Source organism: Nannospalax galili, unplaced genomic scaffold (assembly GCF_000622305.1).
Source record: "Nannospalax galili isolate Female #2095 unplaced genomic scaffold, S.galili_v1.0 scaffold741, whole genome shotgun sequence".
Classification (NCBI taxonomy): Eukaryota; Metazoa; Chordata; class Mammalia; order Rodentia; family Spalacidae; genus Nannospalax; species Nannospalax galili.
Window position 1 is genome coordinate 1,820,065 of NW_008346093.1, and position 72,089 is coordinate 1,892,153.

Here is a 72,089-nt window from a genome sequence, read left to right on the forward strand (position 1 = left end):
TCAAATTTTCAGGGGATCACAGTGGCTCCCAGTCACAAGACCTGCCCGCATATTTCAGAGGCTGGCGGCCACCCTAATGGTCCTTACTTGGCCGATGCGTCACCAGGTTTGATATTAAAGAGATGTCTAGATAGAGGTCTTTGTCCACACCTGTACAGGCAGTCGGGGTCCCCTAGGGGATCAGAGAGACCTTCAGTTAACACCAGGGGGTAGCCCTGGCCAGGAAACCTCAGTTGTCTCTCTGGCCCTAGCAGTCCCTCGCGAGGACTTCTAGACCAGAAAAAAAAGGAGGAAATTTAAAAGATATTTTTTTGTTGCCCTCCTGAAGGGGAGGGATACTTACGGACCTAGCGTTTCTGTGGGCACCAGCTCCTAGCTGGCATAAGGTTCAGAGGCTCTCACGTTGTGGCATGAGGTTCAGAGGCTCCCACGTTGTGGCGCCAGATATAGGTGAGCACACGCGCTGGGCACACTCCCGGAATGGCACGGTGGGTCCGCAGGCTTCTCCGCCGCTTCGGGTCCCACGTCTCTGTCCGCCGCTCCGGTGCTGAAAGTCTCCGCTGCTGGAACGTTGTCCAGCCGAATCCCGCCCATAATTCACCCATGTACTTTCCTCAGGAAGCGAGGTCCACTGGCCATTGGACCACGTGGGAAGAGTACGAGGACGGTGAAAGCTAGGATGTCCGCAAGTCGGTAATGGAGGAGTGCGCACCCCGGAGAGGCTGGGTCGCCGGTAGTAAGACCCAAGACCCAAGACTCGGCTTAATCTGTGTTACAGCTTTATTAAGTGTCTCTGCTCCAGCTCCTTGCTGTCCAACTCTCTATTGATCCAGCTCTCTGCGACCCAGCTCTCTAATATTGAGAGAAAGACTGGGATATTTATACCATGGGGGTAGTGGTAAAAGCTTTGGCTGATAGATACTTTGTGAGGCTTTCTATTTACATATGGAAGTGGATTTCTGCCATGCTGCCAGACTGCTGACTACCTGAAAAATCACACAGGAAAGCATGGTATTCCTGGAGCCAGAGGCCATGTTTATGTTAGAGCATTTGTGGCGGGCACTTCAAAAGGAGTCAGGAAGGATGCCAGGTACTCTGCTGAAAGGAGTCTCAGCACATGAATCCGAGCTGCGTGAGCTTTCTGGACGTGAAGGGACTTCTACTTCACAGCAGGGCCCCCAACAGGCCTCTACACCAGAGGAGGAGGTTTCCACCTGGCTAAAGTAGTTCCCCACAGCCTGGGCCGAGACAGGGGGCATGTGGCTGACTGCCCACCAGCACCCCATCTGGATATAGCTTAAGCCTGGAATCCTACCGGCCAGAGTTAAACAGTACCCTATGTCCCAGGAGGCCAGGCTGGGGATCACTCCTCATATCCGACGCCTGAGTGATCAAGGCGTCTTGGTGCCTTGCCGATCGGCTTGGAATAACCCCCCTTGCTGGTCAAAAAGCCAAATTCAACCAACTATCAGCCAGTCTAGGACTTGAGAGAGGTAAACAAACAGGTTATGGATGATCCAACAGTACCTAATCTTTACACCCTCCTGAGTTCCTTGCCACCTTCCAGAAACTGATACACGGTGTTAGACTTGAAAGATGCCTTCTTTAGCCTGCCTCTGGCCAAAGAGAGCCAGCCCTTCTTTCCTTTTGAATGGCAAGACCAGGAGATCGGCTTCAACGGGCAGCTGACTTGGACCCGCCTGCCGTAGGGATTCAAAAATTTGCCCACCCTGTTTGATGAGGCTCTCCATGAAAACCTGGGTGAGTACCGGCTGGAACACCCCCAGCTCACCCTATTACAATATGTGGATGACATCTTGGTAGCTGCTGCTGATGCCTCGCAGTGTCAGCAGGGAACTAGAGACCTCCTGGCAACCCTAGGTAGACTGGGATATCGGGCATCTGCCAAGAAAGCCCAAATATGCTGGAGAGAGGTCAGCTATTTGGGATACATATTAAAAGAAGGACAAAGATGGCTTACAGGTGCCAGGAAGAAAACAGTGCTAAAAATACCCACCCCTCAGTCCCAGAGGGCAGTGAGGGAGTTCCTGGGGTCAGCAGGATTCTGCCCCTTGTGGATCCCAGGATTTACTGAACTGGTGAGGCCCCTCTATGAAGTCACATGGGAACGCAAGCCCTTCGTTTGGACAGAGGTCCAGGAAGAGGCTGTCAGTAAGATCAAACAGGCCCTCCTAGCCGCCCCAGCCCTTAGGACTTCCGGATGTTGCTAAGCCTTTTCATCTTTTCATAGATGAAAAGAAGGGAGTGGCCAAAGGAGTCCTAACTCAGACTCTGGGGCCCTGTAACAGGCCGGTGGCATATCTATAAAAAAAACTGGACCGAGTTGCCGCTGGGTGGCTGCCATGTTTGTGAATTATAGTAGCCATGGCCCTTCTAGTCAAGGATGTGGACAAGTTAACCTTAGGACAAGAATTATGTATCACAACCCCTCATGCCATCGAGGGAGTTCTCAAGCAGCCACCCGACCGCTAGTTGAGCAATGCCTGGATGACTCACTATCAAAGCTTACTCCTTAAGCCCCCAAGGATGCATTTTCTCCCAAGCACAGCCCTCAATCCAGCCACACTGCTGCCTGATCCAGACCTGGACATGCCCTTGCACGATTGCGTGGGAATCCTGAGCCAAGTGCACGGGCTCAGAAAAGACCTGACCAATCAGCTGCTTCCTGATGCAAAAGCCACTTGGTTTACTGATGGCAGCAGTTTTGTGCAAAATGGACAGAGGTATGTGGGGGCAGCCGTAGTAACAGAAAGTGAAACTGTCTGAGCGGCAGCTCTACCTGCGGGGACTTCAGCCCAGAGAGCTGAGTTGATAGCCTTGACCGAGGCTCTTAAATTGGGCAAGGACAAAAAATTAAATGTATATATGGATAGCCCGTATGCCATTGCCACAGCCCATGTACATGGAGCCATCTACCAGGAGGGGGGGCTGCTCACAACTGTGGGAAAGCCTATTAAAAATACACAAGAAATCCTAGACTTACTGGCTGCCCTATGGCTACCCAAGAAACTGGCTATCATCCATTGCCCTGGGCACCAGAAGACAGATAGGCCTATGGCCTGGGGAAACCAGAGGGCAGACCAGGTTGCCAAGGAGATGGCCCTGAAAGCAACCTTAGTCCTGGCTATCCATCTGCTGGACCCAGGGCCACCCGTGCTACCAGACCAACCTGATTATTCTCAGAAAGATCTGAAGCTGATACACAAACTTCCCATGACCCAAAAGATTGATGCCTGGTGGCATACAGGGGACTGCAGGATTATCCTTCCAAGTAGCCTAGCCAAAGATCTTCTCAGTCATATCCACCGGACCACCCACCTGGGCACTCGAAAGACAGAAGACCTCCTAAGAAACGCCCATCTCAAGGTTCTGAACCTCTGATCACATGTCGATCCAATTGCCTCCAAATGTCTTAGCTGTAGGCTGACGAATGCTGAGAACCTTTCCAAAGAACAGGGGACCCGGTTGAGAGGCTCCAAGCCCAGAGCCCACTGGGAAATGGACTTTACAGAGATAAAACTGGGCAAATATGGTTATAAATATCTTTTAGTTCTGGTAGATACTTTTTCAGGATGGACTGAAGCGCATCCCACTGAAGCATATGACTGTACACACAGTCGCCAAGCGGCTACTGGAAGACATTCTTCCAAGGTATGGTGTGCCAGCTCTTCTGAGCTCAGACAACGGACTGGCCTTCACCTCTCAGGTAACGCAAGAGTTAGCCAAAATATTGGGGGCAAAATGGAAATTACACCTTGCGTACAGGCCCCAAAGCTCTGGACAGGTAGAGAGGATGAATAGAACCCTAAAAGAGACCCTTACTAAATTAACCATGGAGACTGGCAGGGACTGGGTGGCTCTCTTTCCCTTTGCTCTATATAGGGTGCGAAACTCACCCTACCTGTTAGGTTTAACTCCATTTGAGATCATGTTTGGAAGACCCTCCTCCCATCCTCCCCAATTTAAAAGCTGAGTTAATTGCTGAGTTTGATAACCATAAATTGCTTGATTCTCTTGAGGCTGTGGCACATGCCAACAAGGACATATGGCCCTGTCTGAAAGTTATTTATGAGACTGCTCCTCCTCCTACCCCACACAACTACCAGCCTGGCGATTGGGTCTATGTCTGCAGACACTGCCGTGAGACCCTAGAACCTCGCTGGAAAGGACTGTACATGGTGCTCCTGACTACCTCGACTGCAGTGAAAGTAGACAGAGTTACCGCCTGGATTCATCACACCCATGTCCGGCTTGCGAGCCCACACCCAGACCCAGACGACCTTCGCCCTCCACTGATCACTGCACTGGATCCCAAAAATGGAAAGTCCACAAGGACACGGACAACCCTCTCAAGCTAAGACTTTATTGTTCTTAATGGCTTCTATATTGTCCTCTGGCAACGCTCACCCTAACCTTCCCAACACTATGCTCTGGAGATTCTCTGTCAGGGAAACATACCAGGGAGAAACCAGGTGACTGACACAGCCAACTGCCCCCTAGTGGGCTGCCGAGAGCCCCTAGACATCATAGTGTACCCCAATGCCAGTAGCCACACAAATGATGAATATGTCTGCTTTCCTTATTGGCAGACAGACTCGTCATGTTTAAAAGACAGCACCCTCTTTGGAGGGTGCTGCTACTTCTGCAAGCTAGAGACAGGCCTAACCTGGGGACAAATAGGGATTACAGGAAAGGAGAGGTCCATATTCCTATTGGAAAATGGCCAACCTTATTCCCGAACATATGTTGCAGATCCCTGGAATGAATGTTGGCATACTGGGGTAGTAGGAAAGTTCTACCCAGGGGGATTCACCAGTTACCCCACTGCTGATTTCCACATTTCCCACCAGCTTGTGCTGGAAGCTCAGCCTATACTGACCCATCATAGCATTATTGTACAGGAAAAACAAATGGAGGAGCAGACAAAATCAACCATGTCCTGGAATCAATATATACAATATGTGGTGGACTTTTTACCCTTCACCAACCACCCCATTGCCTCTAATTGCTTTCTTTGTGCATCTAGCAATAGACCCTTGCTGACCGCAGTACCAGTTAATGCCACCCTCTCTAAGACTCCAGGATATAGCTCCTCTGACGGTCTGTTTGGTGGGCGTTCCCCTGTTTGAACAATCACCTGACTACCCACTTTGCATTTCTGGTGAAGCCATTCCTGCCCATCACAAGTGCCTTGCTAATGTGACTCTTTCTGGAACTGCTTGCGTCAGTCTTCCCCTTTTTCTCTGGTATGGGGGAGACATTTTGACCTGCGTTAATTCCTCTCAGCCTGCCTTTTGTGTTCCAGTAATCATCACCCCCCAGGTGTACTTGTTCGAGGAGGAAGAGGCTGCTTTTCTCCTCCATGACCGATTGCAGAGAGAAATCTTCATTCCCCTGTTAGTGGGTCTGGGACTCGCCCTCTCAGTAGGCTCCCAGAGTGCGGTGACTGCTGCTGTCGTTCAAACCAGTCATCTGGCAGGGGACTTCCAGGACAAGTTAGACCAGGCAGTGGCGTCCACAGCCAACAGCCTTGAGTCCCTCCAACGACAAATGAATTCACTTGCAGGAGTGGTGCTTCAGAACAGGTGAGCTCTGGACCTAATCACAGCTGAACAGGGGGGAACTTGCATGGTTTTGAGGAAAATTCTGCTTCTTTGTCAATGAGTCTAGTATTGTTGAAGAAAATGTAAAAACCCTCAAACACCTCTACCAGGAACTCCTCTCCAGATACCAACCTACAAAGCCACAAAATTGGTGTGAACAACTGTTCAATTGGTCTCCCTGGCTTACCACTCTACTTTCAGCCTTGACTGGGCCCATAATCCTCCTCCTGTTAGTGTTAACTGTTGGGCCATGTATTATTAATTGGCTGACTGCCATTGTTAGAGAGCAGGTGAATGCAGTACAACTCATGGTCCTGAGGTCCCAGTATCAGCCCGTAGACCCCCTCATTAGAGATCACGATCCAGACCCATGATTGGGTCATCCCTAGTTACTAGGAGAGGGGGAAATGTGAGACTCTGACTCGTCCTACCACTTCTTTCTGCTTCTGTAATCTGCTTGGCTTAAGACGGCACTAACTCCATTTTGACTAGCTGTTTCAGGCAAGCCTGGGCATGCCCAGGCACGTTGTAATCTTGTTTTACCACCCCCATCCCAGAAAGCTATAGATCAAGCAAGCCTGGGGTATATAGCAGCCTTATAAGGTAAAAACAGAAACTTCTGGCCCCATGGATACCAGTCAGTGCATTCTAATACCCTAAAGATAGCCCCTACCAATAAGAATCCTCCCCGTACTTAGGGTATAGGACCATCCAATCGTTTTAAAGGATGCTTGGTGCGAGTGGGCTTCTGTGAAACTTCCATATAAAAACCTAACCTACCCTAGATTGGAGCTCTCAGTACAGATCCTCTGCATCAGTGAAATCTGAGGGCCTGAGCTTAAGCCCAAATAAAGGCTCTTTGCTTTTACATGCTCTCTGGACTCCTTGGTGGTCATTGGGGGTCGCAGGATTGGGGTGCAACAATGGTCAGGTAAATATATTCATCTTATGTGAAGAGGTTCCAAATGGTCCATTGGACACATTCAGTCTCTTGGAGACCTGCATACTCTGGGTCTAAGGCCAGCTGCCCTGCTGCCTGGCGTATGCCTCCTTCTGCTGCCATCTTGTTTCTGCTTTGCCTTCTTAAAGTAAAATGAAACATTGAAATTAATTACACTGTAATATACATAAAACTGATTACCTCCTGGTGGAATGATAGGTTCCTATTTTGTAAATTAACAGATTGCCTTCAGAGTAGTGTTTGTGATACAGGGTATAACTTTTTGCTGTGAGTTGGACATGCTGTCCATAGTATAGTATCTGGTAGGAAAATCTCATTTCATTGGCACAACTTCACAACTTGGCCAATATAGAGGGACTCAAACAGTTTATTAGATGCCAGGTGTGGTGTTACACCCTTGTAATCCTAGCAGTTCAGAGGCTGAGGCAGAAGGATCATGAGTTCAGTCCAGGCCACATAACAAACCTTGTGTTAAAAAAGAAAGAAATTGGGCATAGTGGAAGCAGGGCATGGTGGCACACACCTGTAATTTGAGCACTCTGGAAATAGGAAAAACAAGATTTAAGGCCAATGTGGGCTATATATCAAGACCAGAAAAAAACAAAAACAAAAAAACATTTACTGGTTCTAAGGATGTATTTTTGAACATTTTCTGCTTACATTTTCATCAAGGGAGCGAGATAGCAAGTTTTTTTTTTCTTGTTTTTTTTGAGACAGGGTCTCCCTGTAGCCCCAGCTGTCCTGGAACTCACTATGTAGACTAGGCTGGCCTTGAACTCACAGAGATCCTCCTGCCTCTGCCTCCCAAGTGCTGGGATTAAAGGCATGCGCCACCACGCCTGGCTAGAGATAGCAAGTTTTAAAGTGCAAAAACTATTTTAGCAGTTAGTTGATAAGATGGGAGACATGAAAATGACTTGTAACCTATAAGGAGTGTTTGTTCCATGAGAAAGGAAAAGTGTTGATACTGTGGGAAACAGAGTTGTTAATTGTAGAATGAAATCCTTGAGAAACTAAGAGGAATGGGATCCAGTATATAAATGGAGGAAATGCCTCGATATAAGACTAGATACTTTGTCCATTTTTGTGGTGCGGGGGAGAGACAGAAAGCATATATTCAGATTTGGCAGTGAAAGAAGAGAAAGATGATTGCTTCTTGTTTGGTTTAGTTTTGTTTCTGTAAAATATAATATAATTAGTTTAAAACCAAGTACAGAAGGAGAAATGGGAGACACAGAGTTGAGAGATGGCTTGAAGTAAAAAGTGGGAAAGCAAATAGGTTGGAGAATTATTTTTATTTCAGTGTCGGGGGATCAAACTTGAGGCCAGGGTCTCATACATGTTAAGTATGAAGTTTTTGTATTTTTGTTGAGACAGGGTCTCCCTGTAGCTTCAACTAGCCTAGAACTCACTATGCAGACCAGGCTGGCCTCCATCTCACAGAGATTTGCCTGCCTCTGCTTCTGAGTGCTGGGATTAAACACTTGCAGCACCACACCCAGCTTATTTGATTTTTTTTTTAAATCTTTTTGAGACAGGGTTTCCCTGTAGCCCCAGCTGGCCTGGAACTCACAGAGATCTGCCTGCCTCTGCTTCCTAAGTGCTGGTACTAAAGGTATGCACCACCATGCCCAGTGTTTGATTTTTTTTTTTAGAAAGGGTCTCATTAAGTACTCCTGACTGGCCTGGAACTCACTATGTAGACCAGGCTGGCCTTAAACTCACAGAAGTCCATCTGCCTCCCAAATGTTGGAATTAAAGGTATGTATCACCATGAACTGGCCCTTAGGTATGAGTATTTTAAAGTGTTGGATGCCTATTTGTTATTGGTGTGTATCAGTTTAAAACCAGACCAGTCAGCATGATAGCATGTCTCTCTCCAGCAACACAGCTGACTTGGATTAAATTTAGTCAGGGAAAAGATTTTGTCAGAGAACAAACATGAGAAAAAGAGAAGCAGGAGAGTTCAGAGTCTTTAGAGTTCAGTGACTTTATAGTCTGATAAAACAGATCCAAAATGACGGCATTGGGGATGGGGATGATTAGAAATAAAAGCCTTGTACTAAAGTCAGATCAGTGGGTTGAACATTTGCGTGTGTGTGTGTGTGTGTGTGTGTGTGTGTGCTGGTCCTTATGCTTGCTAGGCAAGCACTGTACCACTAAATTATATCCCCAGCCCTGGATCGAAAATCCTAAATGGAAGTGGAGAAATGCTAGGTAGGAATACTAAAGTGAATAGACTGGAAGGAAAGGAGGCGGACAGTCACAGTGGTGCATCGAAAATCAAGATTTGAGATTTATCTTTACTGTGGTGACAAAGAATGACAGGGAGTCTGTGGCTAAGACGGGGTAGAAGACAGCAGTAGTGAAGGTGAGAAGGTCAAGAGACTAAGACATTAGCTGGATCATCTTTACAGATGTGAAGTGCCTGAGCATGGTGGTACAGCAGAGATGGAATGGGAGCCTGGGGAGGGGCATGCGTAAGGGATCTGTAGATGTCCCAGCCAGAACAGTTTTTTGGTTTGAGTTTGTTGCTGTGTGATTGTATTTTATTTGTAGCTATTATAAAACCTTTTGTCTCTAGGGTGTTTATCATAGCATATTTTAGGTCTTTTGTATTGTTTGAACCTTCCCCTTTATTATTTTTTGGTGCTTGTAAGCTTTCCTCAATCTTAGGTGGGTTTCTTAAGCATTGTTGGATGGCTGCTATTATGGGGAGAAAGGAAAGGGGAAAATTGTGTCTTTCCTGGATTTCCTTTTTATGAGCCAGATATGCAATGTTAGTCCAGACCTCTGGATCAGAAATGTCTGCTGACAGGATGAGGGTGTAAATTGAGATACTTTATTTCAAAATTTTAAGCTTTCTTTTTGGGAAATCTTAAGTCCTCTTGATTTAAGCAAGGCTCTAAGGGAGCGAATTTGGAGTTTTTTCTGGCGTGATGCTGAATTACCCATTATAAAAAGGAAAATAGTGTTGTCTAGTGTTTAATGTTCCTAGAGCAGTCTGACACCAGGGGATTGGAACGCGCTGACAGACACAAGCATGGCTGCAGAGTTAAGGTCTACAGAAAAAAAAAAATGGCTTTTTTAAATCTTTTGTTCATTTGTTTATATGGCGCAAGCCACCTTGAACTTTCAAGTGCTCCGCAGGGGCTAGTTAATTTAAATTCTCACCTAACTGGTTTTAGCTGTGGTTTGAGTACCCCGGGGGCAAGATAACAAAACCGATTAGGGAAGTTTATTTTAGAAGCTGAAAATACAAGGAGGAAAAGAGAAAAGAGACTGCCAGGCCCCACGAGTGGGGTGGCTTAGAGGCACAGCTGACTTTTAATCTCCTGATGGGAGATGAAAGAGAGATTTGCCAGGCCCCACGAGTGGGGTGGCTTGGGGGCACAGCTGCCTTTTAATCTCCTGATGGGAGATGAAAGAAAGATTTTCGATCCCGCTAAGGTGGGGATGGCTTAAAGGCACAGCTGCCTTTTAATCTAGGAGAAAGGGATTGCTAATGCCCTTCTGATGGAAGGGATACTCACGAATTCTGCATTCCAGGGGGCGCCAGCTGCTGGCTGGCGCAGGGTTCGGAGGCTCTCACGTTGGGCGCCAGCTATTGCTGTGTGCGTCTTGTGGGCGCGGTTTTCGCATGCCGCGCTGCTGTTGGCTGGGGTGCGCGGGTTTTGCGCACCACTGGGTGGGTCTCTCTGGCTCTCCACGGCTGCCGGGAAGTGCAGGCGGGGCTCTGTAGGATTGGCTGGTCCGCTCCGGGCCGGGCGAGTGCAGACTCTGCGGGGGGCTGCAAGCTGCCGGGCGGGTTCTGCGCCAAGCTGCCGGCCGCTCCCTCTGAGCATACGATCCGTTGGCCACCGGATCGCGAGGGGAGGTGCAAGAATGGCGAATGCAAGATCTTCACAAGTGGTTGTTGACGGAAGGATAGCCCCCTCCGGGAAGACTGAATCACAGGCTGGTTCCAGACACAGGGAGACACAGATACAGCTCCCGACAAGTTCAGAGATACAGCTTTGCTTTATTGGTGTGAAACCAAAAGATTTATAGTGTGGAGGCAGTAACAAAAGCCTCAGTTGATAGGTGCTCCTAGGATGCCCCATTTACATGTGGCGGTGGGCTTCTATCAGGCTATCAGACAGTGCCTGATTATCACATAGGAAAAACGTGGCAGTTTCTATGCCAGAGGTCATGTATCTGTGGCGGCCACTTCAAAGTGAGCCAGGAAGAGAGTAGGAAGACTGGTCAGTGAGATGGTAAGGCGCTTGCCACCAAGCCCAACGACCTGCGTTCGATCAGCACTTTCTTCTGATCTTCCCAGAGCACACTTATGTAGGCAAAACAGTCATACATATAAAATTAATGTTTTAATTTTATTTTTTAAGTGTAGGAGTGTTATGACTGCATGTGTGTAAGTGCACCCATGTTGTGACGTGCTCAAGGATGGTTGTTAGCTGCCATGTGGGTGCTGGGATTTAAACCCAGGCCTTCTGCAAGACCAGCCAATGCTCTTAACCCCTGAGCCATCTCTCCAGCCCCCACATGGGGTTCTTAATGACAAAATCTGGTATCATAAACTTTAGAAAAGTTTATAAAAGCTATGGTCTTGAAAGAGGGTGATTAGTTGTTCCAAAATAACAATGATATGATATCAAGAACCTGAAGTGAACTGATAGATATTTATTGCATGCCTAGTATGTACACAATAGTACTTTAGATGTTACAGTTTAATGTGTAGATGATTAAACAACATCCATTCAAAAGACTTGTAGAGATGCCCAGATTTTTGCTGTCCCTCAGTAAGGATAGAAGGGAAATTGCTAGGATCTGAGTTCCAGAGAGCAAATCTCAAGGGTTTGGGAACAAGGAGGTAGGACAGCTGTGTCAACATAGCATGGAGACTAGAGATGACTTTTGGTGGTGCTCTAGGTAACCAGGTAGGAGACATTGTGGGATTAGTCCTGGTAATTTCATAAAATAAGAAGAAGAGCATGGAGCTACCAGGTAGCATTTCACATGCGCACCAAGGAGTATACTGAAGTCTAAATCTATATTTAAGTATTTTTCATTTATTCCCTTATTGGTCACATTTTATAGATGTTGGTACTGAGCCAAGTTGGCTCATTAAAGTAGTGCAGGTAAAAAGATTTAGCCCAGTGTCCTATAAGAAGCACCCAGGGACAGGAAAGGTAGATATAACAACAGATACACAAGACAAAGTGAGAAATCTGTAGATTCATTTAAACCGCTATGTTTGTGTTGAATGCATGAGTTAGCTATGCTTGTTTTCCCCAGGTAGACTCTCATTTCTCCTCTATTTCCTCTAGTGGAGGAAGATGATTTGTCTCTGCTGACATTGCTGCTGGAGGAGAATGAGTCAGCCTTGGATTGTAATTCAGAAGAGACTAACTCCTTATCCCTGGAAAATGGTGAGCCAGATGAATTTGATGAGCTTTTTGAAGCTGATGGTGATGGTGACTCTTACACACAAGAGGCTATTGGTGGAACAGTGATAAAAGCAGACCAGAAGGAGAATTTGGCCACTCTCTTTGGAGATGTAGGGGACTTAACAGTTGATGAAGTACCTACTTTGCAAGTTGAAAACAAAGTCCTCTCTGCTTCTGCTCCCAGTCAAGAGAAAACCAATTAGGAGTTGCAAGGTATCCTGATCACTTGCTTTCTTCAACTTGATAAAGTAAATGAAGACCACAAGCCTGAGAGTTTTCATCAAAATAGCTGTAGATTCAAGGGTGGTAATAAATGACTTAGTAAAAACTAATAATTGGTGCTACAGAGATGGCTCAAACAGTAGAGTGCCTATTGTACAAATGTGGGGACCTGAATTTGGATCCCCACACTCACTTAGAAGTTGGGTGCTGTTGCGTGCATCTGTAACCACACTGTAGGGGTTATACTGAGCCCCTGGCATTTATTGGTCAGCAAGTCTAACAGAATCTGTGAACTCCAGGCTCAATGAGAGACCCTTTCCCAAAAACTAAGATGAGCAATCAAGGAAGACACCCAGTGTTGACCTTTCGCCCCTATGCATATATGTGCACACACGCACATGCATACACACACACAAAATTTGTATGAATTGGCAGGTGCACCATTTAAAGTCAACACTTCAGCATTCAGGGGCCTCCTGATAACCTTGTCAGCTAATCATAATCAATGTTCTGTAGAATAACTTTAGCACTGTTCATGTTTCCTGCAGAATATATTACTTTAGGATTTATGTGCATGGGAAGACAAGGGCAAGCCTGCAATCTAAGCAAGACCATTGCTGAACTGCAGCTTTGAGGCATGTCCCTTTCTTCATCATCATCTCATTATATTTTTAAGTTATAACAAGATTCAGTGCTTGACTATTTTTTCTAATACAGGAGCTAACACATTACTTATGATATTTCAATTTGTGAGGTAAACATTGTTGTTTAACTCTATAAACTTGTTAACTGTAGAATTGCATCTGGTATGTGTGTCCGTAGTACAAATTTCTCTTCTGTTTTTGTTTTTCAGGCAGGATCTTACTATGTAACCCAGGCTGACCTCAGTCTCTGCCCAGCTCAGCCTCCTGAGATCTGGGATTACAGGTGTTGTACCACCATGCCCAGCCAGTCGTATAAGTTTGTAACTAACACAGATGTCAAAGGCTTGGTTACTAGAGATAAAAAGTTTGTTTCTTGGGGTTGGAGAGATGACTCAGTGTTTAAAGCACACTGGCTGCTTTTACAGAGGATCTGGGTTCAGTTCCCAGCACCCACATGGCAACTAACACCGTCTGTAACTCCAGCTCCAGGGGATCCAACACCCTCTTCTGTCCTCTGCAGGCAAAACATTCATATACATAAAATAAAACTAAATAAATGTTTAAGTTTTATTTCTCTAAGGATAGTCTTTGAAGTATAAAAGTTAATCATGAGCCAGTGTTTGTGTCAGGGATAGCATTCTCTCCCAACTTATTTTTAATGTTTTTATTTTGTAGATGAAGTAAAGAAGTTGCAAGAACAGATGAAACTCTTACAGGAGCAGCTAAAAGCAGCATCAGTTAAACAGCTTTCAAGTTCAGCCCTTCCACACAAATCTGGTAATAAAACTGCAATTCTGACAATACTATAAATTTTTGTTATCTGGAAACTATAGCATTGCTGTTTTCATCCAGCTTCTGTCAAAACAGCCTTTGAGTCCCTCTAAACTGGCTTTACTAATTTCTCTTCTTTTCAATCAAGAAAGTAAGTCTCCACGGCTCTTCTCCCTTCTTAAGAAGAAAGTTCAGCACATTCAGGAGTCAGCATGCTTTTCTGCACAGCTTGATATCCCTGGTCTCCCCAGAACCAAGCAAGTGGCACGGATGCCAAAGACTTCGACAGGTGTAGTACTCAAGGCTTCACTGGGTCTCATTGCTCTAGCTCTATTGAAAATATATTGTGGCACTGCAGTACTCGTGTATGTATGGATGTCTGTCTGTTTTTGGTCTGTCTTAGCTCCCTATCAAGAAGAGTTACTGGGACTGGAGAAATGGCTCAGTGGTTAAGAGCACTGGCTGCTCTTGCAGAGGACCCAGGTTCAATTCCCAGCACCCATATGGTAGCTTACAACCATCCATATCTCCAATTCTAGGGAATCTGACTCTGACACCCTCTTCTGACCTCCGCAGGCATTGCAGGGTATGGGTGTACTTACATACATGCAGGCAAAGCACTCATACACATATAATAAATAAAATTTAAAAAAGAAGAGTTAGTTTCTCAGGAATGGAAGCTATATGATATACTTGGCTCTTATGTGTCTGAAAAGTACTTAGTAGAACATCCTATAATATAACTTTGCTTGCTTGGACTGTAGCACATATAACTACTGGATTGAGTTTGTGTGTATGCATGTTTGTGTGAGTATGCATATACACATGTGGGCATGTGTGTGGAGGTCAGAGGCCAATGTCAGTGTTCTTCAGGCATTGTCTATCCTATTTATTATTTATTTATTATTTGTTATTTATGTATTTATTTATTTATTCATTCATTCATTTATTTATTTATTTATTAGCTTTTTGAGACAGGGAGTCCCTGTATCCCCAGCTGGCCTGGATTCGCTATGGAGCCAGGCTAGCTTCAAACAGAGATCTGCCTACCTCTGCCTCCATAGTACTATTTATTTATTTTTTGAGACAGGATCTCTCACTGGACTGGAGCTCAACACGTAGGCTAGACTGACTGACTAGCAAGTCCTGGGGATCCACTGTGTCTCCCTCTCCCCAGCAGTGGGATTATGAGTGTGTGTACCACTATGCTTCTTTCTTTTCTCTTAAATTTACTCTGGGGATGTGAGCTAAGGCCCTCATGCTTACATTATCAACAATAGCCATTTCCCAAACCTCCTAGATTGAGTTTTTACATTGGAAATCTGGAGGTGTAATCTTTAGACTTGTGAGACAAAGGCACATAGTTTTTTATGACGTGTGACGTTGTATCTGAAGCTATGCTGTATTGAGCTAGGGGATCCCTTCTTTAGAAAAAGCTTATTTGCAAGTCGAGCGTAGTGGTACAGGCCTTTAGTCCTAGCAGAGGCAGGCCGATCTCTGTGAGTTCAAAGCCAGTCTGGTCTACATAGAGAGTTCAGTTGGGGCTACAGGGAGACCCTGTCTCAAAAAGACAAAAAAAAGGAAAAGCTTATTTGCCAGGAGCATAGTAGAGTGGTAACAAAATGTCTATACACAAGAAACACATGAAAATTATTTCTAGGCCCTTATATTGTTTTTATTAAACTGCCTCACTTTGCTCAAAAGACCCAATACAAATGATCTAAGGATAATAGTTAGATGAGACAGTATGTTATTGGCTACATTTATTCAAAAAGGCCTTCTTGAATAGCTTTGGCCTAGCACACAGTAGTAGATGATTGCTACAGCATTGGAGAGCTCATACTAATTGGATAGCAGATTATCTGTTCAATTTACACACTTCTGAGTTTCTAATTTGAGGTATAGTCCCTCAAGACTTTTGGAATTACTAAGGTATTTCATTTTAGCAGTGTCCATAATTAGGTTTTGCATGAGTGGGACTTCTAGGGTTGTGGCAACCCTTTAGTCTGGGAGCAATGATCCAAAGTCCTTTGGGGGTAAACAAAACAGCCTTATCAAAGAGAATGTGATATTTTATTATGGACTAGACCTAATCTTTCTGATATTTGCACATATTGTAAACAATTCTAAAATATAAATACTAGCCATATCAGGAATATTTAATGCATGCATAGTCAAGAGTTTCCTGGTGCCCTGTTTGCATTCCCACCCCACAAATAAAATGGAATGTACTAAAATGAAGCAAGAAAGAAGAAAAGGGAATTAACCTTTGTAATTCCCAAGGTAGAATTTGATCTAAGCACAGATCTTACCTAATCCTTTGTTTGGAAGCCAACACAGTACTCATATAGGGTGAATTCACAGCAAAAGTTATTACATTTAGAATTGCACTCTCTAATACAGTAGCTACTAGTTTCATGTGTCTATTTAAATTCACATTAGAAATATTTTCTTAGACTAGTCACATTTTATGTGACTGATGGCTACATATGTCTGGTGGGTACTATTGTAAAACACTAAAACACAGTATTTCCATTGCCACAGAAATGTAATGGAGACAGCACTGCTGAGATTTGGAGAGTAGTCAGAAAGTGGTCTTGTTCTCTGTCAAAATTTAGTTACAAGGCATCCTTGGTATGTGCCTGTAATTCCAACATTTGGATTAACATAAATTTTAGACCATCCTGGGGCTGCATAGTGAGACTTAGTCTCAAAACAACAAAAAATATTCTAAGGGGCTGGAGAGATGGCTCAGCTGTTAAGAGCACTGGCTGCTCTTGCAGAGGACCTGGGTTCAGTTTCCAGCACCCACATGGAGCCTAATAGCTGTCCTAAACTCCAGTTCCAGGAGATCTGACACCTTCTTCTGGCCTCCTCAGGCATTGTACAGCATGAATGCAGGCAGAACACTCATACACATAAAATAAAACTAAATAAATAAAAACTATCCTATATGTTGATTGCAAAAAAGAATTCTGTAAGCAAGTTTTGTGCTTCTTGGTCATTCTCTTTTCACTTCTTATGTTAATTTTCTAGAATCTAAAGGCTCACCTTCAGGGAGGACAAGTGCACCCTCCCAATCACAATAGGCTGTTTCCAATATTTTGAAGCTGAAAAGCTCATCTTCAAGGACAGCAAGCATATCTTCCCAACCGCTGCAAGCTATTCCTGACAACAAACCCAGTTGGATGACTAGAAATCAGAATTCAGGCACCCTTGAGAATTCTGGGGAACAGGTCTCACAGGGTTCCCAGGTCTCTGTGGAAGCCTTCTCAGGCTTGTGGCTCAGGTAGGTAACTGTAACATCCTTTTCCATCCCTTTCTCTGTACCGTTGCAATGCCCTTCTTCCTGTCAGAAGATGGGTCTTCTAGAAGCAGAGTGTGTGTGCAGCAGATTTACAAACTGACAGAACTGGATTTAACTCAGTATCATATGGTATGAATTGCTTAGGGAACACATTGTTTTTGTTTTCTTTTTTAAGTTTTTTCTTTTATTATTTTTATTTTATGTGTATGAGTGTATTGCCTGCATGTATATAAGTGTAGCCATATCATGCAGTGCCCATGGAGGTCAGAAGAGGATGGTCAGATCCCCTGGAACTAGAGTTATGGACAGTTGTTAGCTGCCATGTGGGTGCTAGGTACCAAACCCAGGTCCTCGGCAAGAGCAGCCAGTGCTCTTAACCACTGAACCATCTCTCCAGGCCAGGAACATTTATTCATGTTTACATAATAAAAAATATTTAACCTGTTAAAAGGAAATGGGTAAATACTTAATCAGAAATTGGTAGGCAGAAACAGTGATATAGATTTTATTTTAAAATTTTCTATCTTTAGGTACAATTTATACAATTTTTATTTTATGCAGTGCTAGGGACTGTAGACCATTTTTTTAAATATATAAAGATAGACAGGTCAGGTGTGGTAGTACATGTCAGAAATCCCCATACTCAGGATGCTGAAGCAGGAAGATTGAGAGTTTGAGGCTAGCCTGTGCTGCTTAGTGATTTCTAGCCCAGCCTGAGCTACAAAGTAAAATGCTATCTCAAAAGCAAAAGAAATTAATCTTATAATTACTGTAATAAGATAAAAGATTTTAAGGTACTTTTTAAGGAAAATATCCAGGGTAAAGCAAATTTCACTTTAAAAATTATCTTTTTTTATCTGCTCTAGAAAATGTATACATGTATGTAATCCTAGCACTCAAGAGGCTGAGGCAGGAGAATCTTGAGTTCCAGGGTAACCTGGGCTACATAGTATAGTAAGATCCTGTTCCAAGAAACCAAAACTAAAATGTTTGCTTTGGACATACTATGTAAGTCAATCCTCTGAGGTACTGTAGAGGTTTCTGCCTGTCACCGTCCCCTGATCACCTGGTAGTCTGTTGATTACAGACTTCTTGACCCAGGTGACCTCTAGTATCTTCCACAGAAATGAACAACAAAAAAATGACAAGTTGGAAACTGATCAGGCTGTCTCAGATCAAGGAGAAGATGGCACATGAGAAGCTAGAAGAAGTGGACTAGGTGACATTTGGGGTGATACTGAAGAAAGTCACTCCTCAGAGCACTAACAGTGTGACTTTAGTGATTCCTAAACTGCTTCATCATCTCAGGCCAGCAGCGGGGTCTCTGGCCCTTAATTTGCTGCCTGTTAATACTTTGAAATAACTTCTGGTTGCCACATGTCTTTAGGTTGGTATTCAAGGACAATGTCTGTAAAGAACTCTCTACTTAGATCTAGCTGGGCTTTGCATCACCCAGTCATTCTTATTACATTTCAGTTGCCACTGTTTTTAGTGGCACATGTGTTTGTCCCTGTGACACTCTAATCCCATCTGTGGAGGGAGAAGGCTAAGTACTCAGAGAGGCTGAGTCTACAGATCCCTATAGCCATAACAATTCAGAGATGCTGACGAGGTTGCTAGCCCATCCCAGCATGGTATAGTTAGATGGTTGTTAATAATACAGTCACTAATAAATAATAGATTTACCAAATTAGTTATTCCTGGCAGGGCATGGTGGCGCATGCCTTCTATTCCAAATCGGAAGGCAGAGGCAGGCAGATATCTGAGATCAAGACCAACCTGGTCTATATAGCAAGTTCTAGGCCAGCCATGACTACAGGGAGACCCTGTCTCACAAAGACAAAAAAGCAAAATTAGTTACTCCTGTAATCAGTATGTTATTAAATGATAGTGCCATTAATGTGGTGGGGGGAGGATATTGCACATAAACATACTTGTGTGGTTGGAAGGTAGTACTAGCCCACCTGCTGTTTAGACTTGACAGATTCTCTAACAGTTTACTCATGGTTTGCCTTGCTTTATCTTCATCTCTGAAATGAGATAGGCAATAAAACACTAAAGCTCAAAGAAAGTATTTATAATTCACAGGCATTCTGATGACCATATATTCTTCCACAATAAGATGAACCATAAATGGAGACACTGTAAGCTATGGTTCAAAAAAAATGATTAAAAGTAATACTGTTCATTCTAGGGAAAAACGTTTAGCATCTGGAGACTGAATGATCTTCGTGACCTGACAGTATATCGTTGTTCTTATTTGGAGACGTTCACAAAGATTTCTGGAAGACAGAGCGAGGGACTGTCATAGGGTCACTCAATGCTAATCCCATGAAACCAAGAGATGGTTCTGAAGAGGTAAGAATCTCAAATTAGATTGGTTGGTTGACAAGTTAGCTGTTCTATCAGAAACATTTGAGTTAATCTACCTCTGGGGTTTATATTGGCATGTCCCCATTATTATGGCTCGTCATTTGTTGGCGCACTTCCTGTGATATTTGTGATTCTACCTATTTTGAATGGTTTTGTATCTACTTTCACTAGACTTTTTTAAAATTAGTTCCAGGGTTCCTGGAGTTCACTGAACTCCTTTTTTAAAAAAAATATTTGTGTGTGTGATGTGGTACGAGAATAGGGGTCAGAGGACAACTTTATGGAGTCGGTTCGCTCTACCTTTATGTGGGTTCTGGGGATTGAACTCAAGTTGTTAGGTTTGCACAGCAAACACTTTTACTGGCTGAGCCATCTTGCCAGCCGAGCCATCTTGCCAGCCCAAGTTTATTGAACTCTGGAACTTAGGTTTCCTTAGATCTCTTATGTAAATTTCCATGACTGTATAAAGAAAGCAGTGTGTGACAGTTGAAGAAATTTTACTCCATTAATTTTATAGTCACAGCTGGAGTGTAAAGTCAGAGTGAATTTTCATCTTAAGCAATATTACGGTTTTGGCGCTACCCACTGTTTCTCTAGTAAATGGCTCATCTAGACCCATGTGAAGAGCAGTAGGCAATTTTTCTGCTCTGACCCAGCAAGGAGCTTTATTTTTACCAGAGAATGGCAACAATTCTTCATTTATTGGTTTGTGTTTGGCCACATATAACAGAAAAAAATGCAATAGAGTTTCATTTAGTTTTCTTTTTAACAACCAGTGGATTTGGTTATTCATACCTATAATCCCAGCAGTCAGGAGGCCAAGGCAAGGGGATTGCCATTAGTTCAGGGCCAGTCTGAGCTATATAACAAGTTCCAGGCCAACATATACAAGGTAAAACCCAGTATTATTTTTTAAATAAAATGGGGGGAGGGTTTTGTGTGTGTGAGAGAGAGAAGATGGTCTCACTCTGTAGCCCATGCTCACCTTGAGTAACAACAATCTCTCTGCCTCCCAAATGCTGGGATTACAGGTGTAGGCTTCCATGCCCAACTACTATTTTTTCTTTTTCCTTTTTAAAAAATTTATTACCTTTATTTATTTAATGGGGTGGGCCACAAGTATCACATTGAACATGTGGAGGTCAAAGGACAACTGCAAAATCAGTTCAGTGGCAAGTGTCTTTACCCACTGAGCCATCTTGCCAGCCCAGTTTTTCTTAAGTCTAGCCTGCTGTTGTGACACATGCCTGTAATCCTAGTACTTGAGAGACATGGGTAGGAGGAGGATCACAAGTTCCAGGCCAACCTGGGCTACTTGGTGAGTTTAGGCCAGCCTCAAGTACATAGACCCTGCCCTCCCTCTTCAAAAAAAAATCCCAAACTAGGTAATTCAGGGTTATCATGTCTTTTAGTGGCTGACTTTCTGTCTTGGTGACAAGATACCCCTGAAGTTCCTGCCATTACTATGAAGCAGAGCACTGCATTTCCCTCCCCTGGGAGGGCAATACTGTTCATGGGTTGGGTTACGAATCCTAGGGGAGGAGTCTAAGCAGCTTGCCAATTTCTGCTAAAATTCCTAGATCTGGCAGGAAGTTTGATGAGTCCAGTAAGGCAAAGCAGCTCTGTTACTCACAGATAGGCTTCAAGAATCAACAGAAGCCTAGGATCCATAGTGAGCTCATCCCTCAAGACTCAGAACTATCCAGTGTGGATGGAGTCTTGTCCATTTATGGCCAAGTTTGCATCATAGCTGGGGGTTTCAAAAGCTCTCTGGTTTAGATTTTATTACCCATTAGCCACTGTACTTCTGATCTCGTGTGGGAGGAATGATAGACAGAACCCCGGCTATTCAGGACATTCCTCCTTACCTCAAAACCTCATATTTTTGATCTGCCTGAGAATTGCCAGCAGGGAATGAGAGAACTTGGTCATTCAAGGACATTCAGGGACAGTACTCCTGCCTTTTTATCATGATTCATAGCATGATGAAGAGGAAGGGTGAGCTAGGTTGTGTCTCTTTTTAAATTAAATAATATTCATACATGCATATAATGTGTTTGGATCCAGTCCACCCCTCATTCCCTCCCCTTCTGTTCCTCTTCTACACACACACACACCCCTTCTCAACTTCATATACTCTCCCCCTCCTTTCTCTTTTTTTATTTATTATTTTTATTTTATGTGTATGTGTGTATTGTCTCCATCTAGGTAAGTGCACCCGTGTCGTGCAGTGCCCGCAGAGGTCAGAAGAGGCTGCCGGATCCCCTAGGACTGGAGTTACGGACAATTGTTAGCTGCCATGTGGGTGCTGGGATTCAAACCCGGGTCTTCTGCAAGAGCAATCAGCATTCTAACCGCTGAGCCATCACTCCAGCCCCCTCTTTTTTTAAAATTACACACTGAGTCCATTTAGTGCTAGCTGGGTGTGTATGGGTATCGGGCCATCTAGGGAGCATGGAGGGCCACACCCATAAAGAAAGTGACTCTGTCTTCAGTAGCTATCATATGCCAGTGGGATATTGGATGGCTTGGTCTTGTGCCAGTCCCAGCTGTTGTAAGTTTATGTGTGCAACTGTACTATATGTCTAGCAGATACTGTTTTGCTACAGACATCTACTCTTTCTGGCTCTTAGAATCTTTCTGCCCCTTCTGAGATGATCCCTGAGCCTTGCGGGGGAAGACAGGTAATAATAGATGTCCCATTTAGAGCCAAGCACTCACTCCACAGTCTCTTATTCTCTGCATTTGATCAGTTATTGGTTTCTGTATTAATTGCCACCTACTGCAAAAAGAAGCTCCTCTAATGAGGATTGAGAAATGTACCAGTCTGGGTGTAAAGATAAGAACTTGAGAGGCAGTTTATTGCTATATCCATTTAGCTGAATAATAGTACCAGGCTCTCTTCTAGGGCCTATGACCTAGCCAGCCACACTGTTTTTGGCCCAGTTAATCATACCAGTAACCAGTAACTGAATGGGGTCCATCTTATGGAATAGGCTTTAAATCCAGTCCAAAAGTGATTATGCCCATAACATTTGGTCCACCATTGCACCACCAGCAGGCATATCTTGCCACAGGGTTCATAGCTCACAGCGTTCACAGCTGGGTAAGACTAATGATGACTTTTCTACCCTGTAAGTATGAGTAGAACCTCCCAGCTCTGTAAGCTAGCCAATGGGAGTAAAGCTTCTAGGTTGGTACCAGCTTGATTTCTCTGTGTCCTAAAACTCAGACATGTGGTGTCTTCAGTAATAGGGTCTTACCATCAAGTTCTGGAGGGTAACCAAGAGCAATGTCAATAGCATGTAATGTTAGTGGAGGGAGTTCCTGTGGGACCCCACTGACCAACAACTTGAAAAGAAGTCACCCATACCTGGTACTGGGCTTTTTGTTTGATAGCCAAGGTTGTCTAGGAAGAGGCATTGTCCCCCCGTTAAAAGGTAACTTCATTTGTTTATGTTTTATTATTTTTATTTGATGTTTGAGTGTATTGCCTGCACATATGTAAGTGCACTCCTGTTGTGCAATGCCTGTGGAGGTCAGAAGAGGGCATTGAATTCCCCTGGAACTGGAGTTGTTAGTTGCCATGTGGGTGCTGGGAATCAAACTGGGTTCTCTGCAAGAACAGCCAGTGCTCTTAACCACTGAGCCATCTTTCCAGCAGCTCCAACTTCATTTATATATGTATATATTTTAGGAAGCATCTACAGTAGTAGGTTTCCATATGGTATTTTCAAAGGTCTTTAATGTTAGTTATCTGTTCCTGTACTCCCTCCTCTACCCTGCCCTCCCATCCCACCTTTGTCTTTTTATTGGGAAATCAAGAGCTTCCCTATCAACTCCTGCTTCAGTCTAATTAGCCAGGTCTTAAGTCACATGACCATTTCTGGCTGTAGGGAATGCTGGGAAAACAGAACAGGCTCCATTGCCTGAGGCCAAGCACTTTGACATCCCAGACAGAGTTGGGATTCTGACAGCCAAGAGGAAGGGAAGGATGGTTACTGAGAAGGGAGCCAAATGAGGCTTCTGTATGTCCCAATCTACAGCTGTCTTAGAGTACTGGCTTCAATGATGCCTGCCCAGATCGACTCCAGACATTTCATCCATTGTAATAAAGGCCTTTAACACATGTGTAACCTCATCTCTCTCACAGGTGTGCTTATCTATGATCATCCTCAAAAGGTCTTAATTATGGGAGAAGCTCTGGACCTGGGGACCTGTAAAGCCAAAAAGAAGAATGGAGAGCCGTGTACACAGATAGTTAATTTGGTGATTCTCAAATTCATGAGACTGATTTTTGCCAAAGAAAAGAATCATTAGGAACAACTTTAAATGCTTTAGTGGTAATGACCAAACAGGAACTGAGTTTGCTGCTTCATAGGAAGAGTCAATAAGAGAATTGAATGTGTGGTCAGTAATTGCCAGGTTTATAAGGTGAGGACTGACAAAGGGGCAGGGAGGTCTTGACCTCAGGAAAGTCATCTTTTATTGCTACCTGATCAGGAGGAATTTCTTTCTAGTTCCAGAGATCAAACACATTGATGAAATATACCAGAAACCTTATTTTAACTTATCCTATAATTTCATTATACTTTTCTTAGAGCTTTAAAAAAAAACTTCACCAAGATACTATCCATATACCATGCAACTCACCCTTTGAAATTTAAAGTGTACAATGCATTCACAGTTGTGCAGCAATCACCACTGTGTAATAATATTAGAATATTTTCATTACCCAAAATAATCCCATTCCTGTTTGCAGTCATTCCTCAGCCCTGGCAAGCATCAGTCTGCTTTCTGTCTCTATAATATACCTATCCTAAGTATTTCATATGATAGGTTCTGAGATTGGCTTCTTTCACCTAACATTGTCTAAGATTGCCTGTGCTGTAGCATATATCCACACTTCTTCCTTTCTGTTGTTGGTGGTAATTTGGTTTTTGTCTTTAGAAGGGTTTTTATTTTTGTTTTGTTTTGAGAGCGGTCCTATGTAGCTCAGGTTGGTTTCAAACTTATTTCTTGCCACCATCCATTTAAGTGCTAGGATTACAGGCATATGCTACCATATCCATGTTGGTTTTTCTGTTTGTTTGTTTTGGATTTTTGAAACAGAATTTCATTATATAGCCAAGCTGGTTAATCCTGCCTTTGTGCCTCCAAGTATTGGAGTTATGACAGGTGTATGCCGCCATACTTAGCCACACAATTTTTATGGTTATATGTTATGGCTAGACCACATTTTGTTTATCCATTTTTCAGGTAATAAACACTTGGGTTAATTCCACATTTGGCTATTATAAGTAATGCTGCTACAAACATGTATGTGCAGGTTTTTATATGGATGTATGTTTTCAGTTCCCTTGGGAATAGAATTAATGAGTGATATGGTAACTTTGTATTTAGGCTTTTGAGGATTTTCCAGGCTGGCTTACAAATATTTACTTTTGTATACAATTTTATATTTTGTGTACAATTGTATATTTCTCCTAGCAATCTGTGGGGGTTCCAATTTCATCCTTGCCTATACTTGTTAGTGTCTGTTTTTGTTTTTGTTTTTTTTTTGTTTGTTTATTATAGCCATCCGAGTAGGAATGAAGTGCTTCCTAGAGTTCTTTAAATAAATTAATGAAAAGTTTTATTAATCTCATTTCATCTCCCTCATTCCTTCATTGTACATGAGGCTAGTGTGCAAGAAATGGAAAGCCAGGCATAATGTTGCTTGCCTTTAATCCCAGTGGAAGCAGTTGGAGCCATGTGAATTGAAGACCAGCCTGGTATAAATATCGTGTCCCTGGCTGAAAAACAAATAACCAACATTGATGATACATGATAGATAGATAGATAGATAGATAGATAGATAGATAGATAGATAGATAGATAATAGATAGGTAGATAGATAGATAGATAAATGATAGATAGATAGATAGATAGGTAGATAGATAGATGGATGAGGGAAACAACTAGAGAAAGGTCTCAGAAGTACATGATCTCTGTATGAGCGCTAGATCTTTAAAATCCATTGTCATCTTATCTAATGGGTCCCCTTTAGGACAGTACAATATTGTTTCCTCTTTCTTTTTCTGAAATGGTAGCATTTGTCTAAGAGTTAGCCAGAAAATTTGTTAGAAAAGCTGCTAGAGGGGCTGGAAAGATGGCTCAGCGGTTAAGAACACTGACTGTTCTTGCAGAAGACCCGGGTTCAAATCCCAGCACCCACATGGCAGCTAACAACTGTCTGTAACTCCAGTTCCAGGGGATCTGACAGCCTCCTCTGCCCTCCGTGGGCATTACATGACATGGTACATTTACCTACATACAGGCATAACACTCAAACACATAAAATAAAAATAATAAATAAAATATCTTTAAAAAAAAGAAAAGCTGCTAGAATCTGGTGTTTAAAGATTATTTTATGCTGAGGTAAAACACACAACGAACTGTTTCTGAACTATATAACTCAGTGGTGTTTAGTTGTGCAACTACCAGTCTAATCTAGTTGCAAAACTTTGCATCACCCCTGAAAGCACTCTATACCCAATACATAATTACTTCCAGGCCTCACTACCTCCACCCCTTGTGATGAATCTGCTTTCTGTGGGTGCCTATTCTGGGTATTTCCTACCAAAGGACTTTATATAAAAGACTTTTTATCTGGTTTCTTCATGGTTTATTGTAGAAGCTCATTTTATTTCCCTTGTAAAAGGAGAACAAAGAGGATGAGTTATGCCATGTTTCCTTTACTGGTCCAGTGCGTTAAGAGGGACCTAAGCCACATGGCTCTTTCTACTTGGGAGCCTTTGCAGGTGGCAGGAATTTGGCATGTACATAGAACTGTGAAGCTGGGAGATGTGGCTGCATGACTCCTCACTGCTCCCCAGCCTGCTGACCACATCCCCACTGAGTGCTATTCCTCTCCGCAGAATGACTGTGAGTACTGTTAGTACCTGTGGTGGTTTGAATGAAAATGTCCCCCATAGGCTCCAAGTGTTTGGACATTTTGTCCCCAGATGATGGCGCTGTTTTGGGAGGTTTTAGAAGGTGTGGCTATCTTGGAGGAAGCATGTCACTGGAGGTGGGCTTAGAGAGTTCTTAAGCCTTGCCAGATCTCCAGGCACTCTCTTGCTTCCTGTGCCTGCATGATGATGTGAGAGCTTAGCTTCTGCTGCTCCTGGTCCAGCCACCTCCAGACACCATGTCTCCCCGCCATGATGGACTGTAATTCCCCTGGAACCGTAAGCTCAAATAAACTCTTCTTTCTATCAGTTGTTCAGGTCAGTGTTTCTATCACAGCAGCAGAAAAGTGACTAATAAAACCTCCCAAAACAGCGCCACCATCTGGGCACAGAATGTCCAAATACTTGGAGCCTATGGTGGCCAGGAAGTGGAATGTGATGGTTTGAATGATAAGTGTTTCTATCATAGCAACAGAACAGTGACTAATAATACAGTAATACGTCCAGGTTCAGTACAAGAAGCTCAGTGCAAAGCGAGCTGATCTGCAGTCCACCTTCTCCGGGGGGACGGATTCCAAAGAAGTTTGCCAGGAAAGGTACCAGCCTGAAGGAGCGACTGTGTCAAGGTGGCTTCTACTATGGAGGCATTTCTTCCATCTCCTACTTAGGATCTTTGTAAGATGTTTCTTGGGGTTTCTTTTAGGATAAGGATTTTGTTTGTCTTTTAAGATGAAACTGATGGTTGGACTTTTCTGTATCATGGGACATTTGTCTAGGGTTTATCATTGATAGCTCACTGCCTAAAACAAGGACCTCTTTTATTAAGATGGCTAGTTGAACACATGGAAGAGAGGGAGACATATGGTGGTCTTAAACAGAGCCCTTGTTCTGTGTTTAGCTAGATGTAATGGCACACACCTGTAATTCCAGTACTTGGGAGGCTGAGGCAGGAAGATCATGAGTTCAAGGCTAGGTTAGGCTACATAGGAAGACCCTGTTTCAAAAGTCTAGAAAATACTTAGGAGGTAGAGGCAGGAGAATCTAATTTTTTGACGCTGCTGAACGCAGTTCATATACATTATTTTTAAACAGAAATATACAATTCAACCAAAAGAAGAAAATAAGAACTATTTATCATTACCCCAACTATAAAACTGTTAGTTCCTTAGTATATATGTTTCTTGGAGTATGTATTTGTGTCTGTGTGTATGTTTTAATATATGCAGATTATTAGTACAAAATGAGGTCATACTTGAGCTATACTTTCTCTGTAACTCCTTTTTCCCCCACATAAAATAACGTTTCCCTTGTCAAATAGTCATTTTTGTCATTATTTTAGTAACTATACAGTATTCTTTAATTTGGTTCTTTTAAACAGTTCCCTATAGGTGAATGCTAATGCTATTTCTAACAACATTTATTTATTTGCTTATTCATTTTGATTTTTTGAAATAGGATCTCATGTAGCCGAGGTTAGCCTTGAACTGATTCGTTTGCCTCCACCTCCCTAATGCTGGAATTATAGATGTTTACCACCATGTCCAGCTTCTAATAATATTTTAAATTAAGCTATAATTATAGTACCCTTTTTGCAATCATTAATTATTTTAATACAGATTCTTAGACTTCTAGATCAAAGTATTAGCTTTTTAAAATATTATATTATTGCTGGACGTGTTGGCGCATGCCTTTAATCCTAGCACTTGGGAGGCTGAGGCAGGCGGATCTCTGTAAGTTCAAGGCCAACCTGGTCTTCATAGTGAGTTCCAGGACAGCTGGGGCTACAGGTAGATGCTGTCTCAAAAAGACCAAAAAAAATATTATTTTTATTTTATGTGTATGAGTGTATTTTCTGCATGTATGTAAATGTACCTATGTCACACAATACTTGTGGAGGTCAGAAGGCCTCAGATCCCCTGGAACTGGAGTTATGGATGACTGTTAGCTGCCATGTGGGTGCTGGAAATTGAACCCTGGTTCTCTGCAAGAGCAGCCAGTGCTCTTAACTGCTAATCCATCTTTCAGCCCTGGTGGCTTTTTATTATTATTATTGTTGTTGTTATTATTCAGCCCTTTGGTTAGGTGTATTAGTTATTTTTCTGTTATTATGATAAAACACCATGACCAAGGGAACTTATAAAAGGGCAGAATTTATTTGAGCTTTTTTTCCAGGGGAATTAAAGTCAGTCATGGTAGGGAGGCATGGTGGCAGGAGGTGACAGGAGCAGGAGCAGAAAGCAGAGGCTTACATCTTCAGGCAGGCACAGGAAGCAGAGAGTGACTGGAAATCCAGCAAGGCTTAAGAACTCTCTAAGCCTGCTGCCAGTGACATGCTTCTTTCAGCATAGCCACGCCTTTGAAGATCTCCCAAAATGGTGCCACTAACTGGGGACAAGATGTCTGAACTTGGAGCCTGTGGGGGAACATTCTCATTCAAACCACCATAATAGGCCTCAAAGAAACCTATAGGTTGCATGTTCTTCATCTATGAAACAATGTATAAACCAGTTGGACTATTGAACTGGAGTTAGCAATGCCTGCTTGTGTGGTACTAAAAGAACTTGGGCAATTGGCAACTAATACGGTAAGAATACTCAAGCCTTCATTTCTCATCAAAGCATTGCAATTCAGTAGCTTTCTTTCTTGTTGTTTTTCATTTCAGGGCAACAGCTGTTGCTCCTAGGAAGAAGGTTCAAACCATTCTGACTAACCTGGTTGCGAAGGGTGCAAACTGCATCATCCAGGAAACAAAACAAAAACTAGGTAACTCTCTCACCCTTCCTTTCTGTCTCTGGTTTAATGTAATATCTGGAGTTGACAGTGACTGTCTCTTGTACTCTGGGTGATAAGTATCCATCTCATCACCCGCACTTAGTAGGTAATGTGGCATAGGCTAAGGAGGAAGCCTAATGTAGGACAGACATGAAAGAAATCTGCATTTTGATCTTAGCTTCTTATGCTTTCTAAAATTTCCTTATATATCTGGTCATATTCTCAATATCCTGTATTAGTATCAGGTTCCTGGCTGATTTTATCAGTTCCTTTTTGTTAAAATAGGCCTAGGTCAGACAGTGCCAGTCCACCTGTACTTGTCCTAACAGTGGCCAGGAACATGCATGGACTCTTATTCATCACTCATATTCCAGAAGTAGTTTGTCACTTGACCCCAGAAACATCGGGGGCTTAGTGTTCTGATCACTTACGGTACCCTTACTGTCCTACTAGTCTGACCTTAGCAGTTCAAGGTTCTGTATTTTCTCTTAGTATTCCGTCTTATTCATTAGCAGGTTACTAAATTATGACCGTGGAATTTATAAAGTAAATGTCATATCACATCAGACCATTTGAATTCTGAATTCTCCAAAATTGATGTTTACATGTTTCAGGAATTTCCCAGAAGAGCTTGTCTTGCTCTGAGGAGTTCAAAGAATTGATGGCCCTGCCCACATTTGGAGCCAGAAACTTAAAACAACATTTAGCCAAAGCCAAGGCATCAGGTACAGTTGTGTGATTATGGTGTGATGTATGTGTCCAAGTTCTCTAGGCCTCTCCCAGAGTCCCTTAGTATGTGCACTTGTGTTTTAAGAGTAATGGGAAGCTCAAAACCTGCCATCCAGTCTATCTCAGCATCAGCTCTCTTGAAGCAACAGAAACAACAGATGTTGGACATGAGGAAGAAGAAATCAGAAGAAACATGGAGATGATGAGCGGAGTGGATTGAACATTTCCCACTTGGATAAATCACCTCTGGAATCCTCAGAATGTTGCTGGTTTTGGTTGGCTACATTTTTATTATTAAATATATGGCATTTGAAGGCTACCTACTTCTAACTTAGGCTAGTGACGCCTGGTGCATAATGGGTACAGGTGAGAGTAGTTAATATCATCCTGGAAAAGAGAAAGTGTGAAGAGGTACACAATGTGATCTTGAGCCTCAGTGCTTTCATCACAAAATGAGAAAATTCTGGAGTTTGCTGTTTTAAAATCGCTCCTAAAAGTGTCAGATATGGGGCCAGGGAGATGGCTCAGAGGCTAAAGGCACCTGCTACCACACCTGACAACCTAAGTTTGATCCCTAGGACCAACATGGTAGAAAAAGAGAATCGAATCCTGCAAGTTGTCCTCTGACTTCCATGTGTGTGCTGTGGTGTGCACACAAATAAGAATAATTTTTTTAAAAGTGTCATATATTGTGGCAGATGCCTGTAATCCCAGCTCTTGGGAAGTAGAGGCAGGAGGATTTTAAGTTCAAACAACATAGCACCCCTGTGGAAAAAAAAGTGTAGAGACCACTAGAGAAGATAAGAGACCTGGCCCTTGGGGATGTTTCAAATAACTATGCTATCTATAATATTTTTATTTAGTTAAAAGGCTTTTGTCTTATGTACTTTTCTATCTTTTCATACTTGACATGTAATTTTCCATTAGCTGCTCAGGTTTGAGTGAGTGTTTCATACATGTATAGAATATTTTCATACTCCATTGAAGTTGCATTAAATATAAGTAGGTCACTAAACAAAGGAGGGAAGGAAAGAGAGAAAGAGGTCCTAAGTCAGGCTTAGGCTTGGTAGTGCACACCTGTAATCCCAGCATTGTAGAAGCCGAGACAAGAGTATTGCCGGTTCAAAGCCATCCAGGGCGCCAAAGCCAAGGCTGACTTTGAACTGATCCTTCAGCCTCTGTCTCCCAAATCTTAGAATTATGGGTATACACCACCATGCCTGGCTTAAATTTTTAAAAAAACAAAATAGCTTAAATCCATATGGAGTAATATTTCTTATATAGATTGCAGATTGTAGTTCCTTTTTTGTTAAGGGTTTCTTTTTGTTTGTTTGTTTGTTTTGGTCTTTTTGAGACAGGGTCTACTTGTAGCCCCAACTTGCCTGGAACTGACCAGGCTGTCCTCAATTTCACAGAGATCCGCCTTCTGAGTGCTGAGACTAAATGTTCACACCACACCCAACCAGGGTTTATTTTTATTTATTTTGAATTCTTGAATTTTAGTCCCATTATCTGCTCTCATCCCCTGTCCTTTGATAAGGATTTCTAAACATTTTGTATGTATTTCTTTCCCCTAGTGTAAACAGGAAATACAGGGAGATTTCTTTGGGGCCCTGTAGGTCATGGAGCTAGCCACTGACTAGGATATTTCCACATTTCAACATATTTCATTAGGTGTGTGCTGTAGACAACATCCCCTAGAAAGCCAGGTGGTAAAACAATAGTCAGTGGTAGAACAACTGCAGCATATTCAATTAGCCAAGGAGTGAAGATAGTATTGTTCTAATTTGCTCATTTGAATTGTTAACCAAAGAAAGGAAATTACCAACAACTACTTACCCTCTCTTGACCTGCATAGAATCTCCCAGTCTACTCTGAATTCTAGACTTATCTTTACAGCCCTGTGTGCATATTTTGATTACTTTGGGTTTTGTTATTTGTTTTTGCTGTGTGAGGATGGAACCAGGGCCTAGGGCATGCTAAGCAAGTGCTGTACCACTGAGATGCATCACCAGCCCCATATTTTATTTCATGTTTCTTTAAAGATTTATCCAAAGCTCAAGTGAAGTCTGGAGCCCAGGTGTGCCATGTTCATCCCAACAACCTACCGCCCAATCTCAAAACTCCACAGGTTGGAAGGAGCCACAACCCCATGGATTCCCAGGCTTGGTGGAGGCATTTTGGAAGGGGATGATGTTCTCTTTTTTGATGGGTCATCACCACCAAGACCAAAGCTAAGTGTAGTAGCAGAAGCTAAAAAGGTAACTGGGATCTGGGGAGATGGCTTAGTCAGCAAAGTGCTTATATATGACACTCTGAATCTGGATCTCTAGCACCCATGTAAAAAGCCAGGCACAGTGGTCTATGTCTGTAACTCTGGTTTGGGGGAGGTGGGGAGGTACAGATATCCTCAGAGCTTGCCAGCCAGCTATTCTAGCCAATCAATGAGTTCCGCACTCAGAGGATGACCCTGTCTCAAAAAATAATGTGGAGAGCAGTGGAGGAATAAAGACACCTCTGACCTCTACAGGCTAACACACACACATATACACAGAAAAAAGATACTTCTTTAAAAAGTCTTTTTGAGACAAGGTCTCCCTGTATCCCTGTAGCACCAGCTGGCCTGGAACTCAGAGATCCATCTGCCTCTGCCTCCTGAGTGTTAGGATTAAAGGTGTGTGCCACCATGCCTGGCCTTTTCAATACTTCTGTTTTTAAAATGGTACCTGGCTTCTGTTTTCATTAGTTTTGCATTCTGTGTGACAGAGATTGAATTTAAAACTATATAGTGGTGACCCGAAAAAATAGTCACCCTGCAGCTATTTACCTCTCATGATAAATAGAGTCAAAGTAATTTTCAAAGATAATGGTGTCAACATAATACCATTAATTTAATCCAAGACAGTGAGAGTCATTATCTGAGTACAGTTTCTTGGCAGTCTGAAGGAGGCAGCTTCTAGAATCATATTGCTTTATAGCTGGAGACACTGGCATTGGGCAAAAAATTCTTGGAATTGTTGAGCTAAGCCTGCAAAATAGTGGTTTTAAACCAGCTTCTTGAACTGGGCTGCAACTTCATACAGGGTCATATAACTGAATGTAGGAGTCTTGAAAATTTTGATGATAGTAAAAGGTTTGTGGGCCAAAACTTTTTTGAATGACCAGAAATTCATTTAAAATCAAGCACATAATGAATCCAGACTGTCTCTGACTGCACTCGCCTATATTGATGGAACAACTTCACTACAGGCTTCATTCTGAGCATACAATATGCACACTTTGCACTGCATACTGCACTGCACACAGTTACACCACATGACACCAGCAGACACTGCCTGAAACACCTTAACTCAGATTCCATACTGTTTTATGTTCTGAATTACAGTGTTTTTACTATACATACTCTTTTCAGCTCTTATAAAAACTTAATGGCTTAATTACAGCAAACAGAGACATTGAACATTTTCCTGTCCTTCTTCCTCTGCATATAAGTATCAATCTTTGAAATGTACTGTGTTAGAGCATTTTATTTTTTTAATTATTAAATGAATTTTAGTTTGGGATTAGGACAGACTTTCCAACAATTTCTGAAGTGGCCTTAAACATACTTCTTCCGTTTTGTAATACATGGTTATATGAAGCCTCATTCTCAATTATAAAATTAAAGTATCAGTGAAGTTAGCACATTAAGTATGTAAATTTTCTTTTCTTTAATAAATGGTAAAATTATTTGTATATAAGTGCACCACATGTCTGCAGTGCCCACAGAGGCCAGAAGAAGGCATCAGATCTCCCAGAACTGGAGTCACAACTGTTGTTAGCCACCAAGTGGGTACTGGGAATTGAACACTGGTCCTCTGGAAGAGCAATAAGAGCTCTTAAACTGCTGAGCCATCTCTCCATAATTCTTAAAAATAAATCTTGGTTAAGCCCAGCACTTGGGAGGCAGAGGCAGGAGGATCTCTGTGAGTTCAAGGCCAGCCTGGTCTACAAAGCAAGTTCCAGACCAGCTGGGGCTACAGAGAGAGACCCTGTCTCAAAAAAACCAAAAAAAAAAAAGACCAAAGAAACAAAAACAATAAATCTTGGGCCAGCAAGATGGATCTGTGGGTAGAAGCACGGATGACCTGAATTCCATCCACAGGTCCTATATGGTGGAAGGAGAGAACTGACTCCCAAAAGTTGTCCTCTGCCTCTACACACTCGCTGTGGCTTCTGTGTGTGTGCATGCACACAAATAAAGTAAACTAAATATTTTTTTAAGACAAGGAAAGAGCTGGGAGTGGTGGTGCATGCCTTTAATCCTTGCACTCAGGAGGCAGAGGCAGGAAAATGTCTGTGAAATCACAAGCCTGGTCTACAACAGCAAGTTCCTGGCCAATTGGAGCTGCAGGGAGAACCTGTCTCAAAAGAGGAAAGAAATCTTAGAAGAACCTGGCCAGATCAGATGAAAGCTGATCTCTAGCTGCATTTGGTTGAAGGGTAGCCGTGCACCACCTATTTACTTCCTGAGTCTCTAACTGAGCCTTTCTCTGCTTTTTCTAGTTACCATTTATAACCAAATTCAAGGCCAAAGCTTACTCAAAACTAAAGCCATATATCTATAATAACAATACAGTGGTTCCAGTAATATCAGTTACATATATTGTGTGTTACTCTGGCTGTATTGTTAGTATGCTGCCTTGCTTACTACATACATGTATAAACCGTTGCCTCCATTACCGAATTCCATCCATCCAGTCATGACCTTAGATGGACTAGTGTCATCATCACCACCTTTTGTGAATGTAGAAACTAAGGCTGAGAAACGAAGCTATTTCCCTATGGTTCGTGCTAGTCAGAGCCAATACTAGAATTCTGTAAGATTCTCAAGCTAGCAAAATGGTCATGTATGTGTTTTCCTTATAGATCTGGAAATATATGGTCTGACTAGTGTTAAACAGTTTATATTAGATTTAAATGAACTGTAACTTTATAGACCTATTTCTGTGTTATCTTCTTTAGCCCCAATTTGTGTTCTATCAGATTTTAGTAATTGAGTTTTTGCACTATTTATTTTGTATATGCGTGTGCATACACATGCAGGCATGCCATGACCCATGTGTGGAGATCAGCAGACAACTTGTGGGAGTTGGTTCTCTCCTTCTACCATGCGGGGTCCAGAGATCAAACTCAGACTGTCAGGCCATTTCACCAACCTGATAATTGTGTTTTTAATGCTAGGTAAAATGAAATGTTATGTTATGCCAATTTCTACTAGAGAACAAGAGAGTATTAGCTGCCTGTTTCCTCTTACCATCCTTCTTTTTCTAGTTAGCCACTATTGCAAAATTAAGGACAAAAGGACAGATTCTTAAAAAAGCAGATCCAAACAATATTGTAATGAAACAAATGGGCCCTCAAAATGTGCTGGAAGTGAAGCAGCGTGTAGAGAAGAACACAGTTTAAGAAAGTATTCTAGTGTTTCAGTTTTTCCAAACAATCTTTAAATAGCCCAAAGTGGCCTTGAACTGATCTTGAGCGCAATATCCTCCTGTCTCAGCCTCCTGAGGGCTGGGATTATAGGCATGTACCACCATGCCTGGCTCATTGAGCCATTCTTTCATAATCAAATTAACTTGAAATGAAATTCTGCACAATTTGAGCAGGTGAGGAAATGATTGCTCACTGAATCTTTACATATTTATGTTATCATAAAGATTTACTTGGAAAGGAATAGAATTCCTTTGTACTTTGATCTAAAGCTCTGAAGTTGATGATGTCATTTAAAAGCTCATGAGTAGGATTTTTGTTATCTGTTAAGCATAACCAGAAGAGAACCTTCTAAGTTCACAGTCAAGCATGCCTCCTCATCTTCTAGGCTCTGCCTCTCTGCTTGTTCTTTTTTTTTTTTTTTTTGAGAAAAGATTTCGCTAAGTAGCGCAGGCTAACTTCAAGCTTGCAATCCTCCTGTCTCACACTCCCTAGTTCTGGAATTATAGGCACATGCCATTGGGTCCAGAGTTCTTTTTATTCTTGAGGTCATCTCTGCTGGTACTAACTGGGGTCTGTTAAGGTTGAAGGGCATAGGAGGCAGAGAGAGAGAGAGGAAGGGAGCAGAATGGAGGCACACTAACTTCTCAGACTTCTCAGCAATAGTTAATGTTTTTCTTCTGCTTCAGCAGAGAATGAATTGGAGCCTACCAGGAAAAAAAAGAGAGCAGCTTGCCTATCTGGAATCTGAGGAATTTCAGAAAATTCTAAAAGCAAAGTCTAAGTACACAGACATACTAAAAGACGTAAGCACCTAAAAGTTGGGAGATGTCAGTGTCCTTCAAATCAGGGAGCTTTTTTTGAAGGACTAAAAATCTCTTATATAAGTCAAGAAGTAGCAGTATGACTATATGGTTTGTTTTGAAGAGCCTGAATATTTCAGATACATTTTATTTGTATATTGTAGGCACACGTATGCCATGGTGCATGCGTGTAGGTCACAGGACAGCTTTTGAGTCAGCTCTCACCTTCTACTTTGTTGAGGCAGGATCTCTTGTTTCTGCTGTGCTGCATACTCTAGACTAGCTGTCTCACAAGCTTCCAGGCAATTCTCCCATCTCTCCATAGGAGTGTTGGGATTATTGATGCACATTACCATATCAAGCTTTTTATGTGGTTCTGGGATCCTAATTCCAATTGTCAGGCTTGTATAGCAAGCCCTCTTACCCCCTATGCCTTCTTCTCAGCCCCCTCAGACACATTTTAATTTTACTTTGGTCCTTGCTCTGAAGATCAGCAATTGATTTATTGTTATTTAAACAGAATACTGTGTTATAAAAATGTTTACATTTAAGGGCTAGAGAGGTGGCTCAGTGGTTAAGAGCGCTGACTGCTCTTTCAGAGGACCTGGGTTCGATTCCCAGCACCCACATGGCAGCTAAGAACTATTCGGAATTCCAGTTCCAGGGGATCTGATGCCCACTTCTTACCTCCACAGGCATTGCAAAACATGGGTGCACATACATGCAGGCAATACACTCATGCACATAAAATAATGAGATCTTAGCAGACAGCCTGAGGAGGATGGGTTCCAACTGTGTAGCCACTGTGATCTCAGCAGACCGTTGGAGAGTGCGTCTTCTGGCCTCCCTCTGGCATAGGGGCTGAGAACGCAGGGGATTGCCTGAGAGTGCCTGGATCCTGCCTCCACGTGGTGGTGAGCTTCCCCCAATTGTGCTATACCCACCCCCCTAACTGGGATTGTGTAAGGCCCTGGGGAAGACCTGGCTTTGGTAGGATAAGTCTGAAGTCTTAGCAGACAGCCTGAGAGGGCAGTTTCAGACCTCCATCTGTGTATTGTGATCTCAGCAGACTGCCACAGAGTGCCTGTTCCGGCCTCCCTCTGGCATAGGGGCTGAGAACTCAGCAGACTGACTTAGAGTCCCCAAATTGCCCCCCCCCCAGGGAACTTCCCCAAATTTTGCTCTGAGTTTCAGCTAGTAAGGGTCCAAACCTTAGAAGGAAGCCTTGAGTGTACCTGACTGGAACCTGACTTGGGCTTCTGTGGGTGCCCCTGAATAGCTGATCTGAAGCCATCAGGTCCTTCTAAAATAAAATCTGAGAGAACCTGAAACTGGGACCAACCAGCTTTACATAACCAATAAGAAAAGGACCAAGGCACACCAATAATACAAACAGAAGCATACTTCAACTTAATTCTCATATCAGAATCATAAACAGCAAAAAATTCACATGCCAAAATCACAATGAAAGAATAATAAAATGGAAAGCCAAAACACTGTGTCTCCCCCAAACTCCACCTATCCTGTAGAAGAGTTCTACAAGGGGAACCCCCTAGAGATAATCCAGGACACAGAATTTAAAAGAACAATCATCAACATGATCAAGGAATTCAATGAATTTAAAGAACACAGAAACAAAGAACTAAAAGAAGATAGGGATAAACGGAATGAATTCACAAAAGAAATAGAAACATTGAAGAAAACTCGGGCAGAAATGAAGCCAACTCAATAAGCCAACTTGAAACAACAGAGGAAAGCCTCACCACTAGAATGAATGAAATGGAAAACAGAATATCAAGACTGGAGGATAAAGTTGAAGAAATGGACCACTCAAAGATTATGAAAAATTTAAGAAAACACAGGAATGGAATATGCAAGAGATGTGGGACACCATGAAAAGACCAAATCTATGTATGACGAATAGAGGAAGGAGAAGAATTTCTGGTTAATGATATTGACCACATCTTAAACAGAATTGTAGAAGAGAATTTTCCGAAATTAAAGAAACACATCCCCATACAAATACAGGAAGCACACAGAACACCAAATAAACAGGACCAGAAAAGAAACTCCCCACGGCATATCATAGTAAAAATACTAAGTGTACAGAACAAAGAATACTGAAAGCTGCAAAAGAAAAACAAGTCACATACAAAGGAAAGCCCATCAGAATTACAGATGACTTATCAAAGCAAACTATGAAAGCCAGAAGAGCCTGGACCAAGGTATTTCCAGTTCTATATGACAATAGATGCCAGCCCAGAATACTTTACCCAGCAAAAATGTCTATTATAGCTGAGCAGGAAAGAAAAACCTTCCATGACATGAAAGGCCTGAAAGAATACATGACCACGAAACCAGCCCTTCAAAGAACACTTGAAGCAATACAGAGAGCAGAGAAAGAAAAAACTATACCCCAGGGGCAGTGAAAGAAAATAAAGAAGCCATTGAGAGGGAACTGACACTGATTCTAACCACTCCAACAGCTATCAAAATGCCTGGAAGCAAATCCTGAATCCATCACTCTTGAGTCCAGCCTTCGCAGACAAAAGAAAAATGAGGAGGAACCCAATAGAGGGATGCTTTTGGAAGCTCTCGTCAAGAAATTCCAATGGACTCTCATATGAACTGTAATGCTAAGTACTCTTGCCTTTACTTCTCTACACACGCACAAAAAAGTTATGCAGTTTAGGAGTCTTTTAGATAGACCCACTGAAGGGGTACCCCGATTGCCTCCCTCTGCATCCCTGTTCATCATGGAAGAAGTCAGAGCAGTCTGTGTCCCCATTCTCTACCCACACATTGGGTAACCTCTTCAGAGGATGGTGTGATAAGAATAGGAGGTAGGAATTGGCTAGGCAGTTAGGGTAAAAAGACCCCAAAGAAATGTAGCCAGTTTCTTGGCTAAAAGACAAAATATCCTTGGGCCTCTTAGTAACATACTCTGTTCCAAAGGCCAAAAATGTCTAAAGTATTTGGGTGCTCTTATCTAATCCTTAAAAGATTTTGGGGTTTTTTTCTTTAGAGGGTGGGAAATGTTAGCGTAGCAAAAAGCCCCATAAAAAAAGAGAAGAAAGAGTACATGAAGTTATCGGAAAAAAAAAGAAAAAAGTGATGGGGAGCTATGGAAGGAGTTGGAGGGAAGGGAATGGGCATGAATCTGATCAAAACCCCTTATATGCTTATATGCCTGTATGAAATTCTCAATAAATTATTTTTTTAAAAAAAAGAAAAGAAAGTACATGAAGTCAGAAAAAAATGATGGGGAGATATGGGAGGTGCTGGAGGGGAGGGAGTGGGCATGGATTTGATCAAAATGCCTTATATGCATGTATCAAATTCTCAATAAAATTTTTAAAAAATTGATAATTGGAAAAAAGTTTAAAAAAATAAAATATTTAAAAAATGTTTACATATGGTTCTGACTAAATTACATTGAAATGGGCTACTTTTTTACTTCCTGCAATATAGGAGGGATTTTTTTTTTCATTTATGTATTTTTACACTGGCATTTCAGATGCACTCAATTAGTAATTAACCCCATCACTTCCGGTTCCCCTTTTAATAACAAGTGTGTTATATTGCTTATTTTAAAATTTATGGATAAGTTGCCTATACTTATAGTTTCAAAGATACCAATGTAATTTACTAGTATAAGAGAGAGTATATATTTCAACATGTAAATAATTATAGCTTACCCTAGAAGATTAATGATGTGGCTCAAGGCTTAAATATGTTAGTGTAAATGAGACAACTAGAAGTGATGGCTCAGGTAAATGTATTTTCTTAGTAAGTTAAGTATCATGGATGTGATTTAAAAAAATTTTTTAATAATGAAATTTTTAGGAAAAAAAAATAAAAACAGTAAGTTAGGCATAGTGGCAGATGCTTATAATCTCAGTACTCAAGAAACTGAGACAGGAGGTTCACTGAGAGTTTGAGGTAAGCCTGGGCTACATATTGTGTTTAAGGCCTACCTGGGTAACATAGTGGGGCCCTATCTCAATAAAATAGAATTATTCTGGGGAACCCAAATACAGTTGTCCCTCAGTTTACATAGGAGCTACATAGTTGTGCTCTTGAAATATTCCATGTATGTTAAAACCATGCACAAATTCTGTCAAGTTGCATAGAAAACTCTTCTGTTCCATGGGGACTCACTCTCCTGTGCAGTGCAGAAAGAGTACCATCTTGGTTTCTGCCAAGAGTAGAGATAGCAGTCATTTGAATAACAGAAAAGTATGCCTGCAGATTTTCCCAGTGTCCCCTAGGGAGTATGACTACTCTAAATGATCTAAGTAAGAAGACAGTTATAAATCATCTTTCTATTGGGCTAACACTCAGGAAGGAGAGATACTAGCACCAACCCAGAAGTATATAGAGCTGAACTGTCTCTTCTTGTGTCCCCAAAGGCACTGCACCTTCTTGCCTTGTGTAGCTAGCTGCACTAACTCCGAAGCTATGTTGTCATTCCACATAAACATCTCCCTGTCCCCATCTCTATTTCCTGTTCCAAACATCTAGGAGGTTTTGCTAAGTGCTTTCGCAGAAACCAGTAGGGAGCAAAGAAGGCTGTCATTCCTAGGACCCCTTGCACACGTTCCCTGTGTGAAGTCTGTGTTAGAGGAATTCCCTGCTAACACATACTGAATACTAATGACTGTTAATAATGTTAGCGATTTATATTTGAAAATACTGTTATAAAAATCAAGTGCAGGGGCTGGAGAAATGGTTCAGCAGATACGACTGCATACTTCTCTTGGTAGAGGACCCATGTCAAGTAGCACACAACTCCCTGTAATTCCAGCTCTAGGGAATCCCATACTCTCTTCTCACATGTATATACAATTTAAATTTTAAAAAAGTCAAATACTTTCAAGTCTTTTTTTGTAGCCCCAGCTGGTCTGGAACTTGTTGTGTAGACTTGGCTGGCCTGGAACTTGCTATATAGATAAGAATGGCCTGGAACTTGCTGTATAGACTAGGCTGGCCTTGAACTCAGAGATCTGCCTGCCTCTGCCTCCCCAAGTGCTGAGATTAAAGGCATGTGCCTGGTTTTTCTTTCATGTTTTAAGGTTTCTTTTCTACTTATTACCATCTGGTTTGCAGTTCAATGGAGTACTTGATGTACATCAAGTAGAGTTCTCTGACATTTAGCCTGTCTCTTCAGTTCTATTTTGATGATTATTGAACTGAATCACTGGAGTCATTGAATTATTCTGAGCATGTATTGAATTTGGTACAATTTCTCCTGTGGGTTTTCCCCTCAGACTGAGGCTGAGCTGCAGGAATTCTATTTTGAGCCACTGGTGAAAAACAGAACAGATAGAAGAAAAGATAAGAAACATCAGAGAAGTGAAATGCCGAGTTAGTAACATGCAAGATGGTGGGTGGAAGGCAGGGGCTTGAACCTTGGGCCCAGTTTTGTGAGGGGACTACTCAACAGGATATTGGTGATTGTGGGATGCTGGACCATATCTTGTGGTATGTCATTTAATTGGGCTGGAAAAGAAACAATAGGATAGACTAGGTTAATGCTAGTGCTCCCTGCCTGACCTGACCATGGAGCTCTGCAGTGGAGCATTTGTAGGGGAGATTCTCCTGTTTGATCACTACTTCTTGTCCCATGGATAAGCCCCTGACATCTTCCACTTTGACCACTGGCTTCAAGTTGTTTGTAGTATTCTTTAAGTTCTGACAAATCTTAACATACTGCTGACAGTCCAGAGTTTGCTATCCCTGGGACTTTGACTGAACTTAAAAAAAATTTTTTTTTTAGTCTCACTATGTGGCCCTGGCTGGCCTTGAACTTGCAACCTTTTGCTTCAACCTCCCAAATGCTGGGAGTAGAGAGGCATGTCCCACCCTACTCCACCTTCCTAATATTCCCAGTGTCAAAGAATGTTATCGTGTACTTCATATTTGATTGGAAATGAAGACAGACATTAGAAAATGAGGTATTGGTATAAGTGAGAATCAAGAAATCCACTTGAGCTTAGCGTGGTGACTCATGTCTTCAATCCCAACACTTGGTAGACTGAGACAGGATGATCACATGGGCATGAGGTGAAGACCAACCTAGGCTACAGAGCAATGCCCTGTCTGGAAAAGAATAAAATAACAAACAACAATTAGTTGGTTATGGTTACAATAGTAACATCAGTGGTAACAGGAGGGCTGAAGGTCTCTTGTCCTGACAGTAGCTCCCAGTTCCTCCCTCAAAGCTCACTGGACATGTGGTCTGTGTTGGTCTGTGCAGTGTGCCTACACCTACTTTAAACCTCTGGAGACCTGCATCAGCAAACAGCACGACTTACACTGGCATGATGGCATGAAGAGGTTTTTCAGGTGTCCCTGTGGAAACAGGACTATCTCCCTTGACAGACTCCCAAAGAAGCACTAAAGGTATGAGAATTGCTTCTGCTGATGTTCATATATGGTACTTCCTATATGGTCCCTGGGAACATGAAATCATCATCCCATGCCTTCCAATAGCTCCTAATATCCCTGAGACTAGAATTGGGGGCTTTTGTTGTTTATTTTTAATATTTATTTTCATTTTATTTGTATGAGTGTATTGCCTGCATGTATGTAAGTGCACCCATGTCACCCACAGAGGTTAGAAGAGGATGTCAGATTAACCTTGGAACTGGAGTTACAGACAGATGTTAGCTGCCATGTGGGTGCTAGGAATTGAACCTGGATCCTCTGCAAGAGTAGTCAGTGCTTTTAACTGCCGAGCCATCTCCAGCCCCGAGACTAGAATTGTTAATTGAGACCTCTAAGAGGCAGGGCCCACCCCTTGTGCTACTATATCTCCCATGCTCAAATCTGTATGAGGAATGAACAAATGGCAGGATGTGCATGGTGACATCTGTAGGTAAGCAAGTTGTACAGGCCATGCACGGAAGAACAAGATGCTCTTCAGCCACCAGGCGCACTCTTTTTTTTTTTTTTTTTTGAGACAAGGTCTCCTTGTATCCTCAGCTACTCTAGAACTCACTATGTAGACCAGGCCCCTTAATCTCACAGAGATCTGCCTGCCTCTGCATCTTGAGTCCTGGGGTTTAAGGCACCTTGCCACACTTTTTTAAGAATGATGTTTCCTTTGGCTTCTTTTATCAGTTCTTGACCTGGAACAGAGTCTCTTCTAATAAGCATAAATTAAAACCCAGGTTGGGTTTTAATCACTGCAGTACTTATATCCCTATTGTATGATCACCTGAAATTCCATCTCTTAAGTCTCCAGCTTACAAAGGAGTTGAAGACCATTTCTCAAGTCACTGAAATGCTTATTCTTAGTAGCTCTAGTAAAGTAGCTTTAACAGTAGATATGGTATACCATATGAGTACCACCTTCAACAGCCCTTCCTTGAATGGATACTTATTTCCTCCAAGTGACCCCCACCCTCATTGTCTTTATGTATATGTGAGGGAGGCAGAGAGGGAACTGTTAATGCCTCAGTACTGAGTAAGCCTACTTTTTCTATTTCAGAAATTGTGGCCTCTACAAATGGGAATAGGACGGAATGCTAAAGGTATGTATGTTAATCTGTTTTCTATTACTGTAACAAAAATTACCTCAGATAATCAAAAAATAATTTGTCTGTGCTCAGTCTATGGTCTTATTCTTTTGGGGCCTGTGATGAGGCAGCACGTCGTGGTAGGAACATGTCACAATAGAGGCTTGTTTATCTCATAGCTGAGAACAAAAAAAGCTTTGGATCTTATAGTCCCTTCAGGGACTCAACCCCAATGACCTGAGACTTTCCACTACATTCCACTACCTTCCAGGAGGACCATACTGGACCAAGGCTATAGCACATGGGTATTTGAGGTCATTTACAAGTTATAGCAATATATCACTTGCATTCTAATTTGTAATTAAGTTGATTACCTAGGAAAATAACGCAAAGCCATTTCTTATTTGTGCACTCTCCTTTTTCTAGGAGAAGACTGGTCCAAAGATAGGGGGAGAGACCCTGTTACCAAGAGGGGAAGAACATGCCAAGTTTCTGAATAGTCTTAACTAACTTCAGACATTTTTCTTCAACCCACTTCTTATGGCTCTGGAAAAGCAAGAGATTGATGCTGTATTGTCCATTTTCCTGTTTGACACTGAGAAACAAATGCTTGGTAAGCCCACAAGCTTTGCCTGCTTCCTTTCCTCTCTTATGTTGTTTTGCCACCATATTTAACATTGACATTTAAGTAGGAAATCAAGATACCCTAGTCTTTCCTGTCCTCACTACAGTCCTGCCTTAGAGCAGTCACTCAAATTTTTGCCCCCAATCTGGAAGATGAACTGAGAGCTGTGCTTCTGGGTGTCTTTGTTAAAGACTGAGTGAACTTTTTTATTATAGTAAAGTTCTAGTGTTATATGGACACCAGAAGCAAAAGAACTTATTTGGGTCAATTATCTCCATACTTCTGGACTTTGTTTCCTTAAGTGAGAAAGATTGGCCTACTTAACCTTGAAGTATATCTTTCAATGCTCAAATTCCTGATGACGATTATCATTGCCCTTAATATAGTCTTAATGTGCTGACATTGGAAGCCACATTCCCTTTTTATCTGCTGTTATTTTAGCTTTGCTCTTTGAAATGAAGTCACTGAACCACTTTGCATATCAGTTCATTGACATATATGGAGAAAAATGGCACTCTGTGCTCACAATATTGGGGGCTCAGAAATAGAAATACCTAAAACCTCGTCATTTTTCAGTATGCATTTATTTAATTATGGCTTAAAGAAATTTTAACCTCCTGATAAAAACATATACATAGCTTGAGAAGATGTGAAGCATGACTGAAAACAAACTGTTAAGATGGAATCCTGTGGACTTCGGGGGGTTGCGGTTGTGCTTCATTATATGTGTCAAGACTTAAATGTCGAAACCAATACAAACTGTCCCAACATTTAGTTTGGGAAATTCCACTAGCTGGATAACCTGATTTTTCAAACATTACTGTATTAGTCACTTTTCTATTGCTGTGATAGAAACACTGACTGGAGCAACTTATAAAAGGAAGAGTTTGAGCTTATGGTTCCAGGGGAATTATAGTCCGTCATGGCAGGGAGGCATGGTGGCTGGAGGTGGCTGGAGCAGGAGCAGTAGAAGCTAAGCTCTCACATCATCACGCAGGCACAGGAAGCAAGAGAGCAACTGCAGATCTGGCAAGGCTTAAGAACTCTCTAAGTCCACCCCTAGTGACGTGCTTCCTCTAGGATAGCCACACCTTCTAAGACCTCCCAAAGCAGTGCCACCATCTGGGGACAAAATGTCCAAATACTTGGAGCCTATGGGGGACATTCTCATTCAAACCATCACAATTATTTGACCTGCATGAATGCTGGTATAGTCTAAAAGTTGAATAAGATGGTAGGGTTATTGTTTTGGATTTAGAACTCTAGCTAGAAATGTTTAGATTTCTTCCAAGATAGTATAATGTCAGGAGCTTAGGACTGATAGAAGGTACTTATGGAAGATTTGGGTTTTCAAGAACTGCAAGTACAATCACTAATCTAAGGTAATACCTTGGATTTCATACAACTTTGTTTCTGCTCTACCTAGGTAGAAGATGCTGAAAGTAGCCTGTATTCCCCTAAGGTCATATTCTAATCACTGTGATTTTAGGAGTACTATCCTTACAGTTGGGTTCTGGCTTTTGTTTTTAATTTAACTAGCAAAGAAAAGAATAAATTACTTCTTAATAAGAACCAAAAAGCACTTGAAACTGATATATTTTTAATAGCTCATTTAGGGTAGAGTCTTTTCTTTTATAAATGTCAAATAGCAATGCATATGAAATAAGTGACACAACTACATAGAACTTGAACAGCAGCTTGTTCTTTGAGTGATCTTCCTATGTGAAAAATAGGTTCCTATGAATGGAAGGCACCACAGGAATTTGTGTCCATTTGTATGCTGTATGTATGTGATGTTTAATGTACTTGCAAAGCTTCATGGGGACCTAAGTCTGAGTACCTTTCTTTGTAAATTTTAATTTACATTTCTAAAATGATTTAAAAATACAGCAGAACCACTTTTTGCACTGAATGTTGGAAGGCATTTGAGGTACTCTGTGTATGTACTTTCTTAAAATACTCAGAGGATGAAAAGGGGTAGAGAGAAAGCTCCTCAACAGCCTTGAAAATCTTCATCAGTGAAATTAGTCTTTTAATCCTGCTTTTTAATGTTTTTATCAACAACTATTAAATGCTTTCATACAAATCCACTCTGTGTTTCATTTACTTCTTTTTAAAATTTTTTTTATCATTTTTAAAGTTTTATGTGTATGAGTGTTTTACCTACATGTATGTTTGTAGACCACTTGCATGCCTGGTACTTTTGGGGGTCAGAAGGGAGCGGTAGATCCCCTTGAATCGGAGTTACAGCTGGTGGTAAGATACCATGTGGGTGCTAGGATTTGAACCTAGGTCCTGTGCAAGAGCAACTATTGTCACTAACTGATGAGCCATCTCTTCAGCCCCTCATTTACTTCTTAATCTGATATTACTTCTATATTGTGTCATCACAGGCCATCAGAACAGGGTAAGTACTTGGCTATTAACAGAAACTGGATGGCTGTGTCCTTTATGTAGAACCTGGTTGTTCTGAATGTATAATATTCGTGATGGATTTTTTTCCTGTGCCTTTTTTCTGTTAATTTCATTTTGTATATTTATTCTTTGAAATTTTTGTGCATTTATTTTTTTTAAAGATTTATTTCTATTTTTTTTTTTTGGTCTTTTTGAGACAGGGTCTCCCTGTAGCCCCAGCTGTCCTGGAACTCACTATGTAGACCAGGCTGGCCTTGAACTCACAGAGATCCACCTGCCTCTGCCTCCTGAGTGCTGGGATTAAAGGCGTGCACCACCACGTCTGGACTTATTTCTATTTAAAAAAAATTTTAATTGAATTTCTGTGTATTTTATACAAAAACATCATCCTTATACTCTCTTTCCAGCTATGTGTATTTGGCTATGCTTACAGTATCACACATGAGTTTCCTCCTATTGAGTGGACTTTAGGTAACTGTTGATTACCCCCCAAGATAAAAGTGCCACTACTGCACCAATGTCATTTGCTGTGCTGGTCATTGATGAGGTTTTTAGGCCTTGAAGCTGGCCTGATTGGTGTTCTCCCTTACCAGCTTGTGTAGTGCTCTCCAAAGCTACTGTGAGAGCTAGCTTTCATAGAAGGTGACTTCCAGGTCAATTCCAGCTCCATGGCTCCAATTCCTGTGTCCAGGGTATGTTCTGTCTTCAGCAATAGGGTCTTACCATCAAGTACATTTATACAATGTATTTTGATCATACATGTCTAATTCTCTCTAGTGTCTCACCCAGAAGTATTTTTTAAGCTTTATTCATTTTTATTTTATGTGTATGAGTGTATTGCCTGCATGTACGTTAAGTGCACCTTTGTCCTGCAGTGTCCACAGAGGACTGAATAGGGTGTCAGATCCCCCTGGAAATGGAGTTACAGACACAGTTGTTAGCTGCTATTTGGATGTTGGAATTCAAATCCAGCTCTTCTGCAAGAGCAGCTGGAACTCTTAACCACTGACCCATCCCTTCAGCCCTGCAGAAATTTTTTTTTTCCTTTGAAAAGGAAAGAGTTTATTTGGGTTACACGTCATAGTTCATCCTTGAGGGATGAACTTGAGGGAACTCAGGGTAGGAACCTGGAGGCAGGAGCTGAAATAAAGAATGGTGCTTACTGGCTTGATCCTCTGGCCTATGCTCAGTCTGCTTTCTTATACAACCCAGGACCACCTGCCCAGGGATGACACCACCCATAGTGGGCTGGGCCCTCCCACATCACTCAGCAATCAAGAAAATGCCTCAAAGACATACCCACAGGTCAGTCTGATGGAGGAAATCCCCCAACTCAGGTTCCCTCTTCTCAGGTGTGTCAAGTTGATAACTGAAGGTAATCAGCACAGTCTCCCTGTAGCCCTCAGCTGGCCTGGAACTTGCTATATACCAGGTTGGCCTCAATATTAAAGTTTTGTCTGTATCTACCTCCTGAGTGAAAGAATTAAAGGCATGCTCCACCATGCTCACCGCACTCAATGTGTCATATTTTGTTCAGAGTGTGGTGCTTTGAAGGTTGACTGTGCTCCAGAGGATGGAGCATTTGGGGAACACAAATTAGACTTGAATGGGCTTTAAAAACAGTAGAGACCATGAAGTGAGAGAGATGGGGAGGCAAATCTGGTTCTGAATGGAGGTGGGTAGGGGTCTGAATATGATTAAAATGCAATGTATGAAATTCTCAAACAATCAATAAAACAGTATTTTAAAAAAATAAACCCAAGACAAACACATCTGTCTTTCTTGGTGCTTTTTAGCTCAGCAGCACCCACTGCTTTCCTAATAGAAAATCCAGATGTATGATTCTTTTTCTTAGATACTGGGAGAGAAGAGAATATAAGAAAAGGAAAAGAGGAGAAAAGGCAAAGGTGGGGAAAAGGTGGATGTGTGGAGAAGGCAGAGGTGGGATGAGGGCTTGGGTGGGGAGAAAGGCTAGGAAGGCAGGGAAGGAAGGTATCTGAGGAAGTTGTTGTTCTCTGTCCCAAAGGATTGTTTTTAACAAGATGAAATAGGATCATGAATGGGGAAAAATATAGTAGAGCCACCCTTCAGCATCTGTGTGAGTCTGGCTCCAGAACCCCTCTCAATACCCAAGTCCATGGACGATTTGGTCTCTTGTGTAAATGGTATCGTGTCTGAATTCAACCCACACCGATTCTCCTGTGTTTGCTAAATCTTCTCTGTGGTACATAAAATACTGAATACAATGTAAATGTTGTTAAATAGTTGTCATACTACATTGTTTAGTGATAATGATGAGAAAAACTAATGTGTTCAACGCAGAAACAACCGTATTTGGCCTAACTCCACATTTGACACAGGGTTGATTGATTTTAACCTAAGGGTACAGATGACCTATTCTGTGTAATCAAGGTATTTCTTATATGTAACAATTGCCTTTCTAATTTTCTTTTTGTGTACATGTATATGCATTCATGTGTGTTTGCAGGTCCATGTGCACATGTGTACATCCATGCGAAGGTCAGAGTCCAATATCTAGTATCATTCTCAGTTGCTCTTTATCTTGATCTTTGAGATAAGGTCTCTCATTGAACTTGGAGCTCATCAATTTGGCAAGACTTGCTGGCCATTGAGCACCAGGAATCCACCTGTTTCTGTCTCCCTATCACTGCAATTACAAGTGCAGTACCATGTCCAGCTTTTTAGGTGGGGTCTGAGGGGTCAAACTCAGATCTTCATGTTTGTGCACCAATCACTGTACCGATGGAGACATCTTCCCAGACCCTATAACTTTCCCTTGTTCAGTGTCTTCAGTATTTTTTTTTGGTGGATAATCCACCAGCAGCTCAAAGCCAAAATATTTCACTTAGAAGACATTATTTTCCTGTCAAACCAGCTTCCGTCTCCTCTGCTACCTCTGACAGTCAATGAAGTAGCAAAATCCTGTTACCTCCAAGCTGGGAGGCAAACAGCAGGTCCTCTTCTCTCATGTCCAGTTGGACGTCAGACCATGCTGAACCTCCAAAAGTCTCACAGTGCAGCTGCCACCCCCTGATGGAAGCCCTTGAGTTCATCTCCCATGCTCTGAAAGCTGTGTCTTGTAAACCACGATTCTTCTCCAACTTGAGTCCCCCATAGTTGAAAGTTTGGTCTTCATATGACACGTCTTCTCATATCAGGTCTGTGTTACAGAGAATTCTCTGATGCCTGCTTCCTATAGGTTAAAATGCTGCCTGCCAAGTAGGGAACAGAGCTCCCACAAGCTGCAGTTCCTTGACTTGTCTTTCTTACATTTTCTTCCACATTCCTTCTTTCTTTGGAGAACTTCATGTTGCTTTTCATTTCCTTATGCCTAGACCCCCTTTTCCTTTTGTTTACTTTCAAAATGTCTGCTTTCTTTCCAATCTGGTTCTAGGAATCAGAACCCCCCACTGGAATCCATATACTCTATCCTAGATGTTAAGGCCCACTGTGTCAAGTCAGTTTACCCATACATTCCCCAGTGCAAGTCCATCCACTTGAGGTTTAGTCAGATCCCTCTCATCTATCCAAACACCTATCATTTTCTTTTTAACAGAGCATAGGGTGGGAGATTATTTACAAAGGAGTGGGTGCCCCCCTTTATGGCTGCACTGGAAAGTCCACACTCACTTATAGATCCTGTAACTTCCTGTCAGCTGCAGAAAATGGTGAGGTGCCTCCTGGCTTTCTTGGCTTATATATACTTAGCCCCTCCCCCACATGTAGCTACAGTCGACTGATTGGGTGGGAGGGGTAGCTGACTCCCCCCTCAGTTCCTTGATGAGTGTGGGAAGGACGTGTGACTATAGCTTGCTGGCAGAGTAGTTGGAGTACACTTCCAGTTAACACTCTACCCCTTCCTCCGGCTCTTAACATTGTTTCTGCCACCCTCTTCTGCAAAAGTCCCTGAGCCTAGGAGGGGGTGGCAGGTATGGGATGATCTTCCTCCTATCGTGGCAAGCCACTGAACTTTTAGGTCTCTGCATCGTCAGTTTTCCATTGGCTGTTGGCCCATTTCAGTGGGATTCCATCTACACCATGTGGAGGGTGGAGGCCAGAACAGGTGCTCTCAGGCGGTCTGCTAAACTCTCAGCCCCTACACTGATGGAGGTCAGAACAGGTCCTCTCAAGGCTGTCTGTTAAGATCCTAGAAATATTTTTTTAATATTTTATTTATTATTTTATTTGTATGTGTGTATTGAGTGCATGTATATAAGAGCACTTGTGTCATGCAGTGCCCTTGGAGGACAGAAGAGGGCATCAGATCTCCTGGAACTGGAGTTACTGACAGTTGTTAGCTGCCATATAGGTGCTGGCATTCGAACCTGGGTCTTCTGCCAGAATAGTTTTCTTAACCACTGAGCCATCTCTCCAGCCCCTCAGAAATACTTTTTAAAAAAGTGAAAGAAAAAATAGGTGCTGAAGAGATTTCTCAGTATTTAAGAGCACTGGCTGCTCTTGTATAGAGGACCTGGGTTCAGTTCCAGGGGATCCAATGCCCTCTTCTGAGATCCACGAGTTTGCACACATGTGATGCACTTACATACATGCAGGCAAAGCACTCATAACACATAAAATTTTTAAAATGCAATTTAAAAGAAAGAAAATCCTGTGGCTGGAGAGATTGCCCAGCAGTTAAGTGAACACTTTCTACTTTAGCAGAGCACTTGAGGCCAGTTCCCAGCACCCACATTGGGCAGTTTACAGCCACCTGTAACTCCCAACTCCAGAGTATCTGACGCCCTCTTCTGGCCTCCATGAGCATCCATACATGTGATATAAATGTACACAGACATAAGATATGTAAATTAAAACAATTTTTAATGAAGTTCTGTATTTGGCAATATTTGAGAAAGAAATGAAAAAGATAAATTGGCTAAAGTTGACAGCGATTTGTATGAAATCTTGAACAGTTTTTTTTTTTTTTTTTTTTTTTTTGAGACAGGGTCTCCTTGTAGCCCCAGCTGTCCTGGAACTCACTATGTAGACCAGGCTGGCCTCGCACTCACAGTTGCTGGCCTCGAACTCTGCAGTACAGTTGCTAGGGGATTGGGATGATGTAATTCAGTGACATAGCCTTCACCTAGTACCATACCTAGTGACGTGTTCTCGGGAACCTATTACTCTGTGCATGTGTTGTCTGAATCACCACAAAAGCACTGCAAGTATTGATTTGAAGGATACAGATTAATTTGAATGATTAAGTAAATTAGAACTACAAATAGCGAGTGACTTTATTTCCCAGAAGAGGACCCAGTTGGGAATATCACATTTTGCAAATTAGAAGTTGGTAAATAATTTAGAAATGGGTCATAATTAGACCCAATTCTAGTGACTGCCAGAGCAGAGGTTCTTTAGTGATATTCTAGAAATAAACTGTTCTAAGGTATACTATAGAAGGCATATACCTTAGGTGTATAGTTTTAAAATTTAGGCATACATTTACACTGATATCAGTATAGTCACACACACTAAACACCAGTGTCATCCTCCTCTTGAACCACTTCTCAATTAGGGCCCACTCCATACTCTGCCCATCTATCATGTTATATTTGTCTTTCTCAGAGTTTCATATAATTGGCATCATACGGGACACACTTTAGTGTCTGGTACCTTTCACTTGCTATAGTATTTTGAAGTTTATCTATATTGTTCCATGTATCAGTAGTTACTTGTTTTTATTGCTGAGTATTCTACTGTATGGATATGCTTGTAGTTGGTTTATTTAATCACCTGTTGATGGACATTTGGTTTGAAGTATTTTCCATTCTGGGGCTGTGACTAAAGCTGCTACAAATATTCATGTGGACATATTTCTGTGTATATGTCTTTGGGTCTTTTAGGTAAAATCTAAGAATAAATTTCTTAATAAATTGCTAGTAAATTGTATGGTAAATATATGTATGTTAGCTATAGAAGAAACTGTCAGGTTTGTATTCTCTTACACATCATCTAGTAATGTATGAGAGTTCCAGTTGTTCTGCAGTCTCATCTGCACCTGCAGTCTCATCTGCACTGCCTTTTAAAAAAATGTGAATGTGTCCATGTGTGTGTATGCCATGTGTGCAATGCCTATAGAGACCAGAAGAGGGCAGCAAAACCCCAGGAACTGATACGGGTGCTAGGAACCTAACTCAGGTTTTCTGAAATAGCAGCAAGTGCTCTTAAGTGATGAGCCATCTCTCCAGCCCCTTGTCAGCCATTTTAAATTTAGCTGTTCTTATAGATGTGTAGTGGCATCTCATTGTGGTTTTAATTTGCATTTCCCTTAGGACTAATACTGTTGAGCATCTTTTGTGTGTATCATTTGGCAGGATTATAAGAATTCTTTCTATATTATGGATAGAAATGCCTTCTTTCACCATGAAGGATTATGGAACCTTCTGTTTTGATCTGGAGAATGAAATATAATGGTCATATTCTTGGTTTTGAATGAGTGAGTATATTAAGTATATAACAAACCAAAATAAAACAACAAACAGTAAGTGATAGATAATGTGCATACATGCCACAGTGCACTTATGGAGGTCAGAGGACAGTTTGCAGGAGTGAGTTCTCTCCTTTTAGTGTCCCAGGGATCAAAGTCACCTAGGTTATCAGACTTGGCATCAGGCACTTTCACTCTCTGAGCCATCTTACCACACTAAATTATGAAAACTTTGCCAAAGCATTAGAACATATCTGTTTAGAAAATTAGTTAGAAGGAGTAGGGGAAACGTGGCAAGTACTCAGAATGCAAAAATCACTCTGGAACTTAGAAAAATCACCAGCCCTTTCCTAAAAACTCTAAGTAAATAAATGTACATGATACAAGCTTTCAAAAATCACTCCTACAGGACTGGAGACATGGTTCAGTGGTTAAGAGCACAGGCTGCTCTTGCAGGTTCAATTCCCAGCACCCACATGGTGGCTAACAACTATCCATAACTCCAGTTCTAGGGGATCGGTACCCTCTTCTGTCCTCTGTGGGCACTGCATGGCATGGGTGCACTTAAATACATGCAGATACTACATTCGTACCCATAAAATAATAAATTAAAAAAAATTAAAAATCACCCCTAGAGTGGGGCTCATTGGTTAAGAGCACTGGCTGCTCTTGTGGAGAACCTGGGTTCAGTTCCCAACATCCACATGGTGGCTAACAACCATCCAAAACTCTATCTAGTTCTAGGGGATCTGATGCTTTCTTCTGGCCTCACAGCACAGGTCCATTTACATATATGCAGGCAAAACACTCATATACATAAAATATCCCCCCCCAATTTTTTTAATCACCCAAAGAGCACACAGTTTCTTTTGTTTTTTTCAATTGTTTTTGGTAGTGCTAGGGATTGAGCCCAGGACTTTGAGCATGGTAAGCATGTGCTTACCACTCTACCTCCCAACCCCACCCTCAATTTGTTAAAAGAAAGCAATACATGTGAAACTGATGAATAAAGAAATAAGAAATTTATTCTTTGACAAAATTTTTCTCAACCACTTACCTGTAACCTCTTCAGAGTGAGGGGATCAAATTAAAGAACAGAGAAGCGTTAAAAACGTGTCCCAGAAGCCACACTTTTTTAACTATCAGATTTTTTCCAGTTTTAAATTGAATTCTTGAGACTCTCATAAATATATTACTATATTTAGATCCTATTCCCTTACTAACCCTCCATGAAATTTCATATATATATATTCATGTTTGTGTCTTCAAATGCCCTTTTGTGTGGGTTCTTCCACCGAAACCTGGTCAGCCTACCAAGAGTCATCTTCCCTTCCTAGCAGCCATTGGTTGCCAATAATTCCTCAGGTAGGGTTGGGGTTTCTTACCCACTTCCCCGTGTCTATGCTGGGATTTTGTCTGGTTTGAACTTGCATGGGACTTGTGCATGCTGTCATTGTTGCTTGAGTTCATATGAATAACTGGAAAACTGTTTTCTTGTGGTCATCCACCTCCTCTGGCTCTTACAGTCTTTCTACCCCCTCTTCCACAGTGATCTCTGAGATTTGGGAGGTAGAAATTTGATATAGGCGTCCTATTCAGTGATAACTAGTCTGCAGCCTCTTATTCCCTACATGTTGACCAGTTGGGGTTCCCTGTGTTAATTATCACCTATTGTACAAAGAAGCTTTTCTGTTGAGAGTCGAGAGAGATGTATTAATCTGTGGGCATAATAAGTCATTAGAGATCAGTTTAATACTGTTATGTATTTAGTAGAATAATTGCATTAGGCTTTCTCCAGTGGCCTGTGGGCTTTCTAGCCTCAGCTTCCTAGGCCTGATATGTCATGTATGGGCTCCATCCTCCAAAGTGAACCTAAAATTCAATTAGAAAGTAGTTGAGGGGGCTGGAGAGATGGCTCAGTGGTTAACAACACTGGCTGTTCTTGCAGAAGACCCGGGTTCGAATCCCAGCACCCACATGGCAGCTAACAACTGTCCATAACTCCAGTCCCAGGGGACCAACAGCCTCTTCTGACCTCCGTGGGCATTGCACGACATGGGTGAACTTACCTACATACAGGCAATACACGCATACACATAAAATAAAATAAAAGATAATAAAATATTTTTAAAAAAGAAAGTAGTTGGTCACTCCTATAATATTCATGCCATTATTGAACCACTGGGCCTATGTGGCCACTGGGGGCAACCACAGGACCTGAATGGATTACCACGGAACTGAAAATAGACCAGAGGACCCAGGGCTTCTGTGTACCTGAGTGCTGATTGCATCATCAGCTCTGCTATATTCTCATACTCATTAGAGCTATAGATGAATATTTATAGAACAGTGAACAATAATAAAGTGGCTAGAATACAGCAGTTCAGAAAAATATAATGAGCAAGATAATATCAACATAGTATGCCTTCTTGGGAGATCAAAATGTCTCCTGAGAAACTAGGGGAGCACCAGGATAGATAACTCCCTAGCAAGCATTCTTGCATAAACTTTCTCATGAGTTACAAGGTTCTCTAGACATACATACTCAGGATGCAGTTTAATTCGCCAAGCATATTTTGTCTTCAGTAAGAGTCTTAACCATGAAGTCCTGCGGGTAGCCAAGAGCAGGGTCAGTGGCCAGTATTGTTTGAGAGTCTCTGAGACCCCTGGTCAACAGCTTCAAAAGAGGGAGTATATTCCTGGCATTGGGAGAAGCTACACTTTTGACAAGACCAGTCTTCAAAAGTAAAAATTTCTCTGTTACTAGTTTTCTATGAAATGTGGCTGGTCCTGTTACCTTTGGCATTTTTCTCACCAAGGAATGACAGACAGCACTTGGCATTTTATAAAGGAATTCTAGGCTCAATTTGAAAACTATAAGTAAAATGTTGAGGATGGTGGTGAATGAGGTAAAAGAGTTCTTACTTGGCCCCTTTGCTGTCAAGAGTTCTTTATCTAGAGCCAACATGCCAGTGTGGCCATTGAAGAAGCAAGGACAGGCTGTTTAGTTTGGTTTGCGATTTTGTTTCTAATTAGCCATCCTCCCAAACCTTGCTCGCTTTTTGACATCTCTGTCAAGGCACCATTCTTTCACACAACAGGCAGGTGGCCGTCTGGTGTGGCCCTGGGTCAGAATCCAATGAGCTGCTGCCACCCACCTGTTCACTAGCATATGGGAGAATAAGATGCCCACTAGAGGGCATAAAGGTGGGTTACACTGACTAATTTCAATCAGAGTTGAACTCCTTGCTTCCCAGGCAAAGCGAGACAGTAGTGCTTTGTCTTTTGGTAGTTGGCCCTCTGTATATATGGTTTTGCATTCACCAACTCAGTGAACCACAGATCAAAAATGAGAGATATTTTTTATCATTATTCCCAAAATAATAGTTTGGGAATAGTATGCAACATTTACATTGTATTAGGTATAAGTAATTTAGAGATGACTTGGAACACACAAAAGGATATGTGTAGGGTTATATGCTAATACTACATACACGATTTATATAGAGACTTGAGCATCTTTAGATGTTGGTATCCATGTAGATCTGGGAATTAATCTTCCCAGGGACAACCAGTGACACTTCTCAGTGTCTGCCAAGTAACAGCCATAGTGAATTTGGAAAGCATCTTGTTATCCATCAAATGGTAAAGTCCTCAAGGCTTGTTTTGGCATCTGGCTTCTGACCAACCAGAAGGGCAGTTTCATTGAGCAAAGTCTAACCTCCTTTGGATCACTAGCCCAGCAATATATAGTCCAGACTGAAGATGTGAGCTCACACACCAGGCTAAGCTTACACCATTACTCACATGTAAGCCCCATTAGAGAGGCTTACAACTCCCATGTCACTTGATGTTGCTTTAGGATTTCATGGGGGGTTTTTTGGGGGGGTCTTTTTGAGACAGGGTCTCCCTATAGCCCCAACTGACCTAGAACTCAAAGAGATTTGCCTGCCTCTGCCTCCCAAGTGCTGGGATTAAAGGTGTACACCACCACTCCCAGCTCTTTGTTTTCAGTTTTTTAATGCAGGGTCTCCCTGTAGCCCCAGCTGTGTAGAGCAGGATGGCCTTGATCTCACAGAGATCTGCCTGCCTCTGCCTCTGCTTCCTGAGTGCTGAGCTTAAAGGCATGCACCACCATACCTGGCATGCTTTAGAATTTCTAATCTAGGTATGGATTAAGTACTTTAAGGAGCCACCCCAAGAGAACAAACCTAGGAATTAAAAATACCCCTGAGCCAGTGGGTGTACTCAGGAACTTGCTGGGGCTCTTTGTTCTGTCCCTTTGGGATGGGACAAGAAGCCCCATGTGACCTTGTGTGAGTCTGCAGCCCAGTAAGTTAGAGAGGAACATCTCTGACTTTTGCTCTGTTTAAACCACTTCCTCCAGTTTAGATCAGAGACTAAGCAGATAGAAGTCAGCCACCCCAACTCTTTGTTGAGGTTTATTTTTAAAACTGAGATGCTTATTCCTCCCAAGTAACCCCAGTGTCCTCAAATAATAAAGTAAAAATAGCTATGAATGTTGAGTTATCTGCCAAGTTATTAGCTTATATCAATGTCTCCTACTGATAACTTAGAGCTGCATGGCATGTCCAGAGGTCTGGATGGAGCAACAGTATTTTAGCTTTCTGACCTTGTAGCAAACACCTGAGATAAGCAGTTTATAAAGAGAGAAAGGTTATGTTTTCCTTCTTGATTTTGGAGTTCATGATTGATTGACCCTCTGACTTTGGGTGAGGTGGTATATCATGGCAGGAACATGTGACAAAACGAAACTATTTGTTTCATGGCTAGGAAGTACAAGATAGAAAGGAAAGCACCAAGGTCTATAGTCCCCTTGAGGGACACATCCCAGAACCCCAGAAGGCCTCATACTGGGTGCACTTAAATTTCTACCACCTCCTAGTAGCACCACATTGAGTCCCATGTCTTCAAACACATGGGCCTTTGGGACAGTCCAGATCCAAACTATGGCAGGTATGTTCCTAAACAGCTTTTCTGATGAGCCAAAGCATTGAGGTAGGAATATGCAGACTGTGCAGGTGGGAGGGCACTCATGACCTAGTTAGGTCTGGTTTAATTTAGTCTGATCGGTGAAGCTAAGGTGACACCATGAATAGTATATATTTCTACAGTTTCCTTCCCCCAGGCTTACCTGTGTATGTTTTCAATTTGCTTCTTTTAAGAAAGGATTGGCAGCTATGTCCAATAATACTGAGCAGATAACCTCTTCACAGAGAAAGCTGCTGCTTCTGGTGTAGAAGTCAGGACTCAGGTTTCATCCCTCTTACTGAGGAAGGCATAGGTGTGTGGACTCTGGCATATACAATGGCATGTGAAGGCAGCACGAAGACACCATACCAGCCAGTGGTTTGAATGTAAAATAGTTTATGGGGGGGAAACTTAAAACCGCCAGACGATTCCCTGAGCACCTATTGCTCCACAGAGAAGCTTCCTGGTGTGGAAGCTGGACAAACCTGTACCAGGACCATGGTAAAGAAACTTCCTGTAAAGAAGCCAATCCCAAACTACTCAGTATAGGAAAAGTGAAATGAGGTTGGTGACAGTATAACCGTGGAGTTATAGAAGTGTCATGCCACTGGAAACAACCTGGCTATGGCTTTTGTTGTGATGAGACTTGTGCTCCAAGCTTAATTCTGCAACTTTCGAAACCAGAGTGCCTGGCACTAAGAAGATGGTTCCTCAATTCTGCCTGCCCAAGATGTGAACAGTGTTTAATGTTAGGACAGGGAGTATAGCTCAGTGGGAGATCATGCTTTTAAGCATGACACTTTGTGGCGCCCTTGGAGTTGTGTGAAGATGATACACAAGGTTGATTCAACACTTTTATTTATAAGCTATAAGCAGATAAAATCTTTTTGCTGTGCTGCTTTTAATTGTCCTGTCAGGTGGGAGTTCTAGTTCAGGAACAGTGGCTAAACAAGGGGTCAACGGTGTAAGTGCAATACTGGGAGGAGCCACAGGTAGTTGCTCACCTCAAACAAAACAAAACAAAATAAAACAAAAGACACATAGAAGCAAGAACCAAGCATTGTAATACATCACACTAAAAGGAGTGTGTGTTTATTGGAGCTGTTGGCCACAACAGACCTGGGCCTCACCTCAAGGGCCTGTGTAGGAGAGAGGTGCTGGTACAAGGGTGGACAGGCTGTTACGTGCTCCATCTTCCCAGCTGCCTCAGAGTGAGGTCAGATGTGGTGGTTGTAGAGATAAGAAGGGTACAGCCCATTGTAATGCTACTGCCGCCACTGTTCCACTGCCTCCTGGCTCCTTTCCTGCTCTGGCAATGAAAGATGGAGTGATTATGCAGACTGCAGACACCCAGCCCAGCAGCTGAGTAGCCATCGGTCATAGCACCTGCCAACAGCTGACATGAGCCAAGGGTGCCTGTGAGCCCTGGAGACTTACAAGAATGGAGGCAGAAGGGGCCCATGACTATGAGTACAACGAGAGTAAGGGTAACACCTGGCTGCCAGCAGAATCAGAACAAGACCAACATCTGGCACTTGAGCTGCCTTGCCTACGTTACCAGCAATAGGAGGAAGGGGCTCATGCAGTCCCTGGCTCAGACAGATAACAAGACACCAAACTAAGAAGTAAGAATATAATAGCCACATGGGAACAAGTTGTGCCTTGAAAAGATCCTGCATGGAGGCTAATGAGATGGCTCAGCAGGTAGAGGTGCTTGCCACCAAACCTGATGACCTGAGTTTGAGCCTCAGAACCAACATGGTAGAAAGAACTGACTCCTACAAGTTGTCTTCTGACCTCCACATGCATGCCATGGCACGTGCACACACCATACATACATACATACATACATACACACACACACACACACACACACACAAAGGAAATAAGTATAAAAGATATTTTTAAGCCAAGAATGGTGACATAATGCCTTTAATCTCAGCCCCTGAGAGCAGAGGCAGGCGGATCTCTGTGAATTCAAGGCCAGCCTGGTCTACATAGTGAGTTCCAAGCAAGCTGGGACTACAGGAAGAACCTGTCTCAAAAATACCAAAAAAAGAATTAAAACATTTAAAAGTATTTTAACTTAAAAGAAAAAGCCGTGTGTGGAAATCATTGTCAGTGTGGAATAATGGATTATGAGTAGTTTTTCCCTTTATACGCTTCTGTCTTGTTTTTGAGACAAGGTCTTGTTATGTAACACAGGCCAGCCTGGAACTAATTATGCAGTCCAGACTGGCCTCAAACTCATAATCCTGCTGGAATTTGAGCTGTGTGCCACCACATCTGGCTTGTTCTACATTTTCTAAGCTTCAAAGATAAAATTCTGTTTCTAAGTGGAAAAGGGATAGATAAGCAAGTGTGGGAAAAGTTTCATAAATGGGCTTTGGGGTGCTGATTCTATGGGGCTCATACTGGACAATTTTTCACATGCTTGAAACACTTGGGAGTGAAAAAGGATAGAAGGAAGTTTGTTTTGTTTTGGGATTTTATTTGGTTTTGTTTATTTTGAGACAGAGTCTCCCTATATACCTAGCTGGCCTGAATCTTCTATGTGATCTCACAGAGATCTGCCTCCCTCTACCTGCCCAGCTGGGATTAACAGCATGCCTACCATACCCCACCTGAAGGAAGTTTTTAGTGAATAAGAAAAATCTTGATTTTACTTGTGTTTAAGTAAGACACATTTCCAAATAGCATCTTTGTGTAGCTTTAGAATTAAACTTTTCGTGCCAACTTAAGACTACCTTTCACTATTAGTTGTCATTAAGGCACTAGCAGATGTCACAAGACCTCTAATATTTGGAAAAAATTATTCTGAGACAAGATCTTATATACCCCAGGCTTGCCTTGAATTCATGTAGCCAAGGATGACCTTGAATTTCTTTCTTATTCTCCTGCCTTGACTTCCCCAAAACTGAAATTACACATAAACAAAATGTTGTATACATAATACACAAATATTAAGCCATTAAAAGGAATGACATTATAGCCCATGTTTTATTATGGATAAACCTTGAAAACACGCCAAGTGAAATAAGCAAACACAAGACAAATACAGTGTGATTCCGTTCATGAAATAGAGTAGGCAAATTCCAACAGACAGAAGATACATTAGAGACAACCAGTGCTGGGGAAAGAGGAACAGGGAATTATTGCTTAGTGAGTACAGGATTTCTGTTTGGGGTAGTAGAAATGGTGACAGTTATACAGCATGAATGTACTAATGCCACTGGCCTGTATACTTAAAAATGGTTAAAATGGATAAATATATATCCACTGTTTTTAAAGGAAAGCATTCATTAAAAATGTTTGAATGAGCTGGGTGTGGTGGTGCATGGCTTTAGTTCCAGCACTTGGGAGGCAGAGGCAGGCGTATCTCTGTGAGTTCCAGGCCAACCTGATCTACATAGCAAGTTCCAGGCCAACTGGGGCTACAGGGAGACCCTGTCTCAAAAAAAAAAAAAAAAAAAAAAAAAAGATTGAATGATGGGAAGTCCTAACAGAAGAAGGTGATTTCTAGGATTAAAACCTAAAAATGTTTTTGTTTCCTTGATTTTCTGAAATGTGAGATTCAAAAGTTTGTGAACCTTATTTGAGGACTAGTGAGCCTGGGATCCTGTATGGCCTCAGGTTAGTGGCATGGAGATGTGCAGAGAATGGATGTCCCTATGGCCCTTAGCATAGGTGAGAGTCAGATGTTTGGGCCAAGAAAGAAGACCCAGTTACCACTTTGTCAGGCACCATGGTGGCTGGGGATTCTCCTTTTGGTGCTGAAAATCCCCTTAGGTAGTTAGTACCCAAGGCTTGGTACTGCATACCCAGAGCCCAACCCAGGCCAGAGTTTTGGCTGTTCTCCTTAGGCCTTACCACATGTTCCTCAAGCTTAGTGGAGCAGCTCCTCTTTGAGAGTGTGATTTTGAATAGAAGTTGATTAGGCATCTTTTTGTTGTTAGACGTCCCTTTTGTGAAGCAGCAGAATTCAAATATCCAGCACCAATTAATCTTAGAGCAGGTAGCTATCAGGTAAAACAGCTAGCTGATACCAGGTCCCAAGGGGCAGGGTGCTCAGAGAAAGACTCAAGTGTATACTTTGAGCATGGTGAGGTTTCAGGCAACCAGACCTCTGGGACAGAGAGGCAAGTGAGGGGGAGATGAATTCTACCTTTTTCAAAATGTTATCCTATGAGGAACTAGACCTCCCTCTCTTTGCCCCTTCCTTCTTGAGCTCTGGAAAGACCCTTTAGGCCACCCTCTTTTACCCTGTTCATGCCATCATCTGTGTGGGCCAATTGGAAGAACCCAAAAGCCTCCTTGAATGTGATCATCCTTGATGGATAAAAACAGCAGCTTTGCTGGCAAACATGCCAAGGACTGTTCCTAGGGCCTCTTCCAGCACGTCATCCTGGATATTCATGTGCCCTTTCTAAGCCTCGGTCTTTCATGGCAAGACCTGTCTCAGAGGCAAGTTGCAGGAATTAGATGGTTCAGTACAAATACTGTGTTAACAGCTGCTGTAATGACAGGCTTTGCTCCATAGTAGCCTCCCTGTAGGGTGAGGCTTGAGGACTGCAGTCTTAGTATCCTCTAAGAGGACCTGTCATCCTGGAGTTGCCTAACTATATCCCAATTCTTCATGAAAGGGAAGAAAAAAAAATCTGAATTTTTCCACCCATGTGCTGGAGATTTGGAAGTGATACATTTCTGTTTAGCTTTTGTTTATATATTAAAATAATTATTTATAGCTGGGCGTGGTGGCACCTGCCTTTAATCCCAGAACTTGGGAGGCAGAGGCAGAGGCACGTGGATCTCTGAGTTTGAGGCCAGCGTGGTCTACATATTAAGTTCCAGGTCAGCTGAGGCAACAGGGAGACCCTGTCTCAAAAAGACCAAATAAATAAATAAATAAATAAACCATGCCTATTTTTTTTCCTCAGAAAAAATTTATTTATTTATTTATTTATTTATTGCCTTTTTTGAGACAGGATCTCCCTGCGGCCTCAGCTGACCTGGAACTCACTATGTAGACCTGGCCTTATCTACCTGCATCTGCCTCCTGAATGCCGGGATTAAAGGCATGCGCCACAACACCCGGCCTCTTATTTATTTTATATGTATGAATATACGCATTGCCTGCATGTAGGTAAGGACACACATATCATGTAATACCCACAGAGGTCAGAAGAAGGTGTCGGATTCCCTGAAACTGGACTTACAGAGGGTTGTTAGCAGTGCTCTTGACTACTGAGCCATCTCTCCAGTCTCCACTTTTGTTTTCTGTTTTTTTTTTTTATTTTTGTTTTTTAAGGGAGTCTCACTATATAGCCCAAGTTGGCCTCAAACTTGAGATCCCTTGGTTCAACCCACTGAGTGCTAGGATTGCATGCCTGCCCCGCCAGACCTGTTGAGGACCTCAAACATTTTAAAATTCCCCAAGTCAACTGTTACTATGGAAATTATGAGTAAAAATCACACTGAAGGAAATTTGGAAGCCAAATTCTCAGTTAAAAAAAAAAAAAAACTAAACAGTTCTTCTCAGTGCCCGCCAAGGTCAACAAGTCTCTAACAGAAGTATTTGCTTCTGAGATATAATGGTCTGAGTCCTCTGCATTGTGTTCCCAAGAAGTCTTGATTTCCTAGGGTTTGAGCCCAACACCTGCTTGCAAGGCTTAGCCAGGAGCCTCATGGCAGGGCAATGGACAATCTCTCCACTAGGAGGCGCCTCTAGAGGAGGTACCTCCTCATCCATCAGCTAGTGAGCCAGGAGAGCCAAAAGAGCTGGTTTCTCTTAAGAAAACCTTAATGAGGGCTTTGTACCCAAGCTTATGTGCGCTGAAAGGTTCCAAGAGATTTTGCTTAGGAGCATGTTGATCTCGAAGGTAGAGAAAGAGCAAAAGAGAACTATATTTGCTCTCTTTCTCCCTCTCCCCTCCCCACCCAATTAAATGTTCCTATAGGTTTTTGCTGTGAGTGACACTTGCAATGTCAAATCCCTCTGGGTGGGGTATGGTTCCTCCATTCCTGTCTCCCCCCGCCACAGACACCCTCTGCTGAGAGTTCATGCAACTAGCATGTCCTGAGAGCAGATAGGAGCCCTCAGGGAATAATGAGATATGCCGATTGCCTGTTAGAGATGCTGGGCTCCCTGTACCTTTTCTACTCTATCTATTGACAAGAGGTAAGCAAAAGCTTAGTAAAAAGGGTACTACCAACAGATGAATGAGGGCACAGAAGACCATGCAACAAACCTTCCAGGGTCCATGATGCTAGTGGTGATTGGAACCCAAGATGGACTATAGATGTGAAGGTAGGGTACAAGGCAGGATAATAAGAAACCAGTACTTTGTGAGTTCAGTTGTCTTCCTTTGTTTCCACTGATCAGGCAAGATGCTTATTGGCCTAGTAGATGGTTTTTAGTAGTTAAAGTACTTACCATGCAAGTGTGAGGGCCAGAGTTCAGATCATGTAAAATGTGGGGTAGTATGGCAGCCCACTTGTAATTCCAACCTCAGAAGGCAGAGACAAGGAACTCCCAGAGTGAGACTAGTCATATCAACAAGCTTTAGATATGATTGAGAGACCCTGTCTCAATGTATCAGGTGGAAGAGTGGTTAGGGATGATTCCTGATAACAACCTTCAGGCTTCCACATACATGTTCCCATGTGCATGTGCACCCCCCTACACACACACACACACACACACACATATATATATATATATATATATATATATATATATGCAAACATGCATAAATAAACACACACACCTGAAGATGGAATAGAGAAAATAAGACTATAATAAATAGGTAAGTGGTGGTCTTGATTTTCCAAGGTAAGGTAGCACCTAGAGTCCTTACATTGATGTGACTCCAAGGAATGTGATTGGTCATGGGTTTGATACCTACCCAACCACCGTACAGGAGCCAGGCCCCAGGTTTGGGTGCTTAGATCCACAGACCTACACACTGATCCCTAAGCAGGAGTGGCAGGAGTTTAACATCCATCCAGTTACAACTCCCTGATCTTTAACTGTCCCCAAGCCAGTAGCAACTCCCCTAAGTATTCTATCCTCTTCCATAACTTTTCAAGTTGTACATAGTCATTTTGGGATTTTATTTCAAGTTTTCCATGGATAGGAGCTGAAAATAGATCTCCCCTTACCTCCATCCTCCAAGCAACATCTGGATGAAGACATGAGAGCAAGCCATGGGCTTTCCTCACAAAACTCTATTTCTCAAGGATGCTGGCTGGAGAGCACTTACTATCTTTTTGTTCCTCCACAAAGTTCTCAAATTCATTCCTTTGCTCCCCATAATATTCTCTCCTCAGCTCATCAGCCTGCAGTTTCTGCCTGTTTTCCACTGGGAAAAGAAAATACATGCAAAAGCTGCTCTCAAGCATGGAGGGCACCTGTCGAGGGACATGACAGTGTACCTGAGAACCTGGATCTGGTGTAAGAAGGATAAAGGTATAGGGCTTTGCAGAATTGGTTCATGCCTTATATGGACTATATAACTTGACGGGTATGGGAAACCATTCTGTCCCATTGATCCATTTTACAGATGAGAGGTTTAATTGGGTTTAAATCAATCTCACATTGATGAATAACTTCAAGTCCATTCAGCAATTCTGAGCACCTGTCCCAGCCTGGAAGTAGGATTAAAAAGGTAGATAAGGGGGTCCAGTGAGATGGCTCAGCTGGTGAAGACACATGCCATCAAGCCTGATGGCCTGAGTTTGATCCCTGGAACCCACATGGTAGAAGCTGTCTTCTGACTGTTAAGTTGACTTCTCCACACATGTGCTTTGTGACAGGCATGCACCCACACACATACACAAATAATTTTAAAATTTTGAAAGCAAGAGCCAGGCGTGGGGTACACACCTTTAATCCCAGCACTTGGGAGACAGAGGCAGACAGATCTCTGTGAGTTTGAGGTCAGCCTGATCTCCATACTGAATCCAGGCCAGGTGTGGCTACAGGGAGACCCTCTCTAAAAAAAAATTAAGGCAAATTAGGAAGATGTTATCCTTCCACATAAGAGGGAGGGGCCCTCAACAAAATGTCAGCAGGCTTGGGGTGTGGCTGTATAGCAGAGCACCTACCTAGCACGTACAAGTCCTTGGATTTGATCCCCAACACCGTAAAACAACAGCAATAAATTTTCACCAAGCATGATGGCTGCTAAAATAAAAATCTCAGCTTTGGTGGTCAGGAGGGTATTATTTAAGCTCTCTACTTTCAAGGTTCTAATGTGTGCACCCACTGGAGAACTTAGTGACAGCATGTAGGTCACACCCACTTCAGGAAGACCTGGCTCCTCAGGACACCTCACATTCTCAAGGGGTCTGCCATCACAGAGGGTACTGCAGTTCACTTACTGCCTCTGCACTGCAAAAAGGAGAGAAGCAGAAAAGTCAAGGAAAGGCATGATCCCCCATCACCACATCGCAATACAGCAGTGCTGGATTTCTTTGCAAAACTGTAATATTAGAAACTGTCTCAGGCTGGAGAATAGTTCGCTGGTTGAGTGCTTGCCTAACATGCACAAGACCTTGGATTCAATCCCCAGTACTGGGGAAAAGAGGATTTGGGGAGGGAGTGAAGAGAAAGGAAAGAAAGGGGTCATGGAGATGGTTCAGCACGTAAGGATGCTTGCCACCAAGGTTGACAGCCTAAGTTCAATCTCCAGAACCAACATGGTGAAAAGAGAGAATCAACTTCCACAGGTTGTTCTCTGACCTACATACACATACTGTGTAATGTATGTGCCCCCCCCCACTAAATAAAATTTCTAGGAAATTTTTTATTTATTATTTTTATTTTATGTATATGAGCGTATTGCCTGCATATAGGTAAATGTACCCTTGTTGTGCAATGCCTGCAGAAGTCAGAAGAAAGCATTTGATTCCCCTGGAACTGGAGTTATGTATGGTTGTTAGCCCCCATGTGAGTGCTGGGATTCGGATCCAGATCCTCTGCAAGAGCAGTCAGTGCTCTTAACCACTGAGCCATCTCTCCAGCCCCATAATTTTTTTTTTAATTTTTAAAGAAAAGAAAGGAGGAAAGGGGGAAGAAAAGAAGTAGAAATAGAGGGAAGAGGGGCTGGAGAGATGGCTCAGCGGCTAAGAACACGGGTTGTTCTTGCAGAAGACCTGGGTTCAAATCCCAGCACCCACATGGCAACTAACAACTGTCCATAACTCCAGTCCTAGGGGGTCTGACAGCCTCTTCTGACCTCTGCGGGCATTGCATGACACGGGTGCACTTACCTACATGCAGGCAATACATGCATACACATTAAAAAAAAAGAAGAAATAGAGGGAAGAGAAGGAAGGAAGGGAAGGAAAGAAGACAGAAAGAGTATTTCAAATTCCTCTTAGAAGCAAAGAGTGTCCATTAGTAAACTGTGTACTACTTATTTATATTATTTAACACATTAAAAACCAGATTATGGGCTGGAGAGATGGATCAGCGGTTAAGAGCACTGACTGCTCTTGTAGAGGATCCGGGTTCAATTCCCAGCACCCACATGGCAGCTACCAACCATCTGTAACTCCGGTTCCAGGGAATCTGATGCCTTCTTTTGACTGCCACAGGCATTGCACAACACAGATGCACTTACACACATGCAGACAATGCACTCATACACATAAAATAAAAATAATTTAAAAAAAAAACAGATCATCTGTGAATTTGTCTTAGTACGGATTCTTCGGTAGGTCCTATGTTTCTTCACAAAAGCCTGTATTTATTTACAATGGCAGAAAACATCAGCCCGATAGAAAGGATATGTAGTCCAGTCCATCCCCCGACCCTATGGATTTCTCAGGAGAAGATTCAGGCTCAGAGAGGCATCATGACTTAATGGAGATCACACAGCTGGCCAGAGCACTGGCCAAGCATACCTTGCATGGCTTCCTTCCCCTTCTGATGCCCTAGAGGCTCTGATGTGGCTCCAGATACCAAAAAGGTGCTGCAGTGACTGCCAATTCCTAAAGAACTTCCATCCTCTGTACACTTAGTAAAAGAAACCATCTTCCTAGAGGTACAAAAAATGCACACTTAATGTAATAACAACTAAGAATGATTTAATTGTCTCTAATCAAAAAGATATTTTAGGGGCTAGAGAGATGTCTCAGTGGTCCTCTTGTAGAGGACCAGGGTTCAGGTCCAAGCACCCACATGGTAACTAACAACTGTCCATAACTCCAGTTCCAGGGGATCTGACATCCCCTTCTAGCCTCCATGGGCATTGCACAACATGGGTACACTTATTTACATTCAGGTAAAACACTCATATACATGAAATAAAAATAAATCAAAACATTTCTAAAGGTATTTTATAGTACGTATCACTGTATGCATTGTAGGCATTCCTTCTTGGAGCCCATGTTTTTTGTTTTTTTTTTAAACCTGGGCATGATGTCATGCACTTGTAATCCCAGAGCTGGGGAGGAGGGGACAGGCACATCCCAGGGGTTTGCTTAGCCAGCAAACCTAGCTTACTTCAAAAGTTCAAGCCACTCTGACTCACACATACATACAAAAAGGTGGAAAGCCCATGTTTTTTGTTTTTTTTTAAACCTGGGCATGATGTCATGCACTTGTAATCCCAGAGCTGGGGAGGAGGGGACAGGCACATCCCAGGGGTTTGCTTAGCCAGCAAACCTAGCTTACTTCAAAAGTTCAAGCCACTCTGACTCACACATACATACAAAAAGGTGGAAAGCAACACCCAAGGTTGTCGGCTGGCCAAGTTCAAATTAATTGCAAGGCTGTTGCTCCCTTGCCTGTCCACATAACTTGGCTAGGTGACTGCTGATCCACTGATGTACAGTCCTGGGCATTCACCTGGATACTCTGGGTCTCCACCACTGCCCGATGAACTGAGCTCTCTCCAAGGCAGAGACCTCAGGCTTAATCATGCATCTCATTCTGAGTCACTTTCTAGGACGGAAAACAATTGTCTGTTCTAAAGTCATACCTGTTTCCTCTCTAAAGTCTGCCAGAAGTTGCTTCTCTGATTATAATCAAGGACTCCACTTCTACCACAACTTTTCAGTGTTGTTTGACTTTGGCCCACTTTCACATCCCGACTTCTATGAGGTCTGGCAATTTTCCTAGTGTGGTAGGTTATATACTTATCCAATTTTTAAAAAGAAAAAGAATAATCAAGCATTTCCATCCATGTTCTTCCCCATCATTTGAAAACAATTCAGTTGTTTGTACTGAACAAGAAGTCAACTTTTTGAACGTGTTGAAAGACACAAAGAGTTCATTCATTTACATGTATAAGGAGCATGGAGTCTGAGCTCAGTCTTAGAAGAATCGAGTTCAGTGGTTAGGAAACTCCAAAGCCTCCAGGGCTGGCAGGTCAAGGATACCAGGGTCCAACATCCATGGGATTCCAGTTTCTCTGGAGTGCTGGAGATGCTCTCCCCCAAACTTACTGGAAATTAAAACTTTGAAAAACATGGCCGTCTGGACACAGCTTTCAGGGGTTTATGGCTAAGAAATTGGGAGCACAGATAGAAGGTGGCAGACCACTCACAGCAGAGCTGTCACCAAACCCACACTTCTCAGCTCTCTGGTCCCCAGTGCTCTTTAACTATGTGCCTCCTTGTTCAACAATGCGCCATGCCAGTAACCTAAAAAGCACACTGAAGTGCTCTGTTCCCTTTAGTTCCAATCAGAGTTCTCTTTGCCTTTTCCCCCTTTCTGAATCTGGATATATCCTGGGTGCTCTCAATGTGGCAGTGCTCTTTGTTGTTCCTCACCCCATACTACATTCAGTTCAACCTGTGACCCACAACCGGGGAAATAGTGTTTCTACATTTTTATTTCATGGTGTGTGTGGGGGGGGCATTTGTGTGCCACAGCATGTGTATGGAGGTCAGAGGACAACTTGTGGGAGTCAGTTCTCTCCCTCCACCATGTGGGTCCCAGGGTTCGAAGTCAGGTCATCTTCACCCATTGAGCCATTTCTAATTCAGAGCTACAGTCATCCTGATGCCCAGGGCTTTGGTCTTCCACTGTGGGAGGAAGCCCACCCATCATCCTTACCATTGACCTCGTCTTGGGATTTGGGAGACTGCTTGCCACGCCTCTTGAGGAAATTTGAAGCATCTGATTCTTGCGTGAAAATCTGTTTCATACCTGAAACTAGAAAGGATTCCTTCACAACCAGCATGGGGGTCCTGGGGAATAGGGGAGCAGGATCCAGCTGCTCTGAATCTAAGGGTGGCCCTATACGCACCTTCCTGGGTCTCTTTGGCTGCCTGTTTGCTGCCCACAGAAGCGCTGGTGCCCTCCTGCAGCACTGTGGGATAGGACATACAGGAAAGTCCTGGACTTAGTGGGTTTGCCAGATCATATGTAGGGGCCCTCTAACCCTCACATACCAATCACAGAGCCAACTTCTATGGGAGCCCACCTCATGAAATGGTTCCTTTTACTTTTTTTTTTTTGAGACACGGTCTCCCTGTAACCCCAGGGTTGCTATGTAGACCAGACTGATCTCATAGAGATCCCCCTGCCTTTGACCCCCAAGTGCTGGGATTAAAGGCATGAGCTACCACATGTTTCTTATGTTTTATCTCCGCTTTTTTCTCTTTCTGCTTTCTCCATTTTAGGAACAAATCTCACCATCCAACCACCCATTTACCCCAATCAAAAACTCAGAAGCCACCTTAAACATGCACCTCCCACCCTCGTCCTTCCCTTACCTCACTGGTCACCACATCTTAGTAATTGTGGTTCTTCAACCTTTTCAAATGCTCCCTGCTCTTGCCATCCCCACTGCTCCTGACATCACCAGACATCATCTTGGACTGTTGCAACATCCTTCTCCAAGTCTCATTTTACTCTAATTTCTCCATCTTGAGTAGCCCTCAGTCAATTCCCAATGGCTCATTATACTGTCACATTAGCAGGCATTCTTGGATGCTCAAAGCCTTCTAGGCCCCATTCCAAGGACTTTGGATACATTAGCACTAATTCTCATGTCAGTCTGACAGAGGAGGGTATTAAGGTTGGGGAGGTAAAGTGACTTGCTAAGTCTGTGAAGCTGGGTAAATCCAGAGCTGGAATTGAGCCAAGAAGCCTGGACCTGGGGCTTGTGCTCATATTTGTCAGCCTCTCCTGTGTCTCTCTGAAGATGAAGATCAAACTTCTCCCAGTACCCAGCCAGTGTCTGCCTCCAGCTTCTCCACAAACTCCTGTGTTCTAGAACCACTGAGGTACCTGCAGGTCCACAAGGAGGCCTGGCTATTCTGGGACTGTGACAAAGCCTTCCATTCTAATCTGGCTTCATGTATGTATGTTCTTTAGTGCCTTGAGGTCTCTTTGAGGGGAAATTTCCATCTCATAATGCCTAATATATTCCCTAGCTCAAACCAGCTGCTTCTTAAGTATTTACTGAATCAGTCTGTGAAAATATTCTTGCTTAAGAACATTAAAAGAAAACATCTATCGCTTATTTCTAAGCTGCCTTCCACTCTCACAGGGCTTTGAGAACCTTAGCCTTCAGAGGTTACCTTCTTAATCTTTCTTTGAAGTCCCTATACCATGCCCTGCTCATTGACTCCTGCACATGAGTGTCCTGAAGCTATTTTCACATTAGTTAATACACATATGTGTATTTTTGTGGTTTTGTTACCATTTTATTATTTTATTGTTATTTTATTATTATTTTGGGGGGTATTTTTGAGACAGAGTCTCCCTGTAGCCCCAACTGGCCTGGAACTCACTATGTACATCAGGCTAGCCTCAAACTCACAGAGACTCACCTGCCTCTGTCTCCCAAGTGCTAGGATTAACGGTGTGCATCACCACGCCTGGCCTGTAACATTTCTGTATGATTTGAAAACCAAGTAATGTCCCCTTCATTACCAGTGTAGAAAAGTATTACACCATCAAATGTCTTCCAATATTTATCAGCTATTAGGAACTGCTGCTTAAAAATTTTTGTATTAAAAAATCCAAAATGATCAACCTATGATAAAA

General features: G+C 42.4%; 1 protein-coding gene and 1 long non-coding RNA gene across 10 annotated transcripts; one reads left to right on the forward strand and one right to left on the reverse strand.

The window, feature by feature from the left end:
* The first annotated feature begins 1,036 nt into the window (after positions 1 to 1,036).
* Positions 1,037 to 45,131, forward strand: LOC103741694. 9 transcript variants are annotated; one of them, XR_003851006.1, is made up of 17 exons: positions 1,037 to 3,727; positions 4,154 to 5,606; positions 11,913 to 12,245; positions 13,108 to 13,181; positions 13,574 to 13,675; positions 13,818 to 13,958; positions 16,706 to 16,958; positions 18,101 to 18,246; positions 19,171 to 19,334; positions 23,503 to 23,783; positions 28,965 to 29,065; positions 29,689 to 29,799; positions 29,889 to 30,078; positions 31,849 to 32,064; positions 42,338 to 42,483; positions 43,574 to 43,616; positions 44,028 to 45,131. It is a non-coding gene; the product is annotated as an uncharacterized LOC103741694 (long non-coding RNA). The 9 variants fall into 9 exon arrangements; XR_003851003.1 differs by having other exon boundaries at positions 1,037 to 5,606; XR_003851007.1 differs by having other exon boundaries at positions 1,037 to 5,606; positions 31,935 to 32,064.
* Positions 45,132 to 59,346: 14,215 nt separating this feature from the next.
* On the reverse strand, positions 59,347 to 70,275 carry Ucma (upper zone of growth plate and cartilage matrix associated). Its single transcript, XM_017800452.1, has 3 exons — positions 70,149 to 70,275; positions 65,344 to 65,442; positions 59,347 to 59,390 (listed from the first exon to the last, which is right to left on the reverse strand). Exons 1-3 carry the CDS (start codon positions 70,273 to 70,275, stop codon positions 59,347 to 59,349), a joined length of 270 nt encoding a protein of 89 aa, XP_017655941.1.
* Between the last annotated feature and the right edge of the window lie 1,814 nt (positions 70,276 to 72,089).

What these genes read in the sequence shown, in the direction of transcription:
- Ucma (XM_017800452.1), bottom strand. Translation starts at nt 70,275, where the DNA reads ATGCTGGTTGTGAAGGAATCCTTTCTAGTTTCAGGTATGAAACAGATT. An exon ending in ATCCCAAGACGAGGTCAATG is followed by an intron (nt 65,443 to 70,148) that starts GTAAGGATGATG and finishes TTCTTTTCCCAG; the next exon opens with TGGAAAACAGGCAGAAACTG. An exon ending in TGTGGAGGAACAAAAAGATA is followed by an intron (nt 59,391 to 65,343) that starts GTAAGTGCTCTC and finishes TTTCATTGCCAG; the next exon opens with AGCAGGAAAGGAGCCAGGAG.